Raw genomic sequence first — 69,984 nt, forward strand, 5'->3', positions numbered from 1 at the left:
AGCATGTATGCCATGCAAAATAGGAGGTAATGTAACTACCAAATCAGAGTGGTATGGAAAGGTTTCTTGTTATTCCTGGTTGACTGTTTCATTGTGAAGTCATTCCATGGTCTACAGGTGTTGAGTAGGGGCAAGTACCACAAATAAAACTGTGGCATTATTTTGGAAAAAGGGAGGGAATGCAAAGTGGAGGGGAAAAAATAAAAGATGACATATACAGAAGCCATAATAGTGCAAAACATACACTTATCAAATAGGAATACCTTCAGTTTCTTGTGCATTTGTTCCATTTGTGGCCTGGGCCATACCTGAGCAGTTCAAAGTGCAGGACTGGAATTTAGGAGGTCTAGATTTTTTTCATACATTCCCAGTTGCTAGCTCATTTTATGTCCTGAAAACTTAAATATTTTTAAAGGGTAAGACAAACCAAAGGTGGAATGAAATAGGAGCAACATTTACATGTGAAAAATATCACTTGTGCTAACATAGGAGTCTCCTGTTTCCTTTCCACCTGCCTAGAGCAAGTGGTGTCAGAATTTGGTGCCCAAGGCAGGCTTCAGGCAAACCAGGCCCTTCTCCCTGGGCGGCAGGAGGTCCTTCCTCATGGCAATCCTCTTGTGACCAGGGGCAAAGGGCGCTGCAGCTGCAGGCTTTGGGTGGAGGAACAGACCAAGCTGTGGTGAAAGCGGGGCATTAGAGTGCCTGGCAATACACTTAGCCTTGGAGGAAACCCAAGAACACCGTAGCCTGGGATGGGATAGCTCCAAGGGACTGATCTTTCTCTTGGAGGAAGGTGACGGCATAGGACAGGCGAGGATCACGGCTGGGTGGAGGAGAGCTGCAGAGCCTTGGAAGAGCTGCGGGGCTCATGGGCTGGGCACCGCGAGCACGGAGGGCGGCGATGGGGGAAGCAGTGGTAGAGATGAGAAGGAGCGTGTGCACGCCCCAGGTGCAGAGGAGGCTGAACCACGGGCAGAGGTTCGAGAGTCAAATCAGGCCTCGGGGGCTGAGCAGCGGCTCGGCCGCACAGCCCCACCAGGCGCGGCAGCAGCAGGGCTCGGCTCCAGCGGGATTTAGGTGCCGGAGTCCCAGCCACCGTGCGGGCGGCCGCTTCCCGGGCAGGCGAGCCTCGCCCGGGGGCGGTGGCTCCGGCGGGGGCGGGACGGAGTGCGGGGCGGTGCCGGGCACAGGAAGCGGAAAGCGGCAGCAGCGACGGCGGCCGCCGCCGGGGAAGGTGGCGGGGAGCGGCGCGGCGGCGGAGGGTCGGGTCGGTGCCGGCGGCAGCATGGGACGGCTGCGGGAGGGAGGTGAGTCCGTCCATCTGCCCGTCTGTCTGTGCGGGAGGGTGATGCCGCTGCCCCCGCCACGCCCTCCCGCCGCCGGGACCGGCGGTGTGGCAGCCTCCGGCTCCCGCGCCTGGCCGCGGCGTCCGTGCCCGGCCGGGCTGTGCGGCTGCGAGCCCCGGCGGTGCCCGCTGCGGGGCCAGCCCGCCGCGTCCCGCTGCCCTGCCCGGCGCTTTCCGGGCTGCCCGCTGGTTCCCGTGCCTGGGCGGAGGTGGGAGGCGGGCGGGGGCCTCCCTCCTGCCGGCCGGGGCTCAGCCTGCCCGCCGTGAGGCTGCTGGGGCGGCGGGTCCGCGATCTCGGCATCCCGGGAGAAGCCGCTCGGTGTCGGCGAGGGCCGTGGGCGCAGCGGCGCTGTGGCTGCCGAGCCTCGCCCTGCGAGGAGCCCGGGCGCTCTTGGTGCGGGAGGCTCCGCGCTGGTGTGAACGCGGATGGTGCCTTGCCTGCCCACGCCGTGTGAAACAAACTGCTCTGTGTTCGGGCTCATCCCGCTGGGCAGCGCGGGAGCGGGAGCAGAAGTGACGGGAAGGAGCTGCTGCGAAATAACACGGGGGGGTTGTTTTTTTATTCAGAAGGTTGTCAAGGTGGTGAACTAAACTCTTTGAATTGCAGAACCGGTGAAAGCATAAGTGACTTGATGGCAGGGTTTTCGGTCTGAGGAGGCAGGTGGGCGATTCTGTGACTGTTTGGAGCAGTGGGATTTTTCTGACCCCGGGTTTGTCAGTAGTGAACGGTCCATAGGATCTGTGCAGCTATAAAGAGTTAAGAAATGGAGTCACGCTGGCTGGAAGTGCAAATTAGGATGTTATGAAGTATGTTCTGTGATATCATTGCCTGTGAGCTCAGCCTGACTTCAAGGAGGAGAATTGTGGAGAAGGGAGCTTCGGCAGTGCTTTGCCACCTTTGAAAAGCTTCGTTTTGACCATGCTTGGCTCTTTTCCCCCACTGGGGTTTGGCTATTTAGCTGGCCACAGTTATGAGGCCAGTGTTGGCTCTGTGATCACTACAGTTGTTAATTTTGAAAAATAAATGTGAATGGAGTCTTGTAGAAAGCCTCCTTTAAAAATGTTCCTATAGCTGAAATTTTGGAATAATCCCAGGCTGTACTGGAACGAGCCAGGCAAATATCTAACTGCTCCCAGCCACCGACCAGCAGCTCCCAGCGGTTGCTTCTGGCCTTTGGTTTAGGTTGGTAGTGGCAGTTGTTCCTGGTGGCTGTTGTCTTATGGATACGTCCACCTGGAGAGGGCTTCCTGTCATTGTGAGACTGGGATACAGTACTAGGACAACAGTACCAAAGGACTGCAGTTGTACTAGCAGAACTGCATGTTGTGTTGTTGTAGCCTGCCTTCCTTACACCCCCACCTCTTGCAACCAAAGCAAAGGATGGTATCAGAAATGTGACTGTGCTGCTGCAAGGCTTGTGCTGCTGTGTGGGGACCTGAGAGGCAGACCTGAGTGGAGAACTGTGATGTCCAGTTCTGCTGGTGGGAAACAGTAAGCTCATGTTTCTCCATGTCTGGTACCACAGCTTGGAAGAATAAAATTAACCTGTGTAAAAATGATCTTTGTACTTCTTTTAATTCCTCATTAACCTGTATGTCAGAATTTTCTGACTTGGATCAAATTAAAAATCAATGGTTATTTCCTCAGGGGTCAACACCTTTGCCCTCTCTCCTTGCAAGGGCAGAATGGCACTGGGCTTGTACAGATTTGAGCATGAGGCAGATATAGAGAGACTCCATTCTGTGGAGTCCCACTGTGCTGTGTCCTGGGGATTTTCTCAGGGTCTGCAGACGTCTTTTTTGTTCTGAATTTAAATAGAAAATGCAGGCAGATATGAAGTGTGTTAAAGGAGGGAGTGCTCTTTCAGTAGAGAAACATTTTCCAGTTCATACCTTTTAATGCTAACTCAGTATCCAAGTGCTATTGCTAAAAGCAAATATTGAAAATGAGGTGTAGGTGCTGCCTGCTGGGCTAGGCAGTGTCAGCAGTGTCTTGTGAGAATCTTTTTCCCATTTGTTTTGTTTTAAATGTCAATATGGGAAACTGTATTCCTGTACACAATCCCAGGTGCTCTGGTGTCCTGAGGCTGAGGCCACAATACCTTGTGCCAGGTTGCATGGCTCTGGCGTTAAGAGGAGATCTGGCAGCATGGAACACACCCATGAGTGAGCAAGCACAAGCTTTCACCAGTCTGACAGGATGGCACTGAGGTGTAGTTTGCATGATAGTCTCAAATGCTCATTGTGCTTCAGAAACTTGGACAAGACAGATGTGGCTCTTGGAGTGGGCAGAGGAAATCCTCCAGGGAAGTGCTTTATAGATGGCCCCATGTAGAGAGCTTCCAGCTGTGTAAAGAGGGGCAAGAGACTGGGGATTACTGCTTGGAAACTCTGCTCACCTGAGTGGTGGTTTTGCCTGGGTTTTTCTCTTGTCAGTTGCTGTGTTTTCAGACCTGTGTTGCTGCATGTTCTGATTAAACAGTGGATTGCTTCAATAAACCAAATGGCCTTTCTTTCTGATATATCCATGTCATGGACTAATGGTTTTCAGCTTTGGTGCTGGAAATTCCAGGGGATCTGTGAAATCTTTCTGAGGAGCCTCTGAGAAGCAAAAGAAAAGAGAACCTATTGCTAGAGGGCTTGAATTTGCTGACTACTAAATGGGTTTTTTTGGAATGAGGGGCTTGCAAATCAAGAGCCTTTACCATAGAGTAAAAGCCATGGTTTATTTTTTTATATATATATAAGGCCAAAATTGATCTTATTTAATGACATGCAGAAATAAATACAAATACGTTAGAAAAACCTTGTTTCCCAAAGCTCGTTGCCTGTTAAAACTGGAAGTCTTGGCTCTGTGAGTAGATGAGCATGGATGAACTTATGTGCTTCCAGATCAAGTTGCTGGACTGGGGCCTGTTCAGGAAATTCAAAAGCAAGAGGTTCCTGTGGCATTGCTCATAGGTCTTACTATGTCTGCAGTTGAACTTACGCAACTTCTCGTTTTCCTGAAGTGAATAATGGGAATGTGCTGCAGCAGTACTGTGCAGCCAAGCCAATGCCAGAGTTGGAAAAGCTTCCTCACTGCCTAGCTGTCTTAATTGTTTTTACTTTTGAACCCTCAGCGCTTGAGGTTCAGTGTGTTTGATTTGCAAAGCTCTTCGTTTCACTAAATGAAGGGAAAAAAGATTTCTCAGTGCAATAGCTTGTGGGCACTCATTACCCCACAGACAGCTGGTGCTGTTTAACAAGTGAGGCTGAGAGCATTTGGAGCTGAATTCTGCGCACATCCTCACGGACACTTGTGGCTGCTTTGCACTCCAGATGGCACTTCCAAATACATACAACTTCATGAACTGACTGGTAAACCAACTCTAATTGATTGCAAGTTTTAAACAGAGCAAGATTGAAACTGTGCAAAGATTTCAAAGATGAGCCGCTCTGGAGTTATTTGCCTCAGCTTCACAGGGGAAATCCATTGGGAAAGCATAGGATGTAAAAGGGAGCTGTTGTTTGCGTTTGCCCTCTTTGATTTAAAGATGTAACTTGCTCTTTTAAATTTCTCTTGGGCTGGGAGCCAAACTGCTCTCGCTTGAAGACGATCACAAAGCAAGCTTCATTGGAAATAGGATTGGGCTTCCAGTGTGGAAAATAGCAATTCAAAAGACCTCTTCTTGAGATTTATGAGCGTATGAAAAGAGGGAGTTACAATGAGTTGTGTAGCTGTGTAGAAACTGTAATTACAGTGATCTCTGGGGTATTCAGGGGTAACTACATTTCTTCACTGTCATGCAGGGTGTGGCAGTCCTCCTTGCCAGCACAGGGACCCAAAATTTACTTTGGGGTGCCCTTACCATTGTTTTCCATCTAGTTCTTGGCTTCCTTCTGTCATCATTGAGTAAGGGAAAGGCATAGTGAGAGTGCTGGCCCTACTGGGAGAAAAGTTCTGGGTGTACAGTTTATACAACTGTCATGGTGGAGCAGAGGAGGCATTCCCATCTCCCCTCTAGCTGTTCGCTTGTGCTGCTATTCACCCTGATGTTGGTTTTGCTGTTTTGAGCTGTGCTGTGAACTAGGTCACGGAAAGGATCCAAGACAAAAACGTGGCAGGGGGGCGAAAAGGGATTTTTTGTTTTGTTTTCCAGCAGTGCTGTTTGCTTGCTGAGAATTGTGTTGACACAACTGAGAGTGGTGAACCGTGGTGCGGAGGTGGAAGCTACTTACACCAGCTTTCTTGTCAACGCTGAAATACAGTGCAACTGTACCCTCAGGCCAGCGGAGCTTTGTTTCATGCAGGGCCAGAAGCTCTGCAAACAGACCATGCCTTCAGCAGAGTCCTGCAAGATGTAATGATCTTTTGTGAAGCCATTTCTGTTGGCTGTGTTGTACTCTGAATTCACGCTCTTTTGTGAAGGGAAGAGGCCCCAAAATGATGGGGCTGCTGCTTTAAGCAGACCAGTTGTTCTTGCCCAGAGGGGTAGGGTAGGAATCATCATTAACAGTGGTTTAGTAGTGGAGGTGTATAAAGACTGTGCTTAGTTTGGATATGGTTGTGTTACGAAGGACACACGTACAGCTTGTCTTCTCTAGGTGTCCTCAGGCTCTAGTAGTGGGCACTCTTGGGATGATGGCTAATCCAGTGTTGACTTCTTCCAGTCTATGCCATTGGAAAAGCTCCAACCTAGAGATGTAGTTTAGCTTGTTAATTGTCTTTTGGTCCCTTCCTTACCTCTTCCACAGTAGTTTCAGAAGCTTTTGTGGTGTAAGGCTGCCTTGCCTTCCTGCTGTGAAGTAGAGCAGGAGGTGGGTAACTGGCTTGGCATGGCTGTAAGGAATGTGTGTTTGCACTGTGCATCTCCCTCCTTGGCTGGGAGTGGTGTCTGTCTAGCAATCCAGGCTACACTCTGTTGGACAAATCTTGGAAGCCTTCTTGACCATCAGTCTCAGTTGGGCACCAGGCAAAGCCTACTAGTGGTCTTCTGCTTTTTGCAGCTGAGGCTGGGCAGATGTCTTTTGTTCCTGACTGGCCTGTGAGTGCCTCAACAGGAAGATCTATTTAGGTACTGGTGTATCCTGCAGTTGGGGCAAGGAGGAGGTGCAGAGTCCCTGAGTTCATCATAGAATCATTTAGGTTGGAAAATACCTCTGAGATTACTGCTTTTGACAGTGATCCAGGAGACTTGAAGGTTTTTGGGGGCCGCCTTGTTGACTTTTCACAGAACTGTGTCAAAGCCGTTGCTCTTGCTTACACAGAAAAGGAAAGTTGGCATGATCCAGCCTGCCCTGATGTTCCTGTGTTGGACTTTTCTGCCTGGTGCCCAAGCACTGCCTTACTTCACTCACCATAAAGTGGGCAGTGCTTGTTCATGGTACCTGCCCGGACAGCCTGTGCATTTGCACAGCAGCCTCTACCTGCAGAAATGTTCCCAGAGAAGTATGATCCTGTGCTGATGGGGTGAGGGATAGAAAGAGGAGCTCTATTCCCAGTCCCTCTCTCAGCTCTGATTATTTTACCTGGGATTTGGGGGAAAATTCTTTTATGTGGTTAGAGGAAAAGGGTGGGAGTTTATACTTTCCTAGAGGGCTAGGAAAAATATGTAACCCTTACTGATGTGTGCCAACAGCTCTCCTTGCTTTTCCTTTTCCTTTTCCATTCCATACAGTGATATGTATCTGTAAAGGTAATGGCTATTCTCGAAGGGACTCCAGTAACATCACAAACAGTGGTTTAAGACTACAATAACTTGTCACCTTTTGTTCAGCTGAGGGTGTTTCTGGTCTGTGGTGCCTAATGACTGTAAAGTCCTGTGTAGCCATCTCCTCATAGTGCTTTTTGAACGTAGGGGGGTCGTGGCCTCAGCTCCATTTATCAGAGGAAGACAAACACAGAGAAAGGATTTTTCTGTGTTGCCTAGCAGGACAGTAGAGGTAAAAATCAGCTTTAATGAGCCTATTGCTGGAGCAGTAAGGTACAAGCTGTGTGCAAATCTAGGGAGTTAACGAGTGTTAACATCACATCCTAGGCTGGGGGATTTTTATTCTTGTTACAGTAATTATGCCATTTTCCAAACTGTGCTGTGCCTTGGCTTTGTTTTACTGTATTTAAATCCATCCTCGTTCCTTTCCTCCTGAAACCGGGCCTTATGGTCCCATCCTAGTTTGTCCTTTCCGTATTCTCTGAGGCACAATATGCCCTTAGAGCTTGGGAATCCTGAACACAAAAGATCCCGATGCCTTTCTGCTTTCCAAGAGCCCTGGAAAGCCCAAGTGTTGTGCAAATACCTGCAGCTCTGGATGCAGTGGGGGTGCTGCTTTGCTTTGTTTCAGATTGCCCCTCCAGCCAAGGAGCCCTGTAGGACAGAGGCTCTGTTATTTGGCACTGCTTGCATGTGGCAGAGCTCTGCTCTGCTGCGAGCATCTGTGGAGGTGTTAGTGGAGGAATCTTATGGCTGGCAAGAATAGTTGGCCAAAGCAGGATTTCTGTTGCTGTCCCTCTGTCTTTGGGGAGGAAGAGGGATGAAAGAAGTGGTTGCCTTTTTTTGTTGCTAAGAGCTTCAAAAACTGCTGTGAGCCAAAAATTACAGAGGGATCTAATTTAATTTTAAAGTGCTCTTTTGCCCACTCTGAAAGCCTGGCATAGTCCTGTGTTGGCTGGAGGCAGCAGTTGCCTAGGCAGAAGGCATGTGAGAGTGCTCCTGTGTGCCCCAGCCTGTGCCAGGGTACCTCTGTCCATAGCTGCAACCCTTCCCTCTTCCCTATTTGCATGTGTTTCCCCAAACCAGTGATTAACTCCTCTCCTTTCAATTTCTCTTCTCACCTAACACAGGATGTGGATTTGGAAAGTGGAATGATGTCTACCCTTCCTTCCCACCGGTCTCAGGGGTTTTGACATGTTACTGTTGGGAATTGTTCTAATGTTGCCCTGCTCCAAAAAGCATGACCCTCTTCTGCCCTTTACAGATGTGACTTCAGCTGCTGTTCCAAATGGAAGTGCATTGTAGGAAGCTTTGGCCCATATAAGCTAGATGTGATCTCTAATCGACTCTCCCCAGTGTTATTAGTATGTGTATATTTAGAGATGATTTTTAATAAAATTAAATTCTTCAAGGCCCGAATTAGCTTCTGGAGGCAAAGGTTACAAAGAGAGGGAGGTGTTCACAGTGCATCGATTGTATAGTAACTAATGCCTGTATAATGGGCACACCTTGCAGTTATGAAAACAAAGCAGGTTCAGACATGGTGGGCTGATTCTCTCCAGCATTTCTCCTAGGGAAGTTGCCCTCACCCCCACCCCTTCCCCTTGTAAGCAGGCTGTAATGCTGCTGTTCTGAAAGGGGGGTTATTTGGGCTGTGTCATGCAGGAGAAGAGATGTGGTGTCAAAGCCAAGCCTGGTCATTCTTCTGTGGGTGAATTTTGGTATGTAAGGCTGCTGTGCCCAGTCACTGTCCCTACCAGGTGTCCTAGACTGTCTCTTCCAGATTTTTGGATGAATGAGCTAAACTCTGCAAAACAGATGCACTGAATTAATTTGAAGTTCTTCAAATGCCTATATTTCACTAGATCAGAAAGAGAGGCTGAGCAGGACAGGCTTGATGAGTGTGATATGTGCCAGAGTGAGGGAATTCCTGCAACAGGGATGATGTCTTGCTTTGCTTAGAGTACACTTCCATGCCTGTTTCTTGTTTCTTAGGTCAATCGTGAGAAGCCAAGCACCCTCCCTCCCCTCCCCTCTGATCAGATTCCTTTTAAGTGAAGCTCGCTGAATCTCTGGGACCAGATCTCACCGATGACTGGGAAGCAAAGAGTACCCAGGAAAGCACTTTTACCACGGACTCCACCTCAGGAGCACCAGGAACTCATCTTCTAAATAAAACCTGTGCCCCTTCCGTGCGCACCCGATGTCTGCTGCAATGGATACAGAATCAACATATTCGGGATACTCCCACTACTCAGGTCACTCCAAAAAAGCTCACAGACAAGGGTAAGGAAATGTTTGTTTTTAATTACTTACTGCTCTAAGTTAGGATATGTCCAGTGGGAAAAAAAGCTGTAAGCCAGGATAAAATCAGTGGACCCGTGTCTCTGGAGGAGATAGACGTGGAAAGTCCTCATGGGAACAAAGTGAGGAGACTTGAAGCTGCTAATTCAGTGATATTCAACCTGTTGGATGCATGCTGGGGTTATGTGTGGCCAAAAAGATTGGGATAGTGCCAGTAGAAAGAAAAGATCACCTAACTCCCCTCTTAAAGGGTGAGGGATGAGTACAGTATCTGGGGAGAAGAGTTAGACTTCCTAAACTGATAATTACTAGTTGTCTTCTGATGCCATTTCTTTGTTCTGTAATAATAAGGTTTCCTGCCTCTCCCCACCCTCCTCCAGCCTACTTTGTTAATGGTGTGTTGAGGTTTTTTTAAATAGAATTTGAGTGGTACTTGAGTCGGCAACAAGTCCTTTATCAGCGTTGATTGGATTAGAAGTCAGGCTTTTTTGAACTTGAATAGCAAGTCCTTTCTGTTGTGGTAGTTCAACAGCCTGAAAACCCATCTGCTCTGAAACTTCTGATTATTTGGAACGTTTTCTTTTCTTTTTTTATCTACGTCATTTTTAGTTTTACATGTGAAATATGTGACACTTACTGTTTGCAACTTATTACTGAGCTGGTTCAAAATAATTTTGCATTCGGAAGCAATTACCCTTATGTGGTTGGAAAAAGAATTCTTCCATGAAGTCTCTTTGCTCACAGTCCAATTATCGAGTAAAACATGTCTTGTTTGCCTTTTTTCCCTTCTTTAGCATCCAACCCCTAATACAGCTTGTCCTTTTAAACTTAGAATGCTATGTGGAAAGATGCCCACAAAGTTCCAAAAACAACATAAAAATCCTAGAGCCCTTAAACTAGAAAAAGTGTCATCCCATGAAACCTTTTGGCTTTGGTAATTCCAAGAGAGAGGCAGAGCTGGGATACTCACGGGTGTTAAGTCAGTCCCTGAACACAGTGAGGGTTTCCAGTGCAAAGCCTGCTTTCCTGTCCATGTGGGAACGGGGAGGAAAGCATTGGTGAGCAGATTGGTGGGGCTTAATTCATCTTGAGACTTTCTCAGATGAGAAGCTGTGAGGTCTGCAAGGGTGCTCTGGAAATAAAGACTGGCCTTGTACCCTTGATGTTCTTGCTTTCTTTGTGAGAGGTTAACTTGAGGTTATTAACCAGCGAAAATAAACTTCACCAATTGTCCTACAGTGTTAAGGTCAGAGATGACAAGAATCTGCTTTGCAGGAACTAAAGCTCTATTGATTAATTCCTTGTGTTAACTGGGCATGTCTCTGCAAGACACTTTCTTGCAGGTGGAGAACTGTGTAGACCAGTAAATTCCAAATGGAATTGCCAGTTTGTGGCATGCAGGCTTTCCTTTTAAGCACAGCACTGATGGAAGGTGTTTTAAGAGAAGGTGAGGTGGTGGGCATGGATGCCTGTCCTCCCCTCTGCTACCACTGAGGGGGTGGTCTGTCCCAGCCTCCAGGCTGTCAGCTTGTCTGGGCAAGGTCCCTTTCTTCCTCCTCCAGACCTTGTTTTGTCACAGCCTGAGTCTGTTGATCAAGAGAAGGACAACTGGCTGAGCTAATGCTTGGGGCACCTGTTGCAGGTACAGGTGCAGCACCTTTCAGGCCCTGCTCCACAGAGTTACTGGTAACATTGTTCTCCTCCTCCTCTGTTTGAAAAAGGAGCCGGGACAGACACAAATCTCCCCGAAGCAAAGATGGCAGTCGGTCTGAGAAGTCCGTCACTATCCAGACACCTCCTGCAGAGCCGCTGCTCGGGAATGACGCCTCTCGGGCCGAGGAGGGCCAGGTAAGGAGAGCAAACCTGCAGTGTGTGTGTGGCACAGAGCGTGGGGCTCGCTGGCTCGCGGGTGGGAACAAAGAATTGCTTGCATGCTGTTTAGTAAGCAGAGTGGCTTATGGTGCCCTTTGCTCATGCACACAGCCAAGGTCTCCGTCACCTCTGTCTTGTTGTGAGGTGCTGTTTCTGTCAGCACCAGTGACAATTCCTTGGGCACTACTTTGACTCTCTCTCCAGAGTGTCATCTGTCAAGCTCTGTAGAAATACGTGTTTCCATTGTCTCACTGTGCATTATTCAGCCCTTTCAGCTGTATGTGTATTTCAGTTTTTAACCGGGATTTGCTCCAGGTAATCTCGTAAAGTGCATTAGAACCAGGATTCCAATAGGGAATGGAATCAAGAGATGTGAAACCAGTGTGAAATAGTTGTGAAAGAGGATGGACTCAGACAAAGCTAGTAAATTAACAGTGGGTTTGGTCAAAACTAGACTAATGCTGCATTTGGATTGTACCTAGGATGGATCCAGTGCTCTGCTCCAGCAGGTGATCTAGAGGTACATACTCATTTTCAAAGAATGGCTGGTGCTGCAAGACCTAGAATCCAGCCCCTCCTGGGCTGGATTTGGGGTTTGTTAATCTTTGGCTGTGGGGCTCCCCTTCTGCCTTTACAAAAAAAAAAAAAATCAAAATCAGCGTGTAGTTTCCAGCCAAACTGTGTGTGCTGGTACTTGTAACAGTGTTCCTGTACTCATTTCATGTCCTGTAATTTGGTATTTTGTAATCAGTTGCTTCTTTTCATGAGTCCCAGCTGTTTTTTCAAATAGTTCTGAAGGCACTGGTGAATTCCTAAGTCCTTGTTTTCATGCAGCCCTCCTCAATTAAAGCCAAAGCTAAATAACTTGATGTGTGAGCCAGACTTTTTTCCTAGGGAGCAGAGAGTCCTCAGTTAGGTCCAACAACTGTGTACCACCAGAGATTTAGCCTCATATTTCCTCTCCTGTGAGGAGAGGCTGAGACAGGTGGAGAAGAGAAGGCTTTGAGGTGACCTTATTTTGTGGCCTTTCAGTATCTGAAAGGAGCCGACAAGAGAGCCAGAGAGGGACTTTTTGTAAGGGCATGTAGTGATAGGACAAGGGGAAATGGCTTTAAACTGCTTGAGGTGACCTTCTTTTGTGGCCTTTCAGTATCTGAAAGGAGCCGACAAGAGAGCCAGAGAGGGACTTTTTGTAAGGGCATGTAGTGATAGGACAAGGGGAAATGGCTTTAAACTGAAAGGGGGTAGGTGTAGATTGGACATTAGGAAGAAATTATTTGCTGTGAGGGTGGTGAGTCACTGGAACAGATTGCACAGAGAGGTTGTGGATGCCCCATCCCTGGAAATGTTCCAAGGCTGGGTTAGATGGGGCTTTGAGCAACCTGGTCTAGTAGAAGATGACCCTGCCCATGGCAAGAGGGTTGGAACTGGATGATCTTTAAAGTCCCTTTCAACCCAAAGCATCCTCTGGTCTGTGGTTCCATATAAATGCACATTTTTTTGCATTAGGCTGTAGTCCACTTTTTCAAGTGGCAAGAGTTGTAAGGGCTAGACTGTGACTAGGGTTGCCTGTTGTCTTCTGGGATGTAGCCTTAAGCTGCCCTGGTGTTCCTGTCCCTTCTCTTTTCTGCACAATTTTGCAGTTCATCAAATGGAGGAAACTATGCAGAACTACTTTATGCATAAACATAAAATAGTTGAAATGCTTGAATTGCAGAGGTGCTGTTAAAGAGTACAATGTGGTAGGAATATGCTGCTTTTCAGGACATACTACAATGCAGATCTCTTCTGGGGCCTCTGCTTTGGTGAGAAGTGACTCAAAAACCCCTCATATTAATTCAAGATGCTGACTATTTGTGGTTGGTCTGTCTCAAAACCCTACTGCTCTAGGCATGGGAGGTATTCATGTCTTGGAGTGCTTTAGAAGTTAAATCCATGGAGTTGGGAGTTGTTCCAAGTAGTTGTGCTGCTTCAGTCTAGTCCTTTCCCAAAGACTCTTTCCTCTAGCTCTTAAAAAGAAGTGAATAAAGGTTTAAAATTATGCCTGTCTCTTTCAAATAAGTTGTTTGGTCAGCATGTGCAGTTGGAGAAGTTTGAGGGAAGTTGTAAATCCTATTAATGACACAGGCTGCAGGAAGATATTCTTGGGAAGAAAAGCAAAAATGTGGTTCTGAGTGAGCATTGCGGCTACAAAGGTGTGCCAGGTGCCAAGCAGCAGAGCCACATGCATTGCCACTCTTTGGCATGCATTTGTGGGAAGCATCAGGAGCCTCCATGTGCATGAGTCACTCCAGCAGCAGCTGTGAGTCAAATCCATACATGCCAGTGTAGCTCTTTGGCTGTGCCAGCACCTGGAAGGAGCAATTGGAGGCATTGTAGCTTGGGAGAACCAATGCAGACATTGTCTGATGTTAGCTAGGGAAGAAATGAGACTTTCAGAACACGTAATGTAATCTGAAACTTGCCAGCATGGTGACTGTATTTCAGGTAAGCCTCTTTGTGAGTAAGTGGCTTCTGACAATGGCCTGGATTGTAATACCAGAGCTACTTGGCAGTCTAGGATCCTCTAAACTTAAAAGCCCCATACCTGAAAATATCCTCTGTGATCACCTGTAATGTGTTGGTTTAACTAAACTTTTATTAGATTGTCAGCTACTGAAGGCAGCGCTACTGTAGAGGAAAATAAAAGACAGTGAAGTGGAGGAACTTGCTGGAGGTGTGGTTGCTTCTATTACAGATGGAAAAATAATGTGTGAACATGTTTTTGATTGTGTAACAAAAACAACTGGCTTGAAACGCTGAAATGAAAATTTCCCTTCCAGGTGCTTCTGTGGTGCAGTTGCACTGCAGAATTTGTGGGCTGGAAGAATACTAGTCCTTGCCCTGGACATGGGAACTGGTGATTACTACAGTTTCCAAGAATTATGTCATGTAATTCGTTAAATGTGCTGGAAGAGGAACCTCTGGGGATTCAGTGAGTGGCACAGCAAGCAGAGCTACCTGCTCTGCAGTTATGGGCTTTTATCACCTGTTTATAGTCACTGGTTTGGACAAGTTGCTGTTGTTTCCAAACCTTTACTAATTGTCAGGGTTGATTATTCACTATGTTTAAGGTGTTGCTTTTGCTGTATATTTTTTTCTGGAACTTAAGGCTGTCATAGCAGTCTTTCCAGGCAAGAAAAACAGAACATCTGGAAGGAACAGCCTGATTGTTTCAATGTTATTTCTATTTATCTCTTCCTCCTTCAGGATGACAACTGGGGTGAGACCACAACGGCAATCACAGGCACCTCTGAGCACAGTATTTCCCAGGAGGACATTGCCCGGATCAGTAAGGATCTGGAAGACAGCGTTGGGTTGGACTGCAAGCGTTACCTGGGCTTAACAGTGGCAGCTGTTCTCGGACTCCTAGTCTTCCTCACCCCCATTGCCTTCATTCTGTTACCCCAGATCCTGTGGCGAGATGATCTGGAGCCATGTGGTACTGTCTGTGAGGGACTGTTCATCTCTGTGGCGTTTAAACTCCTCATTCTCCTGATCGGGACCTGGGCTCTTTTTTTCCGCCAGCCCAAGGCAGACCTACCGAGGGTGTTTGTGTTTCGGGCCCTTCTGCTGGTCCTCATATTCCTCTTTGTGTTTTCCTACTGGCTCTTTTACGGCGTTCGCATCTTGGACTCGAAGGACACCAACTACCAAGGGATAGTGCAGTATGCCGTGTCTCTGGTGGATGCCCTGCTCTTCATCCACTACCTGGCCATCGTGCTGCTGGAGCTGCGGCAGCTGCAGCCCATGTTCACCGTCAAGGTGGTTCGCTCCACGGACGGAGAGTCGCGATACTACAGCCTGGGACCCCTCAGGTAGGTACGAGCCCTTGGAGTCTGCTGGTGTGGCTCTGCTGTGGCGTGAAGCATCAGCTGCATTTGGGTCTGTGTTGTTGCTGGTTCACCTCAGGTAGGTGCGAGCCCTTGGAGTCTGCTGGTGTAGATATGTGTGGCTCTGCTGTGGCGTGAAGCATCAGCTGCATTTGGGTCTGTGTTGTTGCTGGTTCATGAATCTTCCCCCAGAAGAATTCCAGAGTCCCTCCGAAGTTACCAAACTGAATCTCTCTGTCCTCTCTCTGAGTGTGGGAGAGGCTGTACCTGCCTCAGAGGAGTCCTGTGCATTTCAGTGAATGAAAAAAAGCTGATGCCATAACTTTGGGATGGTCAATATCCTGATGAGATCTTTAAAATCCTTGTCTGGACTTCTTTCCCTGTCTCTTTACTGGAGGAAAATGGAGACCTTTCCTTGTGTAGTTGGGGCTGCCTTGTGCATTTTGGTTGTAGGGGCCAGGCGCTGCTTTGGGAGCAGCCCTTCAGGCCATGAAGAGCCTAACTGCTCAGAGACTCCTGACAGCAGGCCAGGCCACATGGCAGGAGCTGATGGTTTTATGTCGTGATGCTCTTTTTGCCATTAGGTATGGATCAGTTTGCTGGGTTGGATGTATCTGGGAGCCATAGGTATGACACAAGGATGCTGCTTCCACCCTGCTGCTGGCATTAGTGCTTCCCTTAACGACGGTACAAAAAAGGACAGGTGTCTGAATTGCCTTAGTTCCTGTGTCCTGCAAAGCTCTTCTGAAATCCCTTAGTTCCTGTGTCCTGTGAAGCTAGCAGCTGAGCTCTGGAGATGATTCCCCAGGCTGAATGTGCACTTAAACATCTGTTCAGCTTATCCTGTCCAGACCCCAATGGCATGTGTATCTGTGGCAGATGAAGAGATTAGCATCTGCTGGTTTAAGTGGATGTAGGAGCAGCCTCCTGCAGCCGTTAGCTTAGCAGTGGAATTGCTTTGAAGCAGATTTAGTGGTTGAAGCTGAAGTCCGGGAGTTTTCTCCTGGGTAAAGAAGAACTTGAGGCCTCTTGGGTGAAGTAGGTCTGGACTCTGCTTTGTTTTCCTTCTCTGTAAAATGTGGAGAGCCCTTGGACGTGCACCAATTGACTTAATTAAATGTCTCTTTCAGGATTTCAAAAATCTGTTGGTTTTCTTGTGAAATAAATTTTTTTTGAGCTTAATTGCTCTGTGGTCATTGAGCCAGTATAACCTATATGATGAGAGAGATGGAAAGATGAGTACCAGAGTTTCCCTGTGCTACAATATTGTGCCTTGAGGCGTGATGAGGCAGTTCTGTCATAAGTGAATTCAGCAGAGAAACTTTGGTATGTGTCAGTATTTACCCATATATACACACACAGAGCAGATTTGGTATGAGGGAGTTTGCTTGGTTGTAGATTGTGGGTTTGTGTTCAGAGGAACTGAGATCCTACACCTGCCAAAGTGTGCATGTCTAACTTGTCATTGGAGGCAAAGAACTTGCTTGAGAATCAAGGCCTGAATGTTTAATAGTGCATGTGTTAGAAGCAGTGTTTTCTCCAATTCTTTTCTTTGCAGCAGGGTTTTGAAATGAGTTGTAAAACTTAGGATAAAATCTAAGATGTATGAAAACTTTTAACTTCTTGTTTGTTGGCAAGCTGATTTTGGTTTTGTTTGGTACATTGAATGTAAGCCACGCAGCACATGGATGCTCCAGTGTAACAGAAGAGGCTCATCAAGCATGTCTGATAATGCTAAACTAGTGTTGCTTTTTCCATAGTTTGACAGATGAGCATAATGTATATTGACATGTATTTTGAAACCTGCGTGTCTTTCCATATTTGCTGCTACAAAGGTAAAGCTGTAGATTTGATTAGGGCCCAGTGTCTCACAGCAAAGGAAGAGTTTCTCCTCTCTGTGTGTTACTTATGTGTAAGACCTTCAGATCTTGATAAAGGTTGTGGCTGCCATGTGACCAACTGCATAAAAAGTGAATGTAGTTAATGTCCTTCAGCATCTAAGGGGTTAGGATTGTGACATGTTTGTGAAACATGAAAAAAAAATCATGATCATATTCACAGCATAACTTTGCACAGTTTTCATTAAGGTCTTGTCATGCTAGTTGATGAAATGTAGGTTGGGGCTGCTTTCTGCCCCTGATTCTCTGGCCGAGGCATGGTGCTGGAGTGGGAGGTCTGTTGATGGGAGAATGTGAAGACACGCAAGGACAGTCTGGATTTCAGGAAGGCTGGAGAAAAGCAGCCTTGTAGGTGTGCTGGAGAGGTGATTCTAACTATGATGGAATAGCCATGTACCACATGCTGCTGCCTTTGGACTCTTTTTGCCACCATGTATACTTGCCTCATCCTAACACTTTTAAAGGGGTCTTGGGGAGGTTTTGAGCTGTCATCTGGAAGGAAACAGCTTTCTTTTACAGGTATAGTAATCTGACTGTCTCCTGAAATCAAAACCTTTTGTCTCTTTATGCTCTCAAATATCTTAAAAGTTTTGATGACAAACAGTCCATGGAGTCTATCTTCCTCAGCAGTCTAGTGTGCTCTGGAGAAACTAGTGGTGAGAAGGGATCTTGGATTGTTCCGTGTTGATTCTTGGAGTCATTCTGGATTTTTTTTCCTTCACAGCAAAATTGTTGATATCACCCTTTTTAATGCAAAGATGGAAGCTTTCCAATTCTAGGTCTTTTCTGGTGAGGTAGAGGGAGCTGCTTTGTAAGTATGAGAGCAACTTGTTTTCTGGGGGAGAAGGGAAGAAAACAATAGCTCAGCTGCCCTTCTGGCAAACCATGTTTTTGCGAGGCAGGGTACAGACAGGATTTTCCACCCTGCTTGGCTCCAGATGCGGTAAAGAAGTTGAAAGTGCTGAGTTAGGTATTCCACTCCACCCCTGAGAGCCCTAGGTCCAGGAGGGTAAGCATATTTGGGACTAGTTCCCCAAATTCATATTATAATCAGCCTATTAATAGGCTGTCTTGGTCCCACCCCCAGCACTTTGGCTATAACTTTTCTTCTGGGAGACTTGACTGCCAAAACGAACGTTCCCTTTGGCGTTGATTCAGGAGCTTGGAGGGGGGAGGTAAAAATTAAATAGGAGTCTCGATGAGTGTGGTGCCAAGTCTCAGCTCACTGACTGCTCCGCTGCTCCTTCTGGAGGAAGGGTTGCCACACGGGGCAAATGCTTTCTGGTGGTATGTGTGGGTAAAGAGCAGGGAGCAGCAGAGATGCAGGAAAGGTCAAGCCTGGGAAAATACAGGAGGTTGGGGGGGAATGGTGGCGAGACTTTGAAAGCAACAACAAAGGGAAGCAAAGGTGGAGGAGCACAACAAACAGTAGATAACTTCAGTCGAAAGGCCGATACTTTAGTGAGTGGAGGCTTGGATTTGCAGCTTCAGTTTTTCCCTGTAAATAGGGATGCTGATGACACTTGTCATCCAGAGTTCAGTACTGTCTTTATGGCTCAGAAACTGTGTAGGAAGGATCTTGCTGGAGAAACCCCTCCTTTTATGTAGTTAGGGTGCTAACCATATTGCCTTCCTATCCAGTGAGTACTCTCCCACCCTAGAGCTTTGCTAGTCTAGACAGCTCAAGAAAATGAATGTCTTGTAATACATGTGGTAATTACTGATCTTTCACGTAGACTGGATGTTGGGCTGCAGGACAGTTAGTCTTGGTTTTCTGAGGTTAGAAATGTTTGAGTGGGTCCTCCTCCTCCCTTTTGCTCATCCTTGCAGCAGGTGTGTGAGGAGCAGAGCTGTGATAGTTCATCTTGTGTTGGGCTGTTTAAAGGAGTTGGAGTTTCAGTCTTCTTTTCTGTCTGTCGTGGTTTACCCCAGCTGGCAGGTAAGTACCACACAGCCCCTCACTCACACCTCACTCTGTAGGATGGGGATGAGAATCAGTGAAAAGGTAAAATCTGTGGGTTGAGATAAGAACAGCTGAACATTTTAATTAATGTGAAGTATAATACTAATTATAATGACATTGATAATAGTACTTGTAATGAAGAGAGGAGAGGGAGGGAAATAAAACCCAAGGAAGGCAAGTGATGCTCAATACGGTTGCTCTCCACCCCCAGACTGATGCCCAGCCTGTTCCCAGGCAGTGATTGGTGGCTCCTGGCCAGCTGTCCTCAGTTGATACACGGAGCATGATGTTCTGTGGTATGGAATATCCCCTTGGCCACTTTGGGTCAGCTGTCCTGGCTGTGCTCCCTCCCAGCTTCTTGTGCAACTCGTCACTGAGTGGCAGAGCATGGGAAAATGAAAAGTCCTTGACTTAAAGTAAGCAGTGCTTAGCAACAACCCAAACATCAGTTTACTGGGAAGAAAAGGAATGCAATCCCAGAGAAAACCAGGACACTGTCCTTTCTGGTGTGGGTTTGCCTTTATGAACCGTGAGGCTAGGAAGCTGGTGAGGAAACCTATGTACACCTTTAGAATCAGGGTTCAAGTTTTGCAGATGGCTGTGTGCTGGTCAGTGTTCTCTTGTCAATCCAATCAAGAGAAGCTTGGTATTCAGAAGTAGCAGTGCTGTATGGTAAAAGTGTGCTTGAACATTCCCTGTACCCTTGTTGCCCATCTCCATTTGCATGGGTGTTTGCTGAACGGTGGTTTAAAAATTAAATTAAACTGTGGTTTAAAAATAAAGGGAACAGCTGTTTCCTCAAAACAAGTACCTGTCTCTGAAAACCCAGTACCTTCTCTGCAGAAATTATCAATGCCTTACTGAGGGACCTGGTGGCTTGCACACACTCACAAAAGAAAGGAGGGGCAGACATGTTCTGTGCAAGGGGATCACGTTCAGTCTGTCTCCAGCTGCTTTGGGTGTTTGTTGGACCTCTTGCTTATAAAGCTGATCTCTAGGTTGTCAGTATTTACTGATTAATCTGATGAGTGCTCTCTTGTCAGGCATTCCTTGGTGCTGCTGGTACTTTGTTCACTACTGAGGGAATGTGTGGAGACCTAGAGGAGTGGGAATAGGCGTCTCCATATTCCAGCCTGCATTTGTAAGCCTTGACATCTGATCTTGTTGCTCAAGTATACCTCCCCATGTCGAGGGTGCTGATGAAGAGCACGAGGTCAGCATTTGAACTGTACAGAATCCTCTTGTCTGGAGTTGTGTCAACTCTTAACGCTGTTTTAAAATCTTTTTTACTCCTCAAAAGCTTCTATGGAATATAGACACTTTGGTTTCTGTTTCTAGCATGGTTTGTAACCATGGGTTTACAGGCAGCTAGATCTCTTCCCTGAGCAAGAGCTGCTGCAATCTTGCTGGTTTCTGGTGGAGGACTGAGCCCACACATACACTTCTGGGGTATTTCTGTTTCCAGTAGGGCAGTCAGAAGGGACTGCAGGACAAACATTGGTGCACCATAGTGCAGTGCTCTACCTGCCGAGCTAAATCCTGCTGGAGACGCTCCAGTCTTTTCCTTCTCCCTGTGTGCAGTTTGTTTGCTCTGTGTTCCCAGGGACCTGAGGAATTACACTGACCCTCCTTTCTCCTTGGGGTTTCTTCAACCTCACAATCTTCTGTAGTGATGCACGCTGATGAGTTTTTACCTTGTCCTGTAGCAAAACGTATTATTAACTGTCCTGCTGCTCTGATTGCAGGAACTTGCTTGAACAGCGTTACACGGTTTTTGCAGACCAGCTCTCTTGCTGGAGCCTCCAGCCTGTGTGAAATTAGTCTTGTTCTTGAATACGTTTTCCCTGTCCTGAAATCTGTACAAGGTGTCCTGATGCCCATTTGTGTGATTTTTTTTTTTTCCCTGCCCATCACCAAACGCGACGAGCACAAGCATTGATCAGTCTCCCCTCCCCAGGAGTTCTGGGATAGCCGGCTAAATGGGTGTTAATTGCACCTGCAGGTGTGACGCTCTTGGGGAAACTGAGGGGTCTCCTCCAGAGCAGCTTCTTTAGCACTGAGAGGTGTCAGACTTGTGACACCACCCCCAATCCAGTGTCTCTCCAGCAGCACTTCACAAAACTGCGTTTACATCCACCTTTTTGCAGCTCATCATCTCTGCAACTTCTTGCAACTCATCTGGGCTGCTTTTCCGTGCTCCCAGTCCTGAAAGTGCTGAACTTTGTTCACAGCGGGCACTTGAGCATTAGCACCTTTCAAACACCCCGTGCCATGAAGTGGTCACGGAGTAGGGACGAAAGCTCTGACTTGTGGATGAGCTGATAATGACTTATATAGGAAGATATTTTCAGCCACATTCTTAACCATTTTTAGTCACAGGCCATACTTTCCCCCTCTGCCTGTGTCTGCTGCCTCTCCTCTGGAGGATGGTGCTACAGAGATATGATTGCTCTAGCCAGGAGGGTACCCTTGGAATTACAGAAGGGAATTTTCCAGTAGCCTCTGAAAAAAAAAAGTGCTGTTCCCTGCTGAGTAGGGAGCACTCTCCTTTGATGTTCCAGATGAGTTATGGGAATAGTGCCTTGTTCTGTTTTACAAGGGTCTGTTTGGTGGTGCAAGGAGTGTGTTGCCTGCAAAGTTCAGCTAGGACTTATGACATGGGTCAGAGCAGCACCTCATTAAGAGGCTGCTTGTTTGTGACAGAAGTGAACAGCAAGCTCCAGGAATGCCAGGTACTCCTCATTAGAGGTGAGGGGAAGCCTAGGATGGACCGTAAGTATTGACAACATGCACAACTCGACTGGGAGTTTCTGATGTGGTAAAGCCGTGGAGGGCGTGCTTTTCTGAAAGGAGCATGTTTTCCTAGCCTTTCTGCATACAGTTTCCAGATTTTACATATGGCTTTTCATGTGGAACTGCTTCTCCTTTTGATAAAGGGGAGAGAGCTGGCGGAACTGAAGTGCCTACATTTTTCTACCCTTCTCTCCTCCCTTCCTTGATCTCGATCCCTGATCCCCCCAGCATCCTCTGTGCCATTGAGCGTGAGCTGAGTGCCCCAGACACCAGGCCAGGTACCAGTCTTGTTTGTGCTCCTGCAGATGCACCAGGCAGCAAAGGCAAGTGGCCAGGCTGATTGTTATACCCTGGAGCAGTCCTGCATTTTTGGAATACTTAATACTTTAAAAGTTTACAAGCCTACTTGCAGGTGAAGTGCCCGCTGTCAATTATTAACCCCCATGGCCAGTACAGTGTTACTTGCTCCCTGGTGAGGAGCTGCTCGTCTTTCTGAAAGAGATGGTGTGGAGGAAATGCCACTGGGTTCATCTGCAGGGATTTCCTTTCTTGTTGGCTTGTCTTTCAAAACCAACACTGCCCAGAAGTCCAAGAACGGTATGCACTCCAGCCTACCCTGTACTTTGGGGGTTTGTTGTGGAATTTCTGTTCCACTGCTGTCCGTGCCCTCCGAAGTGCCTGTGTGTACCACCCACAGAGACAGATGGCCTCTCTAAGCTGCCGAACAAATTTTGTGGCCATGAAGGTACTTTTATCTTCAGATGCTGCAAAAAAAATCCACCCCCTCAACCTTTGACGTCTGTTTCTTGTGGTGAACGATTAAATACAAATATTCTGCAAAGAAGTGAGCTGTGTGCCCTTTGGGGGGAAAAGAGGAGGCTCGCGCCTTGCTAAGAGGACAAGGAGTTGTGAATTTATAGTTCTCATATAGCACAACAAGTAAAGTCTAATAAATATGGAAGCTAATTCCTGACTCTACCCTGAAGAAGTAAGGAAAAGTTAATAAGGAGCTGCGTGGTAGTAATAGAATCTTAAAAATAATTTATATATTAATGGCTATAAATTTGAGGGCAGTATTTTCACTTATAACTTGATTGCCCCTCCAGTACATGCTTAAATGAACTTCAGTGCTTAAATTTCTTTTGTTCAGTGTAGGTCAAGTGGGGACATCAGCTGACAATGTGGGGAGAGCTATTCCCTGGCTGACAGGAAAACAGATTCCTGGCACAGCAGTAAGGACCTTGGCTGTGGTTTGGAGCTTCAGGCTGCTGACTCTGGCTTGCGTTCCTCTAGTTAGTCCTGGTAGAAGGTTATCTACATCCTTGCTGGGGCTGGATTTTTTTCTTTCAGCTTGGAGCTGCAGGTCATGTCCCTGTGGCCCTAGTGTTGTTTGTAGTGTTGCTTTGTGCTGGTTATGAAATCAGGTGGCCCTCAGGTGGCCCTTGCTTGGGCAGAGCTTGCTGGGGTGGAGCTTTGCAGGGGATGCTGTGTGGTGGAGGGATGCTGTGCAAGACAGGCTGGGCTGTGCTCTCTGATACCTCTCTGAGTGCAAAGGTCTGCTACTGGCTGACGTGGATGCTGCCTCTTCAGGCCTCTCTGTGTGGCTTGCAGGAGAACAACATTCCCAGGTGTTTTGAGAGGAACCCTAGAACAAGTTAAAGCTTCTCTATTGACTCAAAAGACCTCATTCAAAGTCCTGCCACATTAATCCCATCCCCACCTGGGAATCAAAGAAGAGATGCTCCTCTTGAGAGAGCATCCGACCAGGCAGCTACAGGATCAAGAGCTGAATGCTAAAGTTTCATGGCTGCAGCATTTAAATGTGAAGTCCTATTACAGCACTGGAGTTTCACTGCCAGTAGAAGCTTGGAACACTTTGTTATTTTCTTGAAAGTAAAGCCGTACTTCTTAGCTTTGACTTAAAAGAAACACCCTAAATCAGCAACTAACCCGTTCTCCCATCCTCAAAAAAACTACCAACAAAAAGCCCCACCCTTAGTTACTTCATAACTATTCATGTAGCTTGGCTAAAGACTGGCCTTAATTTAAAGCCTGTTCATGCTTCAAATATCTTGTGTACATGCAGACTCTTAAAAACTTCTTGCCATACCTGCCAACTCCTGCATATACTTTTTTTTTTTCATTTGAGGCTTAGACTAATCAGAGGAATAGCATGTGTGTATGCTAGGAAGAGGAAATGCATCACTGTTGTGGATTATGCTGCTCCCAGGAACTGGAAATGGTAATCCAGGTCCCATATGTTCCTGACTTATGCAGGGTTCTTGGGTGCTGGAGCAGGACACAGGCTTGATCTGGAACCTGATGGGTGCCCTGTGACTCAGGGCTTGGGGGTGTCTGGTATTTCATCCCTTGTGTCTGCACTAAGTGCCTGTCTCAACTCACCCTTGCATGCAGGGTAAGCTCGTGATCTTGTTCCTAATTCCTGTGTTCAGAAGGTAAAGCACACCTTGGCATTGTTCTGTCCCCCTGACTTGTTTGAAATGCCCTAAATCCTAAATACAACCTGAAGTGTGTAGAAACTTTTGAAAGAGGTTACACCTCCCTCAGAAATACTCGGTACACCCCTCAATTAAATAAATGTTTGATCATAGTTCTGCATCACTTCTTAAGCTAATGCTGCTGCAGAAAAAAATCCTGTCAGCAGCCTGATCCTTCCTCACCCCTCCCAAAGAAATATTGTATAGTTGCACAGCAATGCAGTGGAGGAATTGGGGAACTGGTAATTTATATCTCTATTATCCATGTAGCTTTTTCAGTTTGTCTGTGTATTTTTCTACTTGGATTATTTTGCTCATCTTAATTTCTGCAGTCTTCTTAACTACCCTTGTGGTGTTTAATGCTTACAAAGGCTTGTGGTGGCAGAGGAAAGGTTTGGTGGAGCTGAGGGAAAGAAGCAGGATAGAATTCTCTCATGGCTACAGACTTGAATTCAACTTGTCATTGACCAGGAACCCCAGGTCCCTTTCTGTGGCACTGCTGTCCCGCATCTCATTCCTCAATCTGTCTGTACATCCAGAATTGCCCCATCCCACGTGCAGAACCTGTTCCTTTCCCTTGTTGAACTTCACATGGTTGGTAATTGCCCAGCCCTGTGATTTGCCTGGGTCTCTCTGCAGGGCCTCCCTGCCTTCAAGGGCATCAGCTGTTCCTCCACATTTTGTATCATCTGCAGAATTGCTTAATATCCCTCCCAGTCCTGTGTCCAAGGCACTTATGAAGATGTTGAAGAGCATGGGGCTGAGGATGGAGCCCTGTGGAACCCCACTAGTGACAGGTCTCCAGTCTGATGTCACACCATTGACTGTAACCCTTTGTGCCTGACCCAGCTGCTCACCCATCACGTGATGTGTTTATCCAGCTGAATATGGACATCTTGTCCAGTAGGATCCTGTGAGAGACAATATCAAAAGCTTTACTGAAATCCAAAAAGATGACACCAACTGGCTTCCCTTGATCAACTAGCTGGATTACCTTGTCATGAAAGGAAATGAGGTTTGATAAGCAGGACTTTCCTCCCATGAAGCTGTGCTGGCCATGAGTTATGGCTATGTTGTCATCACACTTTCAGGTGCTTTTCAATATCTCCCAGAATAATCTTCTCCATCACTTTACCAGGCACTGAAGTGACACTGACAGGCCTGCAGTATCTGGAATCCTCCTTCTTGCCCTTCTTGAAAATCAGGGCAGTGACTGCTCAAAAATCCTCAAGAGAAGCTTTGCAATGACATCAGACAGCTCTTTGAGGAGTATTGCATGAATCCTATCATGCCCCATAGATTCCTTCAGTCTGCAGGAGCCCTCCTTGGTGGGGCACAGCTCTGTCTGCAAACTCTGTTCCTCTGCTGAGCCTTGGGGAGAGGAGAGCCTCCAAGTCCTTGCTTCTCCTCCCCAGTCCATCTGACCTACAGGAGACCAGCCTTGGACCACACATGAGGGATTGGCCTGGAGCACCTCTGTCCTTGAAGATTCAGAGCTGGACGTGGCGCACAAATGGATGGCAGCTTACTTCTGTGGGTTTGGTTTATAGTCATATCTCAGCTGTGGGACTGGACTTTGTAAATTATTATCTTGAGTCATGCAGGTCTCTTTCCACAGGGCTCATTGGGCTCAATATTCTGCTCGGCTGTGCAAATGTTAACTGTAAGATTGACTTCAGCAGTGTCCCCGATTCTCTGAAATTGGTCATGGGTCTGTGTCAAGCTGGGTGTGGACAAGTGGATCCCTTTGGACTCCTGGCAGCTGGATGCAGCACCCACAGTGCCTGGGGAAGCCAACTTGTCCCTGCTTTGTGAAAACCAATGTGTTTCTGGTGTGCCTGTGTCTACTGTGCTGTGCAGGTTTGTGGGGAAGGCTCAGCAGCAGTTTCTTCCTTTTCACTTAAGCTGCCCCCTTTGTGTTCTTCTCTCACTGCTTTCCTTCCCAAACTCCCATTTGCTCAATTGATGAAGAAAGCCTTTCACAGTTTTGGCTTTACTTTAGTGTGAGCAGACAATAGCTGGTGGTTTGCTTGTGTTTTTTTTTCTCATGAATAAGCAAGATAGTAGTCTCATTAGCTCCCTGGAGGATACCCCCACCACCTGGCAAAACCATATAGTGGGGACAAATGTTTGGTGTGCTAGCAGCGCCCTTGGAAAACCCCTTTCTGAGCTCTAGCTCCTGGATCCAGTAGTTGCTACTCTCCAGGTCCAGTTCAACTGCTAGCGGCTCCTGAGGGTGCTGGGTAGGGCTTGAGGTGTGGACGTCTGGCCAGGTGTTGTTTTGGTTCACTGCAGGTGTCTGGGACATAGCAGATGCATGGCAGGGCACAGGCAGCTCCTTTGCCTCTCATGTTTCTTGTCAGTGTTGCAGCAGACCCTGGAGCAATGAGATGCTGGTGGCAAGTGTTCTCTTTCTGGTTGATGAGAAGGTAGTGCCTTCGCCTGTTTGAAGGCATCAAAGGGAAGTGGGTGTCTAGTTTGTGAGCTCTTGGGGCATCTGCATGTGGTTATTGGTGTCTGAGGAACTGGCTGAAATGCAGCCCGAGCTGTGAGTGCCTGAAAGCTGCTGTTGTGCCCTGGCTAATCCATGAGCTATACCATTTGGATGTAGTGGTTCTGCTAGGTACCTGCATGGTAAGTGCTTGACAACACCCACACACGCTGCTCCCCTTGGAGAAGGGGTCTTGGCTTAAGAGGATGTGGGCAGTTTGCTTTGGAGCCTGCTCTCCTGGCATCTGAGTTCCTCAGCTTTCTGAGGGAAAAGTTTGTTGCACCATGTGTTCAGGCTTTCACAAGCTGCTCTTTCAGATGCAGCTCCTGAAGCTGCTCTTGTTGTGCACTCACCCATCCCCATGGAGGCAACTGGGGCCACCTTGCTTTGCCACATGTTAAACTCCCTTTGCTGTTCTGTGAGGGGCTGGAAGGGAATCTTTCCAGTTACCTGGGCTGACCTGCTGCAATAAAGCCTCCTATAATTGTACACAGAGAGCCTGGCAAAAAGCTTAGTCTCAGCAGAGGATTAAATCTTGGGTTTTTTTTTTCTGAAGAGAGTCCTCTGCCTTGCATAGGAAGCTCTTCTGGTGCTCCAGAACCTCCATTGTTTCTAAAACTCAGGTTAGACTTTTACAGCATATTTAATTTTCTGTCTGTTGAATGTGGTGTTGGAGGTAACAAGTGTCTTTATGTTCTTTGTGTCCCTTGGCACTGCCTACTGTGAAACGAGATGTTCATGGTGTTAACTGAGGAAGAGAAGTGTGGTGCTGTCACAGCATCTGACCTCAACACAGTGATTGTTCTTTCCTGGCAAATCATATTATTGGACCTTTTGGACCACTCCTTGAGTGAGAGGACTGTGTTCTCCTCCTCTTCCTCCTACTCACTACATATTACCATATAGGGTTTTTTCCCTAGGCTTTTATACTAGCTGCCACCTTCAGCTGTTGGAAGTGGAAGGAAGGGCAGTGCAGCTGTTGGGAAAGCATTCATCAAGTTTTGAGGTTCTACCAATAAAGGTGACTGGGGAAAACATTCAGGCTGTGTGCTGGTACCCTAAAGACCAGTTAACTTCCTGAGGTAAAAGTCTTGGAAGTTTCTCAGAAGAAGAACTGCAGTGGGAGCATGCCATTGGGTTTACTTGGGTTTTATAGCTGCTGGCTAAAACTCTGTGCTCTGTACTTCTGTAACAGCATCTTTTTAGTGCTGGCCTGGGAGTGCCTTTATAGGATTCCTCAGGAAGGCTTAAGTAAGTAGTCTGGTTTGTATGAGGTAAAGGAGTTGATTTCCTCCCAGCCCCCAAGTATGGTCATACCCTCCTGTAAAATCTTGCTTTTTCAAAATACTCACAGCTTCCCTTCAAAACAAAAACATTCAAATGTAACAGCAAAGTTAGTAGTAGACTTGCAGAGATACTTTTCTTTTTCACCTGCACTGGAGGGTTTTGACTAGGCTGCCTTTGAGGTTTGGGGAAAACAAGCCAACCTGAAAATGAATTCTACTCCTCTCTCTGTCTCATTCAGAAAATTTCTGTATTGAAATCTCTTCTACATCAGCAGTGAACTATTGTATTGCTCAGCTGGTGTGTTGATTCTGATTTTTGTCTTGCAAAAGATGAGACTTATAATGTCTGTTGAAGAACGTGTCTTGGACTGCACAGGGCAGAAAAGGGGAGATCTGTAGTTAGAAACTCAGCTGGTGCTTTCCTTAAATTTCCAGCAGTCGTATGTTGTTCAGATGTCCAGTGTTGGATATAGATGGGGACGCCCTTTAAATTCCTGTCCTTTTCCTTCCATGTTGTCAAAAAGGCTGTGAGGGGAGGGACAAGATGGAGATGGGTCACTGCAAAACTGGGGCAAGCTTTGTGTGTGTTTGGGTTCCATATAAATTGTACCATTAATGGATGGATGTTCGCTTCCTTGGGGCCAGCAGCTGTGCTGCCATCAGGCTGACAGCCTGTTACTATGACAAGATTTTCTTCTCTTCCCTGATAAAGGTTTGACTTTGCAAATTCTTTTCCCTGCCTCACCAAATGCCAGAAGTCGGGTATCTAAAACAAACCTGCTGTGTCCTGGTTGCCCGGTGCCTGTTCCAGGGAAGGCGAGGATTGTGCTTGCCTGCCTTAGCCAAGTGGAGATCTCAGTTGTGGTTGTCTGACAAGAAAATGTGGTTTTCCTTTTCCTAGGAGCTGCAGTCCTGTTCTCTTGACTGTACCAAACTGAAATGCTCTTGTAGTTATGACAATCAAAAGGCATTTTTCTGCTCTGCTTGTTTGGCCACAGCTGCTGGAGCAGTTCCTTGTCTTGGCATCTCTGCTGGGATCTGACTCGGGCTCTGTTTACTGGAGGGGACAAAGCTGTAGCCAAGGCATTTGTGCTTCTGCCAGTGCTGCGAAATGCTTCTGCATGACCTTGGTCTTCTTGGGAGCCCTGCTCCAAGGTGTTGCTTGGGAAGTACAGAGAGTACCAAATCCCTTGCATCTTGCCAGCTCGTGCCCACTGTGGCAGTGCTGCCCATGGTCACCTATCTGGGCAGCCTGTGCTGGCCTCACCTGTAGCTATGACAGGCAGAGCAGGGAGCTAAGTCTGCATTGAGGATGGTGGCAATCCCTTCTGTAATCGTCTTCAGCAGGGATGTGGATGTCAGAAACATTTGACTTCAGTTGTCTATTTCCAGTTTTATTTCTCATTCTGTTGACTTTGCTCTGGGAAAACAGTCCAGCAGGGTGAAGGATCAGGAACTTGAGCCCTAGCTCTGTGCTCTGGCAAAAGTGTATGAGAAAGGAAAAAAAAAGGGAATTTTCTGGGAGGGAGAAGTGGTAGTACAACAAGGCAGAGCAGTCCTCTGAGCCTGTTGGGTGTGAGCTGACAGCACTGCTAGAGAGTACAAAGTGCTGTGGATGGGAGCTCAGTGCCCCAGGAGACCTCAGTACCTCTTGCAGTAGGCAAGCTCGATGCACTTGTAGGTTGGAGGCATCTGGTAAGGCAAAGCTTACTCTCCTTGGAAGACTGTGTTGTGGAATCTTTTCTTAGCTTTTCTTTGAGGTGCCAGACTTCCCAGTTGGCTGTGGCAAGTGTTTGATGTGCCCAAAGACCTTGGCTTGTTTTGATACTGTGCCTGTTTTGAGGAATGTTAGAAAACTGTTGTTTGGAGGAGAGGAGTCTGTGCTGGGAACCATATGATTAAATAACCAGGCTTCCTCAGCCCTCAATTAGTGGAGCAGTCATCAAACCTCTGACTGTCCCTGTGTATTTTAGGTGTGTGTGGCTCACTCTAAAGCCTGATGCTGCAAGATCTGCATCCATAGCAAGAATGCTCTGGTAGAACAGCTCATCTCTTTCTGGATGTGTACACAGATCTGTTGCAAAAGTGTGGGACACTCCTCTGCCCTCAGTGATTCTCAGTGTCTCCTGATGTTTGGTATAGTACCATGAAAGGCTACATTTCTAGCTTAGCAGGAAAGTACAAAACTCCTAAAACCATGTGAGTGACAGGTGCATAGAGGTGGGGCTTCATTTTTTTTCCTCTCCTTATTTTTTATTTTCACCAGCTCTTTCCCACCACTTCATAAAACTCAAACCCCTTTTCCTAGAAACCATCAGTGTCCAAAGCCAGTATTTTGATGATATAAACAGGCTTCTTTCCTTGTGCTTTGCTTCAGTACAGTACTGGACTGTTTTCCTAGAAATCCACTAAGAAAAGCCAATTTCACTGTTGGTGTAGTTGTGTCACAAAAGGCAAACACTAAGTGGCCTCTGAGACACAGAGTATGGCAAGGCTGCAAATATTCAAATGCTTTGTGAGCAGCAAGTACGGAGGCAAAACTGCTCTTGACTTACCCCTTTGAGAGAAAAAAATAGCTGCTACCTTTGTGTCACATAGTCCCCTCCTCCACTTCCTTGGATGCCCTGTAAAAGTTAATTCATTACTGTTAGTAAAGGGCTCTGCATTTGTCTGCTGCCAAATGCCGCTGGGGTACCCTGTGCTTCTGCTGGGTCTGCTTGTTTGCTTTCCCTCTTGGCAGCGTGCTGTGACATGGCCTTCTCCAGGGGAGTGAAACTAATCATTGGAAACAAGCAACCCTCCAACTGCACAAAACACAGAGCAGCAAAGCCTGGAGCCTCGCTGACACTGCCTGCAAGGAAAACTGTGTTCCCAGTCGGCTGCTGGGTCATGCAAGGCGTTTTCCTCTTGTGCCATAAGTTTTGAATCTGAATTGTTCCATGGAAATACTTTTTATGTCCTCATTTTTGTACTCTGCCCATGGCGGGGGTGGAGGGGAGTGGGGTTAGAACTAGATGATCTTTGAGGACTCTTTCAACCCAAGCCTTTCTAGGATGATTTCTGTGTTTCTGTGATACGCTTTTTTCTGCGTTCTGGTAGTTTGCTACAATGCCTGAAATATGCTGGGCTGCCAGATCGTCTCGATGGGACGTGAGAACAATCCTCACTCTGACCTCTTTCATACGGGCGATTAAATATTGAAACTTTGGTCGTGCAAGGCGTTTTCCTCTTGTGCCATAAGTTTTGAATCTGAATTGTTCCATGGAAATACTTTTTATGTCCTCATTTTTGTACTCTGCCCATGGCGGGGGTGGAGGGGAGTGGGGTTAGAACTAGATGATCTTTGAGGACTCTTTCAACCCAAGCCTTTCTAGGATGATTTCTGTGTTTCTGTGATACGCTTTTTTCTGCGTTCTGGTAGTTTGCTACAATGCCTGAAATATGCTGGGCTGCCAGATCGTCTCGATGGGACGTGAGAACAATCCTCACTCTGACCTCTTTCATACGGGCGATTAAATATTGAAACTTTCTGTTCGTTCTCTTCCTGCCCCTCCCCATTCTTTCAGAGCGCTGAACAAAAGGAGAGCCTGGGCCCGGCTCGCTGAGACGCGGGGTGAATGAATGCAGTGACCGACATGGTGCTGAACCCTTCCCGAGACAGCGCTGCAAGGAAGCCGCCTCTCCAGACTGGTGGCCTCCAGGAAGGCTGCCAGTTCCCATTCCCGCTGGAGCTGTGGGTGGAGAGGCGGCTTCCTGCAGCTGCTTCACCTTGCTGGCAGGGCAGCGGAGGGTCTGCCCTGCACGGGGAGCCCGAAGAGCCTGGATTGCTGTCGGGAGACAGCAGACTTGCTTGGTGTTTGCTGTGCTGCTCCAGGCACTGCCATGCCTTCCTGCTGGCGTGGTGCTGCACAGGAGCCTTGGGTGCCCCCTGTGCTGGCTGGGGACACAGGTTCACGGGTTCTTGTTGCTTTGCAGCATCTGCGTGGGGCAGGGCTGGCTGTCCTGGCCAGCCAGGGTGAGGCTTCCCCTTGATGTGGGTGAAGAGGTTGAGCAACTCAGCCCAGGAGGCTCTGATTCAGCCTTTTCCTTGCTCTTGCAAATCATTGTGACCCTTTTAATTTACTTGTCTGCAGCTTCTAATTTATTTTTTTCCCTGCAACAGAATTGGAAGAGTTGTAGTTGTAGCTGTCTTCCTAACCTGCCATGCTTAGGGTGGACTACATGGGAGACAGAAATGGGCTGGCAGAAATTCAGGAAACTGATGTTCATTACATTTTTCTTCTAGAAAGCAGACTCCTCTGTGTGACTGAGGTCTCTTGTGTGGAATTGAACCTGTACTGGATTTGCATCAGCAAGAAATACCTGGGCTTTAATTTCAGGACAATAATCGTTGCTTGCTGCAATGTAAAAGCTTTGTTATATTTGGATTTTGAGTGCACGTGCCAGTGAATTGGTGGGGAAGGTTATTTAATGAGGGGATGGAAGGGATGATAGGCGGGAAAGCTGGCACCCTGATGATAATGCTGTTGGTGGGATCCAGGGAAAATGTGTATGTATAAAAGTAAATTATTGTCTGCTGTGATGCACTGTGTTTTGTCCTAATAGAGAAAGTTGGTCAGTGGAGCTCCCAAACATTTCCCACTGCTGGGATGGAAGTTCCAGTGCTGTTTGAAATGAGTACAGTGTATTAACAGAGAATAACTCTGTTCATTTTTATCTTCCTGTTTTGATTTGGTCCTCATTTTCCAAACACTGTGTTTTGTGATGAAACTCTATGGAGTTTTATCTTCCTGGGCAGCAGAGATGGAAAAACTTGATCATGTTTGAATGCAGTCAGAAGGGGGAATATTTGCTGCTGCCACATGATTACTTTTATGAAATTTTTTTTATAGGCTGCATCAAATTCACAGTAGAAATGAAAACTTTGCAGGGAGAAATAAAATGACTTTCACCTGTTCTGTGTCAACATCTACGTTTTTCTGGCAGTAGGTCAGTCTGTACTACTTTATCAAAGGAAAATTGTTTCCTTAGTTAACTAGTGGCTCTTCATCACAAATCAGTAGCTGAGTGCATAAGTGCTTTTACCAAATGTAAGCTGAGGAAATATGAAGGAGTGGCACCTGAAAGGTAAAGCTTCTTTAAAACACTCTACTGGATCCCTCCAAACAATCCTAATGATGGAGTTTGCTTCAAAAGCTAAATTCATCATCTCAAAGGTACACAGCAAGTGAAAGGTGATGTGCCATGATACTGACTGAAGAAGCTACTCAGTGAACAAGTGTGAGTTTGTTATTCTTGCTCAGATTCTCTTGAATGGGCTGGCATCTGTGCTTAATTCACTGATCAGTGGGAGTGTGGCAGCTGTAGAGTGAGGATGGTGGGATGAGTGTGTGTGTTTAAATTACTTGGGTGTGATACAGAAGTTTAATATTAGCACAAAGCACAGGAAAATTTAAATTGCTCCTCCGGGAACACACACGGAATCTGTGGCAGCGCTGAGCACTGAATTTAGGGCTTAATTTGTTAATGTCTTATTTTCCCGCGTTACCGTCCTCGTAATGTTTTCTTCTTGTGTTGTAATATGTGTGAGAATACTTTCTTGTTTTCCTTCCGCGAGGCCTTGTTGGTAAGTGTGACCTTTCCAATTAATTGCCAACAAATGTTTTGGCAGTTACATTTCAACTTCGAACGCACAAAAATTACTTTCAGTGTGGCTCCTTGGCAAACTCCCGTTGGCAGAATGGGTGATCCCGGTGATTTGCTGGGACTGCCAGAGCAGCATGGAGAGAGCTGTGTCCTGTTCCCACATCTTTAAGCAGAGCTCGGGCTTGTTTTGAAGTGCTGCCCTGTTTGTTGATAGCGGTGCCTACAGACATCTCTCTCTCTCTCTCTCCGTCGTCAGAATGATGGCAAAGCAAGATACCTCCGGACTGAGCCTTTCCTGCTGCTGGCGCGTGTGTTTGTTTTGCTCCCATGTGTCGTCATTTTATGCGGAGGCATCCCTTCAAAGGGATGGAGGGAGTGTCACTGCTCCTCATTCTGTCCCTAGCCAGGGATTTAACAAGCAGTACTGAGGTAATCCCGTCTCTGGCGGCCGTGCTCCTCAGGCAGCGATCTTATCTTGCTGTGAAAGCTCCAGAGATCCCTCTTGTCGGTGCTGGGATGGAGGTGCGGCTGGAAGTGACTCAGAGGGAAAAGCATCCATCCGGAGCTGGTCCCTCCATCCAGGCTGGCCAGCTACAGCAACACCCGTGTGGTGCTGTGGTCTTCAGCCTCAGCAAGGTCTCTGCAGCACAGGGATTGCACTGCCGAGGTGTGCTGAGCTCTGCTTCTGTCATTTCCTGGGCTGCAGGCAGCCTAGTGTTTCACTTCATGCGCTGCCCTTGTTTAGGGATTTCCTGGCATCCTCCTATTGAGGGCAGAGATACTTATCTTGCATCTCAAATGAAATTTCAGGTCCTAGAGAGAGTAATTAATATTCTGGGTATTGCACGGTCCTGTTGGTGTGACAGCTCTGTTCCCAGTAATATCACTATTCTTCCTTCCTTTTTTTTTTTTTTTAAACATTTTATGGAAACAAGAGAGCTTATTTCAGTCTGAAGGTATTTATCATATTTTGTTTTTTCTTCTTTACCCAGCATCCAACGAGCTGCACTGGTGGTTCTGGAAAATTACTACCGAGATTTCACAGTCTACAACCCAGCCTTGTTAACAGCCTCCAAATCCCGAGCAGCCAAGCACATGGCTGGCCTGAAAGTCTACAATGTTGATGGTAGGTGAGGTGAAATGTAGTCTCTCAGACTGAGTGGGACGGGGAAGGGCTGGATTTGCTTTATGCTTTGTTGTGCACGCATTCTCACCTTTTTGCTTTGCCAAGTCCTTGTCTCTTGCTGGAAATCTTCCTAGCAGCGCTGTGTTTGCCAGTTCCAGATGACTTTACAGATGTGTTTAGCCCACAATAAGGCTTTTGTCTTTGCCAGGTGAAATGGCCAGGTTTTGGGTCGGGCTTAATTGTCATGTGGCTTGACACTTTTCAGCACCTCTGCTTGTCTCAAGCAGCCTCTGCTTTTTGCCACCCTTGGGTCATCTCTTTAGTTGTGATAGTACAATAAACACAACTTTTAACTTAAATGAGTTCCCCAGTCGTTTATTGTGCTGCTTTCACATGCAGCCTTCAGGAAGGTGAAGGAGCCACGGTGTGAGCAGCAGTTGCTGATGAAAGTGATGCTCATCAGCCTGCAGTCTCAGCACTAAATGAGCCTGGCTCACCCGTGGCCATGGAAATTCAAACACCGATAACGATCCCCATTGAGATTTGCCGTTCTACAAACGTTCTCAGGCTTTGGGGCTTTGAAAAGCGGATGGGTGTGTGGATGCTCAAAGCAGTGAAAACTGGACTTAATCATTTGACACTCTTAAACCCTATCGGTGAAAGCCATGCTTGTTAAGCAAGGTGTGCCCAGCAGCCTTAGTAGAGGCGCACATTCCTTTGGAGGAGTCAGAGCTGAGTAGCAAAGCTTTTATGGTGAAGGATGGCTGAAGTTGTGTGACAAAACGTGGTAAAGGCACGTCCTGCCCATGAATTTGTTAGCATTGAAAGGCTTTGAGAGCTGGGAAGAGGGGACTAAAGGGACTTAGCTGGGCAAGGTGGCTCTGTGTGCATATTGTGGAGACTGAAATATGAAGAGTATCTGTCATATTGAAAAACATGAGACATGATTGTTTTACTTTCAGCAAAGTTTCAGTGCCTTATAGGTGTGGAATATTTTGTTTTCGTTTTCCTTTTTGGTTTGTTTGGTTTTTTCTTTTTTGCTGAGTTTTAAAAACCTTATCCTAAAGACTTCTCCAACCTCATGCAGCACTCGTGGGTCCATAACATTGATTGGAGGTTTAGATCCTTACAGTGAGATATTCCCATCCTGACAGAGGAAGAGGAAGGACAGGTTGACCATCATGTATCCTTTGCTGCCTGGAGTGCTGCTCTTGGTTGAGTTTGCTGGAGAGGGGAAGGAAGCAGACATGCAAACAGAAGTGCTGTGTTTTTCTAGAGGTGCAATCATTCATTCCAGCTGCCTGCTCTCAGTGAGGCCAGGTGCAGGGAAGGTGAGGGCCTCCTGATGCCACAGAGGTGTCTGCAGGCTATTCAGACCCCACAGCCTGCCAGGCTGGCTGCAGGGTGTGCCATCCTGATTGCTGGCTGGTCTTCTCAGGAGCTGGCATGCTCTCTTTTCCTGCAGCACCTGCTGGGACAGTGGGACTCCCCAGCTCAGAGAAGGCCTGTCAGTCTGGTAGTGTGAGTGGCTCAGAAGCTGCTAGCTCATGAGGCTTTGTTAGAGGAGAAGGAACCAGAAGCAAGCTGCAGATGTGGCTGGCAACCTTTCCAAGTGTCAAGCTTGTGGGCCTGCCAGGGCCTGGAAACTCCTGCCTTCCCTTCTGGGGCAGTACCACTTGCTTGGACTGCTCTGTGTGCAGTGCTGCTGCCTTTGTGGACATGGAAATCCCAGGCTTAGAAGCATGTCATTAAGAAGATTCTATCCATCTTACAAAGCAAAGTGTAGTTCTGGCTGCAGCTTACCCTGGCAGGCTGACAGTCTGTTATACCCTTCTTGTAAAGAGACAGTAATGCTATTAAGGCAGACTAATTTGTTGACAGCTTTTGTATTTGGTACTGCAGCAGCCAGGAAAGAAAAACGTATTGCTGTAATCTCTCTTATGCAGAATGGGAAGGTTCACCTTCAAAACCAGGATTTTCATTGCCAGGTGTAGTCAATGAGGCAAATTACAGATGTAACCCAAATTTGGGAGCTAGTGTCTCCCTTGAGTCATATCCTCCATTTCAGGGCTGTCAAACAAAGTCTGAAATGTTTAGACTCTTAAGAAGCTATTTGTGTTTGTTCTTCCCACTGCTGAGTTTCAGGCTTCTGTCTTGGAATCTGGTTTGGGCTTTTTAGGAAAAAAATTAAAAAGAGTTGCCCTTGCTTGAGCAGAATAATTTTGAGCATGTCTGTGCAATTGATTTGCCCTAACCACTTCCAGCTGAGGGTGTGGGCAAGAGGAGTTTGGCACAAATCAGCTCTTGGTGGCTTGGAGTTAGTCCTAGACTACCACTTAGCTGTGGGTAGACCCACCTCTGCCCCCTGTTTGGATGGAAGTGTTTGTAAGCTCTTCTGGGGCAACACCAACACTTTTTCCTCTTCCTACCTGAAAAGCCAGAGCTGAGGGCTTCATGGGAGACTTGAAGAACCTAGTACTGTATTTTAAGGTCACAGTTAAGGTCTTGTAGTAGGCAGCTCTGTGGGCTGACTGAGTGTTACAAAGCAGATTGCAGCTTCCCTGTTCCTGTGGCTCTCTAGGAGCTGTTAAGAGCAGCAGAAGTTCTAATAGCTGGTGCTGCTCAGAGTGCCATGAGAAGCTGCTACACATACAGACCCCATCTTACCCTGCTGTGGGACTGCTGCTCTGACAGCATCTGCCCTCCTGGGAAACTCTATGCTTTGCCTAAAGGTGACCCTGCTGTCCCCTGCATCCTGTTTCTCGTTCCTGTGAATGACTGTGTGGAGTTTGGCTTTCATTTATTCATCTCCATGTCTCATTATGTTCTTGTGTTTGTCTCTCTCCTCTTTCCAACTTCTCACTTTTTGTGCTCTCACTCTGTCTTGATGCTGAAATGTGATATGCTCCAGCTGCCCTTGCCTTCAAACTGAAAGCATATATAATGGGGGGTAAGTTGCATCCTTGGCATGTTCACCTCACTCTGCCTTTGTGTATATTGTGAGACCCTCCATCCCAACTAACTTCCCTTGTCCACGTGCCAGAACGCCCTCTCCAAGCTTGTGCTGCCTTGCAGGGTTTCTGCCGGAGCTCCTGAGGACCGGGGAAGGGTTTATAGCGTTGGCTGGGAAGGCTGCAGCCCCAGAGCGCAGTGACAGCTGCCGTGGGGTGCTGCTCTGCCCCAGCCCTGTGGCACTGACCCAGCCTTTATCTCCTGTGTGCCCGTCCTTGTCCCCCAGGCCCAGGTAACAACGCGTCGGGGCAGTCCCGGGCCATGATCGCGGCCGCCGCCCGGCGCAGGGACTCCAGCCACAACGAGCTCTACTACGAGGAGGCCGACCACGAGCGCCGCGTGAGGAAACGCCGCGCCAGGTAAAGCCACCCTGTCCCGGGTGCCGCTGTGGGGCTTGCTGAGCCTGGAGGGTGCCCCCAGCCCACCATGGAGGGCTGGCAGTAAATCTGTCACAGGGAGGGAGCTTAGGAAACACAGATGCCTAAGGGACGGTGGCAGCTCGCAACTGGAATTGTCGGAAGAACATATGTGCAGCTGAGCTCATGTATGTGAGGCAGATGAGCTAATGCAGTGTCGTGGATTAGGGAACAGTCCCGTGCTTGACAAGTCTGTAGTTACTTGCTGTAGGAAATCCCATTATTTTTGCTCATGCCCAGGTTTGTCAGCTGAGGTAATCTAGGGACAGGATCGGTGGAGTGCTTGATGTTGCCTGTTCATAGGTGAGGAGAATATTTGTGTTTGCAGGCTAGTCAGAGGGGCAGTTTGACTGGCTTTCAATGAGTTGAGGAGGAAAGACTTGACCACAAGCAGTTACATTTTATTTTGAAACATAGATGTCCTCTGCCAGTCATGCTTAGGCTGCAGAGTTGATGCTTTGTTGGGGTGACCCAAGACAGTGAGTGCCCTGTTTACTCAGGAGCCAATTGCAGTCTGTAGTTAGCATACCTAACAGTTTGAGGCAAGTTACTTATGGGCAGGCTCCCCTGGACTGAGCCTGTGTTTGGAAGGAATGTGTCATAACTGGAAGGAGCTGACTTGTTTTGAATTTTCTTTTGGCAGTTTGTTTCACTGGAAAAGTGCTGGCACTACGTCCCCTCCTTGCCTGCTTCAGTCTGACCTGTGCTCTATATATAGCCTCTGTCTTTTAGGCCCTCTTCCAGCCTCAGAGCGATAGGAACTTAAACTTGCCATTCTATGAAGTGTAGGATCCTAACCTGGGCACATCTCCTGTGCTTGCTGAGTTTGGTTAGAACAACTGCTTAGTCAGAGGGGAAACTGTCAGTCACTAGGTAAGTCCAGATGTTTCAGGCCAGGAGCTTAAAACTGATTTCCACCCCTACTTCCCCCATGTCAAATTAAACAAAATGGGCAAAGGTCGGGGAACTTAAGGAACTTAAACTTGCCATTCTATGAAGTGTAGGATCCTAACCTGGGCACATCTCCTGTGCTTGCTGAGTTTGGTTAGAACAACTGCTTAGTCAGAGGGGAAACTGTCAGTCACTAGGTAAGTCCAGTAGTTTCAGGCCAGGAGTTTAAAACTGATTTCCACCCCTACCTCCCCCATGTCAAATTAAACAAAATGGGCAAAGGTCGGGACTTCTCATGCTGTTCCTCATGTACAGCCTGAATGCAGTGTGCTGTATTTCTGCTTGTGGTGAGGCAGTGCCCCTGGCTTTAAGATGCATTGGATATTGAGATCGTTGTGGACAGTCATTGGTGACTTGAGAGAAAATTAGGTATAAAACAAGTCCTGTCTGAAGGGGCCGAAGAGTCCTGTTGGGTGGCTCTTCCGTTATTGTATTTTCCTCAGCCCCTCACTTGGAAGTTAGCCCAGTACAAAGGAATGAGTGTCATGACACCCTTCTACGGTGTGGGCTTTGTGTTTGCTCACCTGTGCCAACACAGGAGAGGTTTGCAGACAATGATGCCTTAAGCTACAGTGTTAGGAGTGAAGATGGAGGAATGTTTTCACCCTTGCTGCTCAGTGAGGGGTGCAGGGCAGTCATTGGGCAGCAGGAGCTCTGTGCCCAGCTGGTGGGAATGGGAGCAGACTGCAGCTTGTGAGCACGGTGTCTCGGAGCAGGCTGTGTCCTTGGTGACACTGGGGTGTGCTCAGCCTCCCCCGAGTGCTAGCCTGTCCTCTGTGCTGGGACCGCTGTACTCAGGCACGCGTTAAACGCAGGGGCAGCTGGGTCTTGTTTGAGTCACGTAGCTGATGTTTGTGCTGTGCTGGCAGAACCAATGCAGTGCTCAGGGCTCTACAGTCTTAATCTTGGTTTATGGTCCTCAGTTGGTGGATGGCTTGGGCAAGGAAGGAAAAGCTGCTGTCTACCCCTCAGACTGTCAGTAGAGAAGATTTTGTGTAAACTGGTAGCAGGCAGTGACTTGATGGCAGGTGGGAATAGGAGGCTTGTAAATCCTGACTCCCAGGCTCTGCCTTAACCACAGACCTGTCCTACTTCTTGTTATGACTCTTGCTGTCCTGATTTTTTTGCTGCAGGCTCGTGGTTGCAGTAGAAGAGGCTTTCACTCACATCAAACGCCTCCAGGCAGAAGAACAGCAGAAAGCTCCAGGAGAGATGATGGACCCCCGAGAAGCAGCCCAGGCCATCTTCCCCTCCATGGCGAGAGCTCTGCAGAAGTACCTTCGCACCACGCGCCAGCAGCAGTACCACAGCATGGAGAGCATCTTGCAACACTTGTCCTTCTGCATCACCAACAACATGACACCAAAGGTAATGAATGCATTCTCTAGTGCTGCTGCAGGAGGGAGGGAGAAGGGGATGGCACATCTGTGTGTGCAGGCAGAACAGAAAGTTGTCAAGGGAGGTGAATGAAGGCTTTCGTAGCTGCTCCCTGTGAATTGGCCAGCGTGGTGTAGGTCTTGAGGGGAAGTAATATTTCCTCTGCAGCGTCTTCTGTCTCTTTTTTTCTGAAAGTGCCTATGAGATATTTGTTCTTGAATCCAATTCAGCAAAGGGAATGCTTAATAAATGTTTAAAAGGGTGGCTTTGAGTCACAGGAGTTTTCCCAGCTGGCTTGTAGTACCAGAATGATGCAGGTGGCAACCTGCAAAGGATCTTTTTGGTTTTCTGCCCCCTCTGCCTTGCTGCATTTTGGACTGCTAATGATTTTCTAAATCTCAGTCTCTCTGACAGTGTTTCCCATTCATGAGCTGCTTCATGCCTAGGCTGTGACTATTGACTTGCAGACACAGGGAAGGACTGAGTGATAAGGGAAACAGGTTACACAATTCCCCTCCCACGCTCTACCTTCCTTTCTAAGAACACCCCACAGTCCTAGGAAAGAGCTATTCCTGGACATTCACCCAGGACTTACTGCAGTAAGAGCAGAAATGCTGTCAAGAGATGGGGCTTAGCACCCTCTCACTGTGAGCGACCTGAGACCTTGCCCAGGTATGCCAGGGGATTTCTGCTGCCATTGGGATTGCAGAGGGACTTGAAAATACAAGCAAGGTCAAATGGCATTTTGCATTCTGTTTTCAGTTTTGCACCTTCAGGCTGAAAACATGGAGACATCTGTTTACCACCTTAGCTTGGTCTGAAGGAGAGCCGCTATCCTGTCTGACTGGGACTGCAGTTTTGGGATCGGTTATGGGGCTGGTAGGGGAGAAATGACCTCTGCTCTACTGAACTGCTGCCAGATGGCTGTGCTGATGGCAGAAGTCAGGGATATAACTTTGCAAACTTGCTGGGATGGACTGAAAGAGGATCTCCTGATGTTTGTGTCTACTCCTGGGTCTGCAAAGCTGAGAGGGACTGGGGAGAAGATGTCTTCTGAAGTGTTAAAGCTGAAACAATTTGCAGCATGGCAAGCCCGTGCTCGTGGCGCTGTATTTGGGGATGGGAAGAGAGCAGGGCGAGTTGTGGGGCTGGTGCTAACGTGTGTCCCGCTCTTGGCAGGCATTCCTGGAGCGTTACCTCAACCCAGGCCCAACCCTCCAGTATGACAGGGATCGCTGGTTCTCCAAGCAGTGGACGCTGGTCAGCGAAGAAGCGGTCACGAGCGGCTTACAAGACGGCGTCGTGTTTGTCCTCAAGTGCTTGGACTTCAGCCTTGTTGTTAATGTGAAAAAAATCCCCTTCATCAAACTCTCAGAAGAGTTCATAGACCCTAAATCTCATAAATTTGTCCTCCGCTTACAGTCTGAGACTTCAGTCTAAGGGATTTTGAGGGTGGGTTGTTGGGAGATTTTTATTTTTGTTTTTTTCAATATCGTGCTTTTTGGGTTTAATTTCCCCAATGCTGACTGAAACTGGCAGATGATGGACCAGTAATATTTGACCATCTGCACTTTATTTGGAAAGGGGAGGGGGGAGTTGGGATATCTTATCTAGGAAGAAGTATCTTAAGAGGCAGCAGGGCGGTTTGGCTCAGTTAGCTCAGCCTTGGAGACAGAACAGATTTTTTTCTTTGCCCCTCTTTCCAGGCATCCTGTAAATCTCACGCTCTCTTTCTCTGCACGGCTGCAGTGTCAGAGTTGTTGCTGGAGCGCTGCCTTACACCGTGCATGCCTGCACTCTTGTGTCTCTGCCTTTGCCACCTGTGGCTGCTCCTGAGGGCTCATTGCTCACCTGTTCCCCACAGGAATCTCCTGGCACAGGGTGCCACAGTCCCTGCTCACTTGGGGAGGAGGGGATATCAAAGGTTGGGGGTGTGAGGGGACTTCTACTCTTTATTCTTCTTCTCCTCCTTGCCATGTGCCTCTTCTGTCAGTGCCAGACCTCTATGGGCATAATGGGATGGTTTCACCCTCTGTGAAAGTGCTTGTCTTGAACTGGATCAGCCCATTTGCAGCTCTTCAATTTTGTTTTTTCCTTAATCAGTGCTTGTTAGTGTAGTTGTTCTTCATGTCACAGCTCCCTGTTACCGCTCCCCAGCTTCTCTCTGTCCTGCTTGTCAGCATCTTTCTCAGGCAGGCCCAGGGTTTCCTTTTTCTGTGTCTCCTCTGTCTGGCTTTCTGAATGTTTCTCCAGGCACTGCTGCTTCCTTTTGCACCTGCAAGGGCTGTGTGTTTGCACTGGGACAGGGTCAGTAGTAGCTGGCTCCTCCTGAGATAAATCACAGACCCTCCCTACGTCTGACAGCCTCTTTGAGGGGAAGGGGGTGCAGGCAGGAATGTGCCCCTCCCTCTCTAGCCAGCTTCAAGTGTGTCTGGAGAAAAGAGGTGCAAAAACACTTCCCTCCTTCAGGAGAGGAGCCAGGGAAAGGCTGACCTGTGCCCCGTTCACTTGCTTTGGAGAACTGTTGTGCTCTGGAAACACTGCAGTCCTTCCCCCACCGTACGCCTTCAGCTGTAGCTCAGAAATACCAAACAATGCCTGAATGTTGAAAATCTGCCTGCCTTTCTTGGCCTTGCTGTACTGTGGGAGTTTCTGCTCTGCGTTGGGATCTGCTTCTGAGAGATGCAGTTTTGTTTGTGAGGCTGCCTTTGCCCACCAGTGCAGCTTTCGTGTGTGAATTTAGTCACCTGAATTTGGAAGGTTTGTTTTTAATGGTGAGCCTAAATTGGTGTCTGAAGTCTGATTGCCAGCACAGAGCATGGAGTGTCTGGAGCCAGCTGCAAGGCTGGCAGTGACCTGAAGGTCCCTTGAGAATCACGTGAATGTAAATTATCAATTTATTCTGCTCAGTCTTTTGCCATGCAAATATTCGTTATCGGGCAGGATCTGGCCTGCCCTCCGTATGGATGTGTTAACCAAGAAGGCCCTAATTCCAGCAGTGTGTAAGTCAGTGCCTTTCATTGCCAGCCTGCACGGTCTTCTGAGGAGAGCTGTGACAGCCCCTCATGTTCCTTTTGGCCTTTCCCAGCCCTTCTCACAGCAGGCATGGGCTGGGAAAGGCCATGTGGCTGATGTCCACAGGGAGCAGCCACTTTAAACAGGGGTGCTGGGAACAGGGCAGGAGGGTCCATCCTCTTCCAGCTTCAGCAGCAGTGGAGAGGCATGTCCAACAGTTCTCTTGGGATCAAGGGAGCACCCTTGTGAGTGAGGGTCCAAAGTGATGATTCCCCATCCAAGTGACACCTGCAGTTTCCTGCGTTTTTCTTACAAGCACGTGGTAATCTTCTGGATCCTTTTTAGTCTGTGTAAAATGTGCCCGATGTGGTTGTAAAGAAACTGGATGGCATGGCACTTGATGGGATTATGCCCTTTGCCCTTAAAGGATGGGAAGTAACCTTTCTTACAAGCACGTGGTAATCTCCTGGCTCCTTTTTAGTCTGTAAAATGTGCCAGATGTGGTTGTAAAGAAACTGGATGGCATGGCACTTGATGGGATTATGCCCTTTGCCCTTAAAGGATGGGAAGTAGATAGTGTTTTCCCCTCTCTAAGCTCAATGTTTGGATTTTTTGGCAGATCAGGCTTTCTGGTAGTCTGTATGAGGACTCCTTTATTGACTGTGGCCTTTGCAGTGTTTTACTTTGAAAAAAATAGGTTGGTTTATTACTTTAAAAGAAAAAAAAAAAGGGAAGGTGAACATAGAGTATCTTACACTTGGCTCTCCTGAAGATGCCTACACCTGGCTTTTATGATGTGCATAACCAGCAGGGTGGGAGAGACTGGGAGTAGCTTGGGAGACTGTGGAACGCTTAATACCTGTGTGGAGGCTACTGCCTGTGGCTGAGTTGGCTCATTTCTGTGAAGGCAGAACAAGAACCACCTTGCCGAGGGCTTGGGTGTGCCATGTATGTGAGAGCACCTTGTCACAGGCACATCTGCAAAACTTTTCTACTTTCCCAGGATTTCCTTCCCCTTTCCTTTTCCCTCTCCCATGAGGAGGGGTTGTCTGACAGTATCTGCTCAGGAAATTCATGTCTTAATTTTGTTAAATCCTTTAACACATGGAGAACCAGACGGAAGCAGCGTGTGCTCAGTCTGGGTCTGCTTCTTCATCTTTGTGCTGTGGTTCAGCACTGCCTTTTCTGCCTGCTGCCAAAAAGGACACTATCAACAGGGGCCAACTCCTACATTAAATGCTCTTCCCTCTGCCTGATGAAATCTGAAGGAGAGGTTTCTCTCAGATGGTCTCTTTAGAGGTGCAGCCTGCTTAGAGGTGAGGACAGACTGAAAGGGGAATCATGATTCCTGAATATTCCCTGTTCTGGTATTTCTGGTGAAATTTTTTGGGGTCTCTCTTGCTTCCCTTCTCCATGCAGAATCAGGGGACCACTGTCATACCTACCTCACTGGAGTGTTGTGAGGCTAAACTCAACTTGCTTTCAAGTGCTTTGAGATCCACAGTTGGATCTGTGGTATCTGTAGGAATTTTACTCTGTAAAAAATACTGAGCCGTGAGTGCAGACTGGTTTGTTTAACTCTGTTTATAGCCAGCTAATGAGTAAGAATGGAGTCATAGGGAATGAAGCTCTCATCCAATTCCTGCAGCCCTTACTTCTGCCGAGCTTGCCAAGAGCTGAGCATAAATACAACTTGGAGGGTTTGCCAGCCAAGTGCAGGTTGTTCCTTCAAATGCCTCTCCTATCCTGCACTGTCTCCTTGCACATATTTTTATTCCTCTCTCCCAGTTTGGATGTTTGTACCTGGTTGGGAATTGTGGGGGGGTTATTAGAATTCAAGTGGTTTTTTAAGACAGCCCTGTTGGTGATGGAGTGGTCAGTGTCCCTCTTGGAGATGATCCTTGCACTGGACATCCTTCACTGGAAGCTGAACCATTTGATAGGGTGCTGTGCTGTGCTGCCCAGCCAGGAGTGATGGTGCCCCACTCCTCTCTTCCATGTTGGCATGTTTCCTGTAACTCAAGTATGTTGCTCAGATACTTTAAAGGCTTTGGGTTTTTTTCCTCTCAGATTTGTTACAGCCTAAATCCAAAGCCATGCTGAGATCTTGCAAAACCAGATGCAGCTGAGACTTTCAAGTGTTACAGAGGAGATGGAAATGGCTGTGGGTTTCCATTAAGGCTGGCTTTCTCTTTCCTGGCTGTAAAGTGAAATATTTTAATTTCTTGCAGTAGTATCTGCCCCTGCAGGAGTGTAGGGGCAGATTTTACTCTTAATACTTTGCCAGTCCCGTAGCTGGGCATGGGCAGGTGCTGTTGTCACACCTGTTGGCCTCTCACTGCCATGTGACTTCAGCTGTGGGTGCAGACTCTGTGAGGCTGCCCTGGGTCTCAGTGTCCTTTACAACACCTGGAAGCTGAGCAGGCAGCACTCTTGGAAGTGTAAGCATTGCAGTACTCCCCTCCATCGCAGTCTGGGGGCTGGGAGGGGCTGAGGCTGCACTTGGAAGCTTGGAGGCAGTGCACAGGAAGGCTCAAGTTTGGAGACCTGAACAAATATCAACCCTTATGAAGCCTCCAAACCTTTTCCTTTGGGATGGGGCTCCCTGTGCAACACCTTCGGAATCTGCTGTTGCTGAGTTCAGCCAAAATCTGTAGGGAAGGAATATCTGGAGCTGGTCCTGCCCCACATAAGTAGCTTTGGGAGGTCTTGTTTGAGATGTGCTCACTTCCAGCTCTTGCTGTTGAAGAAACTGAAAAGATCCATAGCTTGCTAAACATGGAAACCTATTCAAGCCAATTTCATCTTGCTCACCAAAACTTGTAATTCTGCCCTTTTCAAAGGATAAGGAAAAGTCTTGCAGTCTTCTGCAACAGTGCTGTGGTCTGGTCCCAAGCTGGCTCCTCACATGGGCTCAGTGCTGCCCATCCATGTGAGAGCTGCTCACGAGGTGTGTGTGCAGGTGTTTTCTCATTCAGCTTGTGTGTGTCTGTGTGCTTTTCCCCCTCTGGTGTGCACATTATATGTGTTTAAAGCCTCAAGCCAGACTTGGTGGCTCAGTGTTTCAGCTGTCCTTAAGAAGGAAGTGCTCTTGGAATTGAGCTGGTTTTAGAAAACAAAAAAAAAAGGAAACTCCCCAAATTTCTGTTCTGAAAGATGGCTTTGGGCCATGATGTCTCTTACAGGAGCGTGCATCCTCCTGCCTTCAGGCTGCTGCCTCCCATGGATGCTGACCAAAAGTTGCAGTTTCCGACAGCTTGAGCGGTGCCGATGGCCGTGCGCCGGTCCCCAGCGGGGTCCCCGCCGTGCCAGCAGTACAGCTGGCATTACCCCCCTCTGTGCCCCTCCAGCAGACTGCATTGTTCTATCCCTGCTGCTCACGGCAGGCAGGCAGGCAGCCCTGCCCTGGGTGTGCTCTGCCCAGGGAAGGAGGGAGGGGATCCTTCCTTCCCTCTGGCTGCTTCCCGGGCACCTCTCACCAGCACTTGGGGTCTTCTCCTGTGTGCACGGTGGGGAGATGCTGTGGCCACTACCTGAACAGGCATAACTGTGAAGGAATCTTACACTCTCCTGTGCCTGTTTCTTTGATTCAGCATTATTGTGTCTTGGGGAAGGGGGTGGGAGCAAAATGCCCTTCCCTCACCCTCCTTTATCACTGTGTAATACTTTTTCTACACACACTGTGTATAGTAAGAAGGGTTTTGCCAAGGTTTTCTAATTAATAGACACTAACCAGCATTTCTTTCTTTCTTCTCTTCTTTGCACATGTGACTTAACTGCAGTGGTACATGGTCTTTCTGTTCTTTTCTAATCGTGAACTTAAGTAAGCAAATTCCTGGTGTCTGTGACATTAATGCACTGTGGGTTTAGCCTTGTAAATTGTTCTGTTCCAAGCTGGGTTCTCTTAAGTTATAGCTGGATGGGATTTTGTTGTTTTTTAAACTGAAACATAAAACCGTTTTACACTTTGCATATTTTGTACAGTAAAATTCTGGAAATAAACTGAAACCAGATTTGATTGTCCCACTCCTTTCTCTTACCCTTTCAGATGAAAAAGCCCTTCTGGTCTTCAAGCATTCCTTTGCTGTGGGCAGGAGGGGCCCTCCAAACATGTGGTTTAGCTTTTTTGAGGCTTTTTGTCACCCTCATTTCTAGGCATTTCTGGTCTGCCCTGCCCCAGTAAAATGCAAACTCATTTATCACTCCTGAAGGAAGACTGGTAAGTGACTGCTTTGAACACCTGAAATCTCAAATGATGGGGAGCAAATGCAGCTGGGGAAGTGGGGTGGTGGGGGGGCATGACTGGAGTGGGAACAGGTTTTTCTGCCTCCTGTGTTCTCATAGTTTGCACACAAATTATGAAGTGCAGGATTCACTGCCGAGTTCCTTATTTGGCCCTGGTGGGGAGGAGGAGTGGCGAGAGGCAGAAAAGCCAGTGCTCCTTGTTTGTGTGGATGCCAGCCTGTGCTCTGCTAAAAAAAGGTGCAGCGAGTCTCACCTCAACAGCATCTCTGGGTGGGGCTGTTCCCACCATCAGTTTCCACCTCCAGCACACCAAGAGCTCAGAAAAATCAAGCAGCTGTGCCCAAGGAAATGTGGGAGCAGCTTTTTTGTCTAGATGTTCTTTGGTGCCCCCTCTTCAGGCCAGCCCAGCCCAGCCGATCTCCTTGGTGGCTCCAGCTGCTGGAAAAATCCACAGGATGCTGCTCTTCAGTGAAAAAGAGTGTAGCACTTGTGAAGATAAGCACAGACATAAATGCTTGTGGAGAGAAACAGCCACGTGGTTAAATCTCTGCTTGTATTTGGGCTGGAGAGAGCTGAACTAAGGCCTGGGAGGAAGCAGGAAGGGTGGGATGGGAGGTGCAGCACTTGTGAAGATAATCACAGACATAAATGCTTGTGGAGAGGAACAGCTACGTGGTTAAATCTCTGTATTTGGGCTGGAGAGAGCTGAACTAAGGCCTGGGAGGAAGCAGGAAGGGTGGGATGGGAGGTGTGCTCTGTTCTGCCTCCTGCCCTCCCTTGATCTTTGCTTTTGATCTGTCCCTCTCATCCCACTGGTGCTTTGGCAGTGCCCAGCCCTGCACTGTTTGCAGGTCAGCTCCCAGAGATGTCCAGGGAAAGGGAAGAGCACTGCTGCTGCCGTGCAGAGGCTGAAATGGGGCTGCAGCCATTGTGGTGCCCTCCTGCCCATCAGAGGAAGGCCTGACTTGTTGGACAGGAGCCGTGGAGGAAAGGCTCTGTGGGAGTCGGCCGCAGGTGTGTCAGGGGAAGGTCTGAGCAGCAGGAATTTGGCATAAACAAGATACTGGGCTTGTCAGCCTCGTTCCAGGCTCTTAGATTTGAGAGCTGTGTCTTTACATGTGAGTTCAGCATGCTCTGTTTCATTTCTGGGATAGTGCTGATACCAAATCAACACCTGAGTGCTGCCAGTCGTGGAGCTTTCTGTCCTCCTGTGGGCTGTGGAAGCTGATGGAAGGAACAGGCTTTGCTAGAGGGACTAGTTCCCTTGGCCTTCACCCAGAGCTCACATACCTGAATCATAAAGGGCTGTGGTATGAAGCTCAGCAGAAATTAGAGCTGAGGGAGCTGATCTGGTTTGGTCAAGTCTTTTCACTGAAGTTGCACAGACCTTTGAGGTGTGGTGGAGCCTCAGGTGCAATGTCGGGTTACATATTACAGACCCAAACCTCTGATAGAAAGGGGATGGAGGTTTTTACTGGGAAAAACTGACCACTTGAAGGGACCTGGCATCCTGAACCAGAGGTAGGCACCTTTTGCCTGAGGGACATACTGGACTTGAGGAGGAGATGCCTCTCCTTCAGCGCCCTTGGCCACATGGACATAGGACACTGAGTGCCCGGAGACAGCACAGCACAGCCACTGCTGTGGGTGTTTGGTGGCTGAGCTGTGGCTTAATTCACACGATTGGCTCTGGTAGGTGATGGGACCAGCCTCACAGCTTTGGACGCCGAGGAAACATCAGCAGTGGGGAGTGAAGTAGGAATCTGTGGGGCCAAGGGGCCACGTGCATTCTGGACATAACAAATGGGGTAAGAAAGAGATTTGTCATCTTCAGCAACTGGCTCCGGAGCCTTGCTTGAAGCACTAGCAGCACCTTACCATGTGATATTGTTAGCTGAATTAATAGTTCAGTGAGACATCTGGCTGTGGAGATCGGCAGGGCTTCAAACCCCTAAACACCTCATGGTGCAACTGGTGCAATGAGCTGGCTCTGCCCCAGGTGTGACCCCTGGAAGTACAGGAGGGGTTGAACTCAAGGGCTTCCAAGGGGTCCTGGAGCTCAGAACAGGTGGGGTGGGTGCAAGGGAAGGGGATCTCTCAGCAGGACATGGTGTCTCACAACAGCATCCAGGAAGGGGAGGTATACTGGGAGTTGGCTAAGCAGAGTGCTTTGATTTGGCTTTCAACAGCACTCCTGAGTTTATGTTGGATTGGCAAGGGGATGGGTTTAGGTTACAGTCCTTTCCGCTACTGACAGATAATCCGCTGGGCAAGGACATCCATTCCCTTTTCACGTGTGCATCCATGGACTGCTGGGTCAGGAGGTGCTGAGGGAAAAGAGCACAGCACAACGTGTCTGCAGAAGCAGGGGTGGTGTAGTGGGGTGATGGCATATGCATAAATCTTTAGCTGTGATCAAGGTTACCCGAGTTGCTTTGAAAAGCTGTAACAAGTTTTACAGCCCTGCTGTGAGCCGGTGTGCTAGTTTATGCTGACATGGTGCTAGGAAAGTGGGGAGTACCTAAAACGGGAAGAAAGCCACTTTCCTGTTTGTCCCCATCTCCCTGTCCCTCTCCATAATGAACTTGTAAAAGGTTGTGGGTGTTTGGGTTCCCCCCAACCCCTGACTACTGCTCACATTGTAGTGTGTGTTCAGGATGGGCTGTGCCGCAAAACTGCCAGCCTGCTCCAAAGCCCCGAGCTGATTTTTCCTTCCTTAGAATCTGGGGACCTGAATGAAGACACTGGACAGGACAGGGGCTTGCTCTGGTTCCAGCTCAGTCAATGTGAACAGCTTGGGGCCCCCAGGAGTCCTCCAAAGTGGCACTGCTGCTTGTTGGCCTCCTGAAGCATGAGGATGTTTCCTGCTTGCTGCAGAGACCACAGCCAGGACAGAGGGAACCATCACTCTCTGTGAGGGTTCTGTGTGGGCAGCCTTAAATACAGCTTAAAGAGGAAGGAGGAAGAAAATTTTTACCTTGTGGATGTGCATTTGAGGTAGCTCAATGCATCCACCTTGCTTATGTATCAAAATATGGAGCAAGAAGCAAAGCCTCAAGAGAGACAGTAACACAAAACAGTGTCAAGTCAGTGGAAGAGACTTTAGAGATTAGGGTGTGGGTTTTCCCTCCAGCATCCTTAGAACATGAAGGCATAAAGATTTAAAAATAAAAAAAAACCCTGAGACACCATAAATTGCTCTAGGCATGAAGCTACTCTGTAAATTGAAACATTTTAAGTCTCTTTCAAAGGTAAGAATCAGGTTTACAAATGCTTAAACATCTAGTCTTGCTTGTCTTTTTTTCCTTTTTCTTTTCATTTGTGCTACCTTTTTAAATAATAAGTGGATGCATGGGGAGAAGGGAGATTTGTTTGACAAAACACACTTGATTCAGCCTCTTTGAAAGTTTTAAGAGACATTCCGAATGGTATGGCCCTTTGGACCTCTCTTCAGCACAAGTCAGATGCTGTGGGCATGCTTTAGAAGAGGGAACAAGAAGGAGCTGATTATATCTGGGGCACAGATGTGAAACAGACCTGCAAACCTTTTAGCTTCTATTTTGTAAAAACTCATTCTTGAGTACTCATAATACCAGATCCTACAGTTGATTATAATTTTGCTTTGTAAGTGGTTGTGAGAAACTGGTTTAGTAATTCAGTAACTAGACTGTGGGAAGCTGTGCAAATTCCTTCAGCAACTTCATCTTGTGGGGACTAAAATGTTCCTCAAACATTTTGCTACTTTTGTTGTTCAATAACCTCTCTTTTTGTCACTGGCAAGAGCAGTGAATTTGAACATTCTTCAAATGTTGAATTGAATCTTAAAGCAAAAATCAAAATCCAACACCAGGCACATTTCAGGGCTGCTCTCTGGTCAAACATCACTTTATTTTCCTACCGTGATACTGAGGGAGGGACCTGATTCAAACTGGGCTTTCTCCAAATTCAAAAGCACATGAGGTTGCCCATGGCTGTTTAGGTGATTTACCACCCACGACCAAGGGAGGGTTCAGTCAGGACAGCCACTGGTGGTCTCTGGCAGGGAGGTGGCTCTCTGGCTGCTGCTGATGTGGGATACCCCCTCCAGCAAACTCAGCTCGTTTAACCTTTAAGGTTTATTTATTGTATGTGAAGCCATGACACTTGTCCTTTGCTCAGATGGCATGGTGGTGTTATTGCTGGTGGCACTGGGTGTTACTGGTCTCTTCCCACAGTGACAGCAATCAGGGCTCAGGGTTCTGGTTCCTCTTCTAGATTTTGGGGCAGTGGGAAAAGAGGTCCACCGAAAGATTCTGCTACTTCTGCCCCAGCTGGTGAAATGGCTTTTCCCTGAGCATGTCCCGCTCAGAATAAAAGCCAGTGACAGCCTTGTCTGGACATTTTTCTTCTCAGAAAGGAAATGTTGTCCCTCTGCATGTTCACAGCTGTGGGGATCCAGCACAGGCTCGTGGCGAAGGAAGGAAGGAAGGAAGGAAGGACGGACTGACTACACAGAAATGGAGAGAGAAAATAAATTCGAGGAGCCAGTGAGGGTCAGAAGAGTAGTATGTCAAGAGACGTGAAAAAGGTGTTTTTTTGTTTTCCATAGCATTAGGGACAATGCCCTTTGAGTGCTTTGCTGATCCCCTTTATCACAGGGGCTTGGCAAGAGAAAGCAGGGAGCGAGGCACCAGAAGGATCTTTGCTTCCATCCCAAAGGCAGTTTGTAATCTGATTCCTGAAATGGGTCTTCAAGCTGCAAGGCAGCTCTGTAGCTTTTTTTTTTTTCTTTTTTTTTCTTTTTTTTTTTTTTTTTTCCCCATTAAACAGCTTAGCACCTTTTAAACCTGGCAGAGTGTTCTGGGAGCTGGGCCAAGACTCTGCCCTGGGCCTGCCCCATGGTCCCCCTTGTCATTAGATGTCATTTTCTACCAAAGAGGAGTGAGAGTCATCCCACAGCTGTCCCCCAGGAGTACTGACAGCCAAGGGCTGCTTTGCTAGAGGTCAGTGGTACAAGGGAGTGGGGAGAAGGCAGGGGATGCTGCAGTGCAGTGGGTTGACCCAGTCTTGGGTCCCAGGTAGGACACAGTCCTGCTGGCCCAGCCTCATTACCGAGGTCAGTTATCCTGACCTGTGTCCTGCTGTGCTCTGCTGTTTCCAGTTTCTAGCAGCTGCTCTTGCACTGCCTGGCATGGATGTACCTGGTGTGTGAAGGCAGCCAGGAGGCAGTGAGCTTTGCCTCAGAGGCCTGGGGTGCTTCTTGCCCGTTTTCCATCCTCCTCTTCAGCCCCCCAAGTCCAGGATCAGTGTGTAAATGGCTGCGTGTGGGACTTCCTCAAAGCCAAAGCTTGGCTGCAGTGGAGAGGAATCCAGATGCAAGCTTGGCCTCTCTTCACGAGACTCTAAGTCAGTGGCAGCTGGGAAGTGATATGTTCCTGTCTAATTAATTATTTTCTAGGGAATAAAAGGCAATGTTTTCTGTTTGGTCTCTGTGATGGATCCATCATTCCTTTAGGTATGATGTGCAGACAGACATGGAGAAGCAGCCGGTGTCCTCGGCTCCGTGTTCACGTTGGTGTCTGGCTGAGCAGCTTCGTTCTGGGATGGGAAGCAGCTGAGATCTCTGGTTTCACTATGGGGCCGTTCCTTTCCCGAGGGAGACAGGAGACTCATCACTCCTCAGAAACATCACAAAAACTGCTGACCCTGAAAACATGGAGTAATCTGCAGTTTCCAGAGTGCCTCCCTTGTCCTTTCCTCCTGCAGCTGTTTCCCAAATGGTTGACATAAACTCGGAGCACTTTTAGGTTCACAGAGCCTCTACATCAGCGACTGCTGCGAAGGCAGAAACTTTCTCCTCCATGCTGCAGCATGAGAGCTGCAGTGTGCTGCTCCTGGGGGGTTTCCTTCTCCCTTGACTGTTGCCCATGAGCAGCACAGGGTGTGCTGTGGTACAACACCTCAAACAAACCCCTCCAGCCCTGTGTCTGGGGACTGGGAGGAGGTGCTGCATAACTTGGTGTTCTTGCTACATATAACGTGTTAAGAGGGTCCTCATTGTCACTGGGGACTGATAAGACCATGTGTTGGAATACTCTGGGTAATAACTTGATAGTGGTGGGTTAATGGTCAGACTCAATGATCTAAGGGTTTTTCTAACCAAAATGATTGAATAATTCTGTGAAGAAACTGATGAGCTTGAAGCACTCGTGATTGGATGAAAGGCAAAATACAATTCCTTTCTTTATCTATATAAAGACCTGTTTAATATGTCTAGTTACCATGCGGGAGCAAAAGAACTATTTGTGAAGAGAGATGTGCTTGTTAAACACTCAGTGCTGCCCGCATACACAAATTTGTATTTTTTAATAAAGGGATTTTTTGCAGGTTCCTCATCCAAATGTGCTGACTGTTTCTTCTCCGTATATAGTGGGCAGGTTTAGGCTGGCTTTGCTCCTCAGGGCCACCAGTGCCTTTCAAATGCAAGGTGTTCCTACTTGTGAAAGAGGAGCCCAGGAGCACCTGGGCCTGCAGTCCTGTGTGTCATCCCCCTACCACTGCCCTACCTGTCCCTGCAAGCAAAACACATTCAAGCTGCTCTCTCCTTCACAAGGGGCACTGTGTCCTTCAGCTGTTTGGTCATGAGGATCTTGGGGTAGACAAGGTCTTACAGTTAAATGGGAAAAGCTTTGCTGCCCACCCATCCTCCTTGCTGCAATCCTTCCTCTGTGGCAATGCTTTCCTGGCTCTTTATGTGATTGTCCCAAAAGCTGACGATAAACAGTTCCAGTTTGTGGGCAAAGACAATGCCCAATGAGAACTGTAGTGGCAGACTGAGGGAAGAGAGAAAGGGCAGCCCCATCCTTGGCACCATGAAGGAGTGGCAGCTGTAGGATTAGCTCTTTCCTGCATAACTCAAGGGAAGCTTTCTATAAACCACTGGCACCACTCCCTAGTATGAGTTCAGCCTCCACACTTCTACATTATTTATTTATTTTCCCCCTAGAGGTCTCTTGCTTTGACATGTTCAAGTACCTGTGAAACACCTGTGCACTTGAACATGTCCCTAGTGCTGTCTGCAGGGTCTACCTGCTCTGCCTGGATAATCTGGGTAAATTCCTCTCAGAGTATCCAGAGTGGGGTACTTCAGAACAGAGGAGCATCCACAGTGGGAGAGGAGCACACAGAAAGTACTCAGGCACTTGGCATGTCTGGAGATTGTGCCAGTTAGGAAAGGCAGTAGAGGAACTTTTCATTATTCTTTGTGTTTGGAGTGACTGAGAGGGAGGCACATGGCCAGTGCAGGCTGCTACCTCATGCATGGTGAAACTGTACGTTTTGCTCCTGGGAATAGCCCAAAAGTAAAGACAAGCTAGTTATTTTCTCAGGTTGTCCCTTAATCACAGGCCAGGAGACTACCAGAGGGCTACTTCTGCCTCTTCTTGCTCCTTACCAGTCTGGGTGAATGAGACTTTGAATCCTGCTCGCTCCCTCTCTGAGCTGGGGTCCTCCAGCAAACCTTGAGGAAAAAGCAGAAGGAGAATGCTGGGCACCCTGTCAGCCAGCAGAGAGTAGGGTGTGAGTGGAAGACAGGAGGAGACCTCCATGCTGAGACCACACTGAATTTCAAGACTTTTGAAAATTGTTCATCACCCCAGAGCAAGCAGTTGATTGTTCTCCCTGAACAAACTTGGTCATCTTCTAGGCAACGATAAGGAAGCATGGAAGAGTAAATGGTTGACCTGGGGGCTTTGCTGCCTTGTCTATACTTCTAACAAGCTGTGTCTGAAAAGCACATGTTGAGGGTTTGATACTCAACAAGGAGCTAGCTTGGCCTACAGTCATCTGCCATGTTAGCACAGTGCATGGAGACAGAGAGAAATCCACCTATGTGTTGTTCATACTGGTATTTTCCACCAAGGGGAAATGGCACACATGGGAACATATCAATACTTCAGCTTGTTCATATCAGTAGTTTCAAGTTTCTATTTCAGCTAATGTAGAGAGAGGGGGTCAAAGAAACTGATCAACAGGCAGGAAAAAAAATCTATAAAATCTTGCTTTGCAGTTCATCTGATAAAGGAAATATATAGTGTGTAGACCTTGTTTCTCATCAAGATTCGCATTTGTGTAACTGATTCTTCTGTCCCTCACACTTTTATTTCCCCTCACATCACGTACCTCTGTCCGAAGCCAGTATAAGGATGGTCAGAACAATGTTTTTTGTTTGTAGCAAGAGAAATGTGTACACCACCTATGCTAGCAACTCTGAACAACTGCAGAACATCTTTATAAATGTATTTATAAAGATAACACCATCTCTGAACTCTCCATTCATTGCACTATTGCCAAACTAATAAGAAGCTAAGACAATTGAAATCTGCCAGCATGGGAAAGCAGGGAGACCTAATGCTGCCACAGTGACCTGCACATGGATGCTGCTGCACTCGCCAGGACCCAGGAACGGACCCTGGGCTTTGTGAGTGACGCCCTTGACTGCAAACTGGTGCCCTGAACTCCTTCTCAGCCTGCAGCCAAAAGGGGCTTCTCACATGGGATATCTGAGTCTCTAAGCAGGGAGTAACTGCAACTAAATACTCAAAAGCCAAACAGCTTGAATCCCTCAGCTGCTCACACCCCAATGCAGCTCATCCACTATCTAATATGTTTGGATGGATGTGTTCCCTCCTGACATCTTGATCATGGGAAAAGATGCTACATTGGCTTTGGGTGAAGAGTCAGCAAAAGGTCATGGGGAATAGGAGTGCTTCAGGGTGGGCTCCTGTGGATGTTTCCATTGGCTTGGCTCAGTGCCATGATCTTCAGACTCAGTGGTTTGTACTCACATTGGGCTCCGAGCTGGACCAGCCTGTCCGGCAGTTCAGGAACTCAAGAGCTTTGTGTCTCATATCAAGGCCCCTACACTGACTCCAGCTGTGGCCTCAGCCTTCAAGAAGAAAGAGATTCAGACAGGGGACCTGGTGTTTGGTTTTGCATTGCACTGCCAGTCAAGAATATCCTGTCATTATGTGGAATCACTGAAAACTTTAATAGCATCCCTAAAACCTCCCTCCCCTCCCAAAGCATTTTTCTGGCTCTTAGCATGTTAGGGAGTAGCTACAGACTCCCGCAGCAGAACTTGCAGGATTGAGTGGTCTTGGCAGAGTAGCTGCAAAGGGCATTGTGTTTAATAAAAGGGCTAAACTTTACAGTTAGGGTTTTCCCTATGTCTTGAAGTGAGATTTGGTCTTTGGATGTTAAGTGCTGGGCTGATGAACACAGAAAATACAAACTGGCTCCCTGCGTCCCTCTGGCAGCAAGCAGGCAGGCACTTTTCTCCTGCCCTGGGACACTCGGGGCAGATTCCCTGCAGATTCCTACTGTCCTTACTAAGGAGGCATGATTTGCAGCGGTGCTGGGTGCCTGCAGGTGCTGCCTCCGCAGGGCAGGGGCAGTCCCGCTGGCTCAGCACCGCTGGGAATCAGGCAAGGGGCTCCCGGCAAGGGCGAGGGCAGGGGGAGCGGGGCCGGGGGATAAAGAGGAGCAGCGGTGCTCGCTGATGCTCAAACATAGGTCTTCAAATGGAGGGACCTGCCGCAGGGCCAGGGCTCTCGGGCCCCACAAGTCAAACTGCACAGAGTCACAGTTAGTCGTCATCATCGTCATCATCGTCATCGTCGTCGTCATCATCGTCGTCGTCATCATCATCGTCGTCATCATCATGATGATCACTGCTATCATCATCATCATCTTCGGTATTTATCTTCCCGGAAAGCACGTCCTCTATCCAGTCCTCCAGCTCCTCGGCTGTGGGCAGGTCATCATCATCTCTGATGTCCATCCAGACGCTGTCAGCCTGTGGGGAAGGTGAGGAGGGTTAGCTGCCCTCAGGGACACAGGGAAGAGGCGGGACACGGCTCTTGGGGGATGGGGGCTGGAGCACTGCTGCGATGCAGGGCATTGGCTCCCTCTTTCCACAGCCTGTGAGCGTCTCTCTGCCCATGCATTGGGATCCCCACCTTCCCCTGGAGTGCTGCTGTGTCTGACCAGGGGCAGTGGGACTGGTCAGCAGATTTTCAGGAGTGTGTGGTGCTGTGTGCCCTGATGAGATGTGTGCCTGCTGCTTATAGCCGTGAGCAGGAGCTTTGCCCACCTGATGCGTTCCTCACTCTGTCTGGACAGCTCTGTAGACTCCAAGTCTACGTAAAGAGGTATCAAAGAGGCCTCTGCCAGCACCCACTGCATCACCCCAGTCTGCAGGGCATCACAGTGGTTCCCTCCTTCTATCCACCACCCTTCTGGGACCTCTTCCTGGGAGCCCTCACAACCCCCTGCCAGCAGCACCCTTTCTCCCCAACCTCTTTTACAACCACCTTTGCCTCAGGACCTTGCTCTGGACTCTCCATGTGTGATAATGGTTCCTGCTCTTGGAAGACCCTTCCCTTAGTTCATCTCAGCCATGCTCCCATGCACATCACAGGTCTCAGCTGAAGAGTGGTGAGAAACACCAATGCCCTGGACTGCAGGTGCCCCTGCTCTTTCCTTCTGGCTGTCTGCATTACTTCCATAAACCAAAAGGGATGGGAGAATTCAGTAAGAAGACAACAACAAATTTGTGACTGTTACCCAGGGACAGCAAGATTATTTGGTCTTTGAGGTCTAGAAATGAAAGTTTTCTCTCTGCTTTGCTACAGGTTCCTTGGGTAAATGCCTGGATAAGCCCCTTTCCATTCACTGTCTCCCCTCCATCAAACAGGATCAGCCTCCTATTTTGCAGAGGTGCTGTGAGATTATCTCATTCAGCACTTGATGTTGCAGAAACAACTTCACATATCAGAAGACAACTACCAGCTTTTGCAAATGCATCCAACTTTTTTCCCTGTCTGTAGTATTTAATTCTCTTTAATTTATGGCTTGCTAAAAAGCCAGACTAATTTCTGCTCAAGGAAAGCTGTGTCTCCCATACAGTATTTTCTTCCTAAGTCACCAAAAGTGAAAAAAAGAACCCTGGAGAGGCATGCAGTCCTTGCTTCACTCAAATGTTAATGTCCCTAACCTCAGGACTGTCTGTGCAGAAAAAAGTGACACTTTTAAATAATGGGAAGAGGAGTGGCTCCATTTCACCTCAAGAAGGTGCTGTGCAAATAAAGCAGTGATATTTTGCAGGGCATCATGGCCCTAGTCCTGAGCCACAGTCACCACAATGTGATGAGCCAGTTGGGACTGCTGGGAGCTCTGGTGTTTGCATTGGCAGGTTTTTACAGAAGTGATGGGGTCACGAGGGTTATGTCCACTGAAGCCAACAGCAGTGTTTATTTTCACTCTGTTGTGTAAGTCCCACTTTGTACCTGTGTAACTTGGCTGAATGCAGTGATGTAGCACTGAAATAACAAAATGAGCTCAATGTTTGTTTTAGATATCACCTGACAACCTAGAACTTTCTTAAATCTCTCTTGAGAAATAAAGAAAGGACTTAAGAGCAATGAAATAAAACCTGCAAATACTGTAATCAACAGCCTGAAACATTTACTATATCAAAGCCAGATAATGCATGAATTTTTACAGGTCTCTGAGTGACTGCTGAATAATAAGGCACATGTTCTTACCTAATTCTGCTTTCTCATATGATTCTCATGCCACTGATAATCCCACTTCCATGAACTTTCACTGAGTGCAGTTTAATGTAGCTTTGACGTGACTTAAACATGACCGGTCACAGTAAATATAATGAAGGGAGATACTGTAAGAAGGGCGAGTATTAAGGGCATAAGTCTGGAAGACATGGGTTCTCTTTCTAGCTTATCCATTCATTTCTCTCATGGTCTTAGGTGACAGGTGCTATTTTGGCCCTTTTCCCTTTTGTCTCTCCCTTAACAATTCTGCTAAGAAGCATTAACTCACTGGGTCTTCACTCTCTAGGTGTCTCTCCCGTGGTCTGGTGGAGTACTGCTCTATTACAGGCAAAAAGCTCACATGCAGCCAGGGCTGAATCTACTCCCTGACTCCCAAGTCAGCCTCTCAGCTGCCTCAGTGGGATGAGCAAGATCCAAGGGCTCTGCTTTCTTCATGACACCATTGCTTTGCTTTCCCCACCACATCTCCCATGTTACAGCCTTGCAGCATCTGTTGTAACATGGGGTAGAACCATCCAGTGCACCCTTGCTGTCCCTCTTTTTCTGGGGCAATACAGGAGAGAGGATATGGAGGCTGGAAGCGAGGTCAGTGTGGAGCCAAACCAGCACCCAGCCCCACACATTTGTCCCAATTTTAAGTCCCTCTCTGTTCTCTTCTGATGAAACATCAAGCTCACTTATGACTCAAATTTCAAACATGAAGTCAAGCACCAATTTACAAACACTTCTGCGGTGGAGAGATTTCTGCTTCCAGAGACACTTACATACCCACACAGGTTAAAGAGATTAAAACAAACACCCAGCACTTAAATGTTAAAAATAAACTAAGGTAACAGTTTAGGCAGCAGCGTGCTGCATTATGGGCTCTCTGATCATCTGGACTGCTATTGTCAGAAAGAGGAAAGAATGGTTTCTGTCTGTGTCAGGGATGTTACATTGCACTCAGCAGCTCTCCTGAGATCTCTACTGGTGAGGGTCACCTGGGTCCCTCTCCCACCTGCCTGAAAAGCTCACAGTGTATGGGCAACCTGAGATCAGTCCCACAGCTTTCTGGCTTGAAGGCAACCACAGTGAAAACAGTAGCTGCTAGAAATTTGTCCCAGTAGCACAGCTGTGGGTGCTGTGGGTACTGCTGCTCCCTCAGCTGTGCCAAAGCAGCACCTGCCTCTGCAGGTCTCCCTCTGCAGCTGCTCCAATGGGACGGTGTGGAAACCTTCACTGCCATCAGGTGTGGGGCAGGCAGGGCTCCTCTTCCCACCCAAATCCCTCCAGCACTACCTGCACAGCAGTGGCCAAAGGGGAAGAGGGCCTGGATGAACCCCAGTGTACCCTCCAGGTACCAAGGCAGCAGGATCCCTTGATTATCAGTTTATGCTGCACTTCTCTTAAAGCTGTGTATTTATTTAGCTTTTTTTCAAGCTGTGCAGTTTCTCCCTATCATCTGCTGGAGACAATCTTTCCCTCCTACACTCAAGCTGTGCCCTTTTGCTTCTGTAGAAAAAAGAAAAAACCTCCTTTTACTCCTCTTCTCCTCCCCTAAGCATGGCTTTTTTTCCCCCTACACACAGTTTTTCTCCAGAAAGCCACACAAGCTGTTGGAGCAGGGAAGGGACAAAGGTGCCTGCTGTGAGTCGGGGTGGAAATGCAAGACTTTGAAACCAAAACTGGGCAAAGCCCTGAATCCCAGGCCACAGAGGCTGGAGCTGTCCCCAGCAGATGTGGTCTGTGTGTGATTTGGCAGTAGAAACACACTCAGACTAAAGCCCTCAAGCCTGACATCAGAGGTGTTACGAACCCTGTGGCATATAGGAAGGGTGAGGCCTTCATATTTTTACCCTGTTCTACCTGCACTTTACAGTGGAAATCCCACTGATTCCAGTGTCGCTCAGGACCCCCTCAGGACCCAACCCTAATTTTGGGATCACTGGATTTTCTGGGCACGCGCTACTCACGTCCGTGACGTTCACCACCCCGATCTGTGGTCTGAACAGGTCGATCTTGAAGGTCTTCTCCCAGTAAGTGATGAGCTGCAGGAGTGAGACACAAGGCTCAGTCAGGGCTGTTTGCAAGGCCCCGTTACATCAGTTCAGCCAGCTGGGCTGGGGAGTGAGGAATGTGCATCCATGTGTGCACGGGACAGAGCAGAGGCCAAACACAAGCTTGGGCTGCCACACGTGGCAAAGGAAAGTGCCAACTCCAGGGGTGTTCCCAAGACAAAACCCTCTTGGGAGGCAGACCCAAGCAAGCAGCTTTCAAGGGCCTGTGGTCCACTTTCCCATCATTCCTGCTGTCCTGTGTGCATGTGCATACCCCGCCACACGCCCTCATGCCCATCCCATCCATGAATTAAACCAAGAAAGGCAAAGAGCCTCTGCCACTCACCAAAGGAAAGTCGTCAGGGTCAATCCAGACAATGCTCAGGTCGGGATTATCAGTGTTGTCCCTGGCAACCTGCTTCAGGATTTCCAGGAACTCAAAACCATCTGAAATGATATATGAACCACTGCAACTCTCCTGCGAATGCACAGGCACTTTTTGCTGGTGGGGTTTCCAGCTTCCCTGGCTCCCCTGTGCACACAGGAGTTGTTTATAGTTCTCATTAAAATGCTGTCTCCCAGCGCTTTCTTTTGATAATAAGGCTTTTAATTTCAAGCGTCCTCCTCGGGTATTGAAATTAGTTACACATGAATTAAGCCCCATAATCCTTCCGTGGAGTGAAACAATGTCACTATTTTCTTGTGGTGAGGAGGAACTGAGCCCCCAAGAGGCCAAAGCTTTCCGATTTGCTGCTGGCTCTGTGAAGCACCGAAGCCACGGCTTTTCAGGAGTTGGTGGCTTTGTGTTTCCCACATGCCTATCCCACACCCAGCCCTCAGCACTCTCCCAGAGCTGCACAGGAAGATGGGTGCAGAGTTAGGGAGTGAATCCTGGTACTGGGGTGGAGGGAATGACTTTTCCCCACCCCCCAGGATGATAGAAATCATCCATTTCTATCCAAAATTGGAGTCCTGGCTAGGGCACCTGCTAGCATAAACACCCAGTAGGTGTTTACAATGCAAACAAAGCATATGAATATACACTTTCTTGAAGGATGGAGAGTCACACAAGGAAGAAAATGGGCTCCTACCTGGGTCATCTTCTTCAGCAAAGGCTACGATGTGAATACCCTCCATGTCATCCTCCTGGAAACAACACAACTATTACTGGTGGGCCAGGGAGGGAGGACAGAGTCTGGGTAGTTGCTGGAGATAGGAGCAGTGGGATGCCTTCAAAAAGGACAACTACAAAGGAAGGCTTGACTAGAGCCCCACTGAGAAACCAGAAATGGGAGCTGAGGTGAGGTTGACTCATGAAGGTATTTAGTGCTGAAGGGGTAGTTGCTGAAACTCTTCAGATAAAAATTAGGCAGGCACAATGATGGCAATGGCAAGGGAGCTTCTGAAGATATGAGGCAAAAGCTTCTCTGCAGAAAAGGCCAAGGCCTCTCGAGCAGTAGAATAGAGGCTCCCCCTTCATGCCTGAGGCCACCTACCCTCATTAATTTTCAGCTCCCAGGGGATGGTTTGCAAGGAAACAAATATCTGCCACGGTGCTCAGCTCCAAAACAATGCTCCTTTGGGGCTAGCAAGGAGGTTTTCTCACAATATGAGAGGCAAGGTGGCTCATTTGGGCCCCTGTTTGGAGGTGAAGGGTCTAGGTGAGGGTCTTGTGAGCAGTGAGGGAAATGGAGTGGGGGGCTCATTTCAGAGCTCCTGTGAGTGGAGGACAGAAATTATGGCCTGCTGGATTACTTTTCTCCATGAAACACGTGAGTAATGATATTGGCAAAGGCCAATGGATCTGCTGGCCAGTTCATCATCTGCCTGCTATGAATGTCATCTCTGAATTATCCCATGGATCGGTTTCGCCTTCCTCACCCGCTGTCGGTCCCAGTTTCCATTTCAATTGGTTTTAATGCAAGAAAAAATTCCCATCTAAATGCTAATTTCTTTTCCCTTCCGAGCCCAGAGGTGACAAAGCCACCATCAAATACTGAAAGGGAAAAAAACCCTGAAAGATTAAGTGGAAAACATTATCTTTAAAAACAATAGCGGATGCTCAGCCTTTGTGGATGTCTTCAGGGAATACGTTTTCACCGGGACATTCCAGGCAGATTTACTTGGGATTCAGACCACTTAGAGCTGGCAAAATTTACACTGTTGCTTTTTCTTCATATTCACCAGCAGCATTGTCAGACAGCAAAAAAAAAGAGTATATATCTATATGCCATATATAATTACATGTATGCACTGAGAGAATGCAGCTCTATTCTGGCCGACAAGGCAGCAAACAAAACTGGACTAACTCCAGTGAAGGCAGTGAGGATATTGTGACCTGGCACTGAGATCAGAATCCAGCCCTCTGCCTTCTGTAGTTATGAGCCCACTGCTCGTAGCAGAGGCAAGCTCTGTATTCCCAGCTGCTGGTTGAGCAAGCATCCCACCACTGGGAATTCACACTTTTCATGAGGCTGTTTTAGAATATGGTCAGTATGAAAGTGAAACCACTGCACGTGTGATTTGGGTCTCACTGAAGCTCCATTAAAAACCTTGGAGGGGCTTTGGTGGATCTTGGAAGCTGTGTTCTATACAGAATCTGTATTTCAAAACAAAATGAAAAGCTATTGTGCCTAAGTGACTCATAACTCATGTTTCAGTTTTATTACCTCTTGCCTTGCTGTATTAAAGACTCCCAAGGTTTTTGCCACTTTGGAGTCCCACAGCGTTTCATGTTACATAGCCAAGAAGGGGATATCTAAATGCTGTTATAAATGTGTCGAGTCTTTTGGAAAAATTACTGCATCTTCCTTAGTGTCTGTAAAGCACCTGTTCAGCTTTGTTTTTCAGCATTCATCTGGCACTTGAGAGCCCCTGACTAGCTTTTAACACTATATTCACTCACAGTGAAGGGATAATTTTGTTATACACAATTTTCCTTTCATTTTCACCCTTCTCCACCCCTGCAGACCCCAAGACTCCTCTGTGTGTGATAGAGACCAAAATTCGTGTCAGTTCTTCACAATTGCTGATTTGCATCTTGCTTGCACTGTGAGAAGTGCAGCCAATGCATGACCTGCTTTGAAATCTGTATTATTAACTGTACTACCTGCCTTCACATAATTTTGAATTGAGCAAGTGCTCTGGTACTTTTACAAGGACACGTTGTGACAGGATGGGGGAGAATGGATTTAAACTGAAAGAGGGTAGATTTAGACTGGATGTTAGGAAGCAATTCCTTACTGTGAGGGTAATGAGGCACTAGAACTGGTTGTCAGAGAATGCCCCAGTCCCTGGAAGTGTGCAGAGTCAGGTTGGATGGGGCTTTGAGCAACCTGGTCTAGTGGAAGGTGTCCCTGCCACATCAGCAAGTGCTCTGGTACTTTTACAAGGACACGTTGTGACAGGATGGGGGAGAATGGATTTAAACTGAAAGAGGGTAGATTTAGACTGGATGTTAGGAAGCAATTCCTTACTGTGAGGGTAATGAGGCACTAGAACTGGTTGTCCAGAGAATGCCCCAGTCCCTGGAAGTGTGCAGAGTCAGGTTGGATGGGGCTTTGAGCAACCTGGTCTAGTGGAAGGTGTCCCTGCCACATCAGGGGAATTGAACCAGATGATCTTTAAGGTCCCTTTGAACCCAAAGCAGTGTATGATTCTGTGAGTTTCCACGAGACATCTGCACAATCTCCATAGCTCACCCAGTGAGTAGGCCACAGAAATCACCCCACCAGCAGCTCTGGTGTCCTCAGCACTTAGCTGAGATGGGCAGGATCACTACACAGGCCCACACCTGCCTGGCTCACTGCTTAGCTTTCCCTCTTCCTTCAGTGAAGCAAGCAGGAGCCAGCCCAGCTCTCCATCGCTCCATCTCCATTTGCACAAAGCCTTTGAGCACCCTGTTTGCACTGAGGCACGAGGCTGCACAGACAAGGCTTTCCCTTTTTCCCAGAAGAGAGAGAGTGGCTTTGCAAGGAAGGAAAGGTAATGTTTTGCCCAGGCAGAGGCTGCAGCTCTTGAGCAGCAGTTTCTTGTTGGAAGCTGGCAGGGGACACGATGGTTCCCACCACATGTGCTTACCCATGTCTCAAACATGTCCTCTGGGCGCAGCTTCCTCAAGGTGGCCCTGAAAGGAAGACACAAATGTTCTTTGAGGATATATCTAGCACTACCACACATGACACTGTCAGCATCATGGGAAAGGTCATCATGGGCAAGTTTGGCTGGTGGCTGGAGTCAGCCACCACATTTTGAATGCAAGAATGGGGGCACTGTTGGTCAATTTCTGCCTTTATTTATGGTGATAAAACCCTGCCCATGGCCCCATTGGAGTCACTGTATACACTACTCCTGCTTGGGAAGATGAGACACCTCTCTGTGCTGGGATGTGCTATGAATTAGTTCCACACATGGCAGACTGTTCTGTCTGTGCTGAGAGCATGAGGCAAAAATCACTTTTGTTTTGGAGTTTTTGCCCAGGCAGAGGCTGCAGCTCTTGAGCAGCAGTTTCTTGTTGGAAGCTGGCAGGGGACACGATGGTTCCCACCACATGTGCTTACCCATGTCTCAAACATGTCCTCTGGGCGCAGCTTCCTCAAGGTGGCCCTGAAAGGAAGACACAAATGTTCTTTGAGGATATATCTAGCACTACCACACATGACACTGTCAGCATCAGGAAAGGTCATCATGGGCAGGTTTGGCTGGTGGCTGGAGTCAACCACCACATCCTGAATGCAAGAATGGGGGCACTGTTAGTCAACTTCTGCCTTTATTTATGGCGATAAAACCCTGCCCATGGCCCCATTGGAGTCACTGCAGCCACTACTCCTGCTTGGGAAGATGAGACACCTCTCTGTGCTGGGATGTGCTATGAATTAGTTCCACACATGGCAGACTGTTCTGTCTGTGCTGAGAGCATGAAGCAAAAATCACTTTTGTTTTGGAGTCCCTGGGACATTCCTAATGGGCTGTGTCCCCTCTTTCTCCTGGTTTCACCTCAGCATAATTTCAGAACAGAAATCTTTCCCACCTCTGCTAAAGCAAAGAAGACAGAATTAACTCTGGGAAGAAAATTTGGATCCTAACAACAACTGACAAGAAAATGTAAATCCTAAGACTGGTCAAATAATTTTTTTTTTTGAGAAGTAGTTAATAAAGGAAAAAATATTCATTTTCAGACACATCTGTAGCAGGAAGCCTGGCAGGCTGAGTTGACTGTGGTGTTAGAGGGGCATCCAAGGAACACAAAGCCACAGAAGACAAGCACAAATCATCCTTTGCACATCTGCTTGCTGTGGTATCAGCTGTTTGGGGAGGATCCCCCAGCAGAGCAGGTCTTCCTGGCTGACCTGCCCCAGGACCCGCTGCAAAGAGAAGTGTCAGTCTGTGAGGTTTTAGAGCAGATTGGTAGGAGTGGCAGCATGTTGCCAAAACCAGGTGGAATAAGTGAGATGTGTAACCTGTCACTTCCGTTTGCCTTACAAACAGAGCACTCCAAACAAGGGAACATTTTTTTAGAGGTTCATAAAAGACCTGAGGAGCCACAGAACTGAGTTCCAGTTAGATCAGAGAAGGAGAATCTCCCGTGGATTAATAACATTGAAAGGTGGAAATGAATGGTCAATTTTCATGACAGAAGGAATTTACCAATTAAGATTCATAGCGTATCCTTTGGCATGACCATATGCATAACATATCCTCACATAATCTGAAAAAGATGGGAAATAGGAATATGGCAGAATTTGCTTATCATATCCAATTCTTTGGCAACTAACAAAGGCCTGACTATGAGTTGATACAGAAGATCTCCTGAGACTTGAGTGTCTGCATGATAGACAGACGTATAGCAAGTAACACACTTGCAGAAAACCAGCCCTGATTGTACAGGTGCAGCAATTGGTTCTAAATTAGTTGTAATTAATTTTTGCCTCTCAGGAAAGGGGCCCAGGTGTCACAAACTGAGAAAGAATCAGCTCCAAAGGAAAAAGGCCAAAAGAAGGTCGCAAACAGTTGGGAAATGGCCAAGGAATAAACAGACCATTATGGCAGTCAACAGCTACACTGTGAGCTGCAGTTCTGGTCATGCCATCCCAGAAATTATATGGACAACTGAAAAAGGCACTTGGAAACGTGGGTGTGGTGAGTGAAAGTATGGAAGGACCTCTATTTGATGATGATTAAATAGATAAGAATTCTTTATCTTGTCAAAGAGGTGACTGAAGGTAGGGTTTTGGCAGGCATTCTAAAAAATGGGAACGGTAAAGAAAACGGGAATAGCTTAGAACATGGCCAAGGCTGTAATAATGTCAAGGCTGCAGATTTGATCCCTGCATGGGCCATTCACTTAAGAGTGGGACTTGATGATCCTTGGGGATCCCTTCTAAATCAGAATATTCTGTGATTCTCTCCCTACCTTAAGTATGAATCATTTTTTTCCTCTTAAGAAAGAGTTAGTAGGTGCCCAGAGAAATTATGAGATAGCAGGTATAAAGAAAACAAATAAGAATGGTCTTTTGATACAATGCATATTTCAACTGCTGAACTCATTACAATTTGGTACATTCAGCATCAAAACAGAAATAAGGTAAAAACAGCTATAGAAATTGAAGAAACAGCCACTAAACATAAAATCAAGGATACAGTTTTTGAACCAGCAAGTCCTTTCATTGTTGATGGTCTAAAACTAGAGATTAAATCAGGTGAATGCATATTATATATTTAGGTGTACTGGTACTTGGCTTTTAAGACACTTTCCCTAGCTGTTCTCTGGGGAAGCTCTTGGAGAAAGGAAACTCAGTGGAAAGGATCTGGACACACCCACGTGTACTGATTGCTGTGTTGACTCTGGATACTTCTCTGTGTTGGAGGAGTGAGGCAACTGGGGTTTGGGTAAGTAAGAGAGAGCAGAATTCAGCCCCCATGTTGCTACACCACAACTGCAGACAGGTGGGGGTCCAACCCCAGTGTGTTGCATGTGAAAGAGGCATCAAGGCAGAGGGTTGCACCATGTAATTTGTATTTGTGGAACTGAGAGTGAAATCTGGGCTGAGACATTGGAGTGGCAGTGACCACCGTGCTCAGATGGACACCAATTTCTGCTGCCTTGGACAAGTCACCCCACGGTGCTGACCACCAGCTTCCTGACCTTTTGTGGAGAGGATGGACTTTCCCACCACAGCCTGCAGCTGCCCAGCTGAGCTGTCTACAGGGAGCTGGCACATGGCACCTGCTGAAGTTGCTTCATTTTAATCTACAGATCATCTCCATGTCTGACTAATTCCAGCCTGTGGCTTTAGGTCTTTTACTGGTGGCAAGGCAGGATGAAGCACTTCTGCTCTGAGAAGTTCAGCATGGGCTACTGGGAGCATATTGCTGTTACTCCAGGCTTCTTCCCCTGCCATGGCAGCACCTTGTCAGGTTTGGGATTTCAGACATATTGTTTTATGGACTTATTTTAATTATTTTCTGAGCTTTGGCACTTGCAAAATACATGCCTCCCCACTTGCTTCTACCAAGCACCTCAAAACATCCTGAAATATCTAAGACTTGGAGAAATTCCACTGGAATTTTGTGCTGGTGAAGAGTTTGCCTTATTAGGATAGAATTTAGATGGCTGTGTTTAATCAGCCTTCTGATGCTGCTGCTTGACAGAAACAGCTTGGGGAAAAGAAAAGGGGAAGGACTAAGGCCAAGAAACCTAGAAGGTCAGCAAAGCAAATTGTGGGTACATGGAAGATAGAGAAGCCCTTCATATTTTAGAAAAAGCAGAGAACTGTTTCTGGTGAGTCTCAGACGGCGATGATCTCCTGTCTGTGTGAACACAGACCTCCAGCTGAGCCTGATTTGACATCCCCCTCTATACAGACGGCACTGCTTTCCTCAAATTCATCTGGCCCTTTGATTGTCTGCTAAGTGCAGTCGTAGGAGCAGCAGGTAGCCTGTGTCACTCTCCTGAGGCATGTTTCTAAGGGTATAAAAATACAGCACCTCTGGGTAGCTGTGCCCTATACTTAACCCTGTACTTTTACACAGGATCATCCTCTCCAGTGACTTCCAGACTATTTTTGTAGCTGAGTCCCTAAGCAACTGTGCAATAAACCTGATTGCAAAAAGCACAAGCATCCACAGCTCCTGCTGAGTTGATCAAACACTGTAGGTGCTCAGCATCGTTCCCACACAAGGCTCAACACAGCCATAACAGCTGTGGCTTCTTCTCTGTGGCCAGCAGGAGCCTCTTGGGCCATTGTGGTTCCTCTGAGCTTGGTCTGAGTTCAGAGACTGCCTCCAGACATATCTGACATCACGAGAGGGCTACACCCATTAGTAAAGCTGCTTTTGGGAAGGAGGAGGTTGGACAGGATTTGGATTTGGCTTGAAAGGCCTTGGAGAGGGTCATCTGTACAGACCTAAATTAAAAGCATGGGCAATTAGGGCAAGGATTTCACTCTCCACTGCCTTCCAGCCTCACTGCTTTTTGAGTGAGGACTAACCAGGGAGGAGGAAGGGCAGGAGGAGGGAAGCTCTGTTATCAGAG

The 69,984-nt window shown here is 47.6% G+C and overlaps 2 protein-coding genes across 3 annotated transcripts in view; one reads left to right on the plus strand and one right to left on the minus strand.

Annotated features, from left to right (window-relative positions):
• The first annotated feature begins 1,183 nt into the window (after positions 1-1,183).
• VANGL1 (VANGL planar cell polarity protein 1) lies at positions 1,184-43,978 on the plus strand. The gene is made up of 8 exons (XM_039718005.1): positions 1,184-1,307; positions 9,034-9,324; positions 11,064-11,190; positions 14,464-15,071; positions 34,654-34,787; positions 38,026-38,158; positions 40,300-40,534; positions 41,723-43,978. The coding sequence occupies exons 2-8, from the start codon at positions 9,242-9,244 to the stop codon at positions 41,981-41,983; spliced, it is 1,581 nt and encodes a 526-aa protein (XP_039573939.1). The 5' UTR covers positions 1,184-1,307; positions 9,034-9,241; the 3' UTR covers positions 41,984-43,978.
• An 11,942-nt stretch (positions 43,979-55,920) lies between these two features.
• CASQ2 (calsequestrin 2) overlaps positions 55,921-69,984 on the minus strand; it is a 35,238-nt gene continuing 21,174 nt past the window's right edge. Inside the window, exons 7-11 of one of the 2 annotated variants that reach the window (XM_039717900.1) lie at positions 65,532-65,577; positions 62,543-62,597; positions 61,798-61,898; positions 61,368-61,442; positions 55,921-57,638 (exon numbers count right to left, since the gene is read on the minus strand). In XM_039717900.1, coding sequence (XP_039573834.1) covers positions 57,429-57,638; positions 61,368-61,442; positions 61,798-61,898; positions 62,543-62,597; positions 65,532-65,577 — 487 coding nt within the window. In that variant the 3' untranslated portion in view covers positions 55,921-57,428. Of the gene's footprint in view, positions 57,639-61,367; positions 61,443-61,797; positions 61,899-62,542; positions 62,598-65,531; positions 65,578-66,010; positions 66,057-69,984 lie in introns of both variants that reach the window. The other variant, XM_039717899.1, reaches the window with a different exon arrangement.

The sequence above is a fragment of the Passer montanus genome, unplaced genomic scaffold, assembly GCF_014805655.1.
Source record: "Passer montanus isolate IOZ18808 unplaced genomic scaffold, ASM1480565v1 scaffold39, whole genome shotgun sequence".
In the NCBI taxonomy this organism is placed as follows: Eukaryota; Metazoa; Chordata; class Aves; order Passeriformes; family Passeridae; genus Passer; species Passer montanus.

Excerpts from the sequence above, each read along its gene's own strand:
- VANGL1 (XM_039718005.1), top strand. The coding sequence starts at position 9,242 with ATGTCTGCTGCAATGGATACAGAATCAACATATTCGGGATACTCCCAC. Across the intron at positions 9,325-11,063 it reads AAAAAAGCTCACAGACAAGG|GAGCCGGGACAGACACAAAT; the intron begins GTAAGGAAATGT and ends TGTTTGAAAAAG. Across the intron at positions 11,191-14,463 it reads CTCGGGCCGAGGAGGGCCAG|GATGACAACTGGGGTGAGAC; the intron begins GTAAGGAGAGCA and ends TTCCTCCTTCAG.